Consider the following 64,402-nt stretch of genomic DNA (forward strand, 5'->3'; position numbering starts at 1 on the left):
CCCGGATTTAAAAAGTGGTTTTGATGGCTTTTTCCATAAATAAAGAATAATTTTTTTAGCTAACACCATTCCATATTGAACAGCTTTTTTAATTTGATGACTAAACCCACGAAGTGAGTCAGACCAGCCCAAAACAGCGATTGCTGGATCAGGGGCAAGGTCACAAGAATAAGCCTCAGAGTAGAAGTTAAAAATTTCGCTCTAAAACTCAAAAAGTTTTGGGCATGACCAAAAAAGATGTCCTAAAGAGCCTTCCGCAGATTCACATTTGTTACATTTAGAGGAAATGGAGGGGTAGAATTTATAAAGTTTAACCCTAGAATAATGAAGCCGATGTACTACTTTATATTGGATTAGTTGATGTCTGGAGTTAATAGAACATGTATTAATGACCTTGACAGACTTTTCCCAGTCCTCATTGGTAATTTGAATGCCTAAATCTTTCTCCCAGGAATCTTTCAAATACAAGGTCGATATGTCAAAGTGATCATTAAAAACGTCTATAAAATGGGAAATCAAATTAGAGGCATCAGGAGAGGCAGAAAGTAATTTATATACATCATGTTCATCTGCTAATAGTTCAAAGTGGGGGATAGATGTACGAACATAGTTTCTCAGCTGTAGATATCTAAAAAAAATGTGATGGTAAAAGATCAAATTTTTGTTTCAGCTGAGGGAATGTAGCAAATTTTCCATCCATGTACAAGTCTTTTACAGTGACCATTCCTTTACTGGACCAAACTGAAAATGTGGAGTCATTGAGTGATGGCTTAAAGGCGTGGTTATGAGCAATAGGGGTGGACAATGTGGGAGGTGGCAACTTAAATGCTTTCCGGATCTGACACCATATTTTGAGAGAGCTGCTAAGTATAAAGTTTGTGTTGACTACTTTTATCGATGGTGAGGGCGCCGCAAAACGTAGAGAAGAAAGAGAGTGGTTTGTAACACTGTGTTCGATGGTGAGCCATGAATACAATATATTGTATGTTGTATGAATACATTTTATTTTGAGAAACATTTCCAAAATATTTTAGCAGTAAACATGTCAGGCTAAATAATTCAAATGAAACGACTTTTATTGCCTTCATTAATTTTTAAAACACAGACTTATTGACAATTTTAAATGCCATTTTTGCATATCTTTTCTGCTGGGAGATACTTTTGTCCTAAAAAACAAAAATGTAAACAAAAAAAATCTTGCATAAATCAGAAAATTTGGGTGGTTTTAAAAACCTTGACTTTTCCAAATCGCGGTATACCTTGAAAACGGTTATCGTCCCATGCCTATTATACTACGAATGACCTCCAGAACGTTCAAGAGCATCCGTGTGCTGCGTCTTATGGTTTTAAAGGCGTTTATTGCTTGTCGGCATTGTCTTCTAAGGTGAAAGTCACTTATTAAATAAAGATACGATTGACGCAGCTTCTCCTACCTCAATAAATTCAGTTTTTACTGTGGGTATTTCCCGCCAGTTAATTAGGAAGTGACCATGTTCTTCTCTTTGACTCGTTGGATGTAAAAACTGCTTTATTCGTACGTCTTTTAAGCGATATTCCAGTTTGTTCATGAATTGATTTCGCATTTTTAGATGGAAACATTGCCTATATTTCAGTCACAAAACATTTCCACAGAACATTGCGTGAAGGTTGTCTCCATTCATGTTTGGTCAGATTTGTAGAGACTGCAGTGGCCATTTTATGTCATTTAATAGAATTACATCTGAAATAGCTTCAAAATCAGAGCCAATTCCCCACTTTTCCAAGTGAAAAGTCAATAAACGTCTCGCATTACACGACTTATTTTATTATACTTCAATATTTTAAATGTAACCTTACGCATTAACTTGAGCAGCTGTTTTCCCAAGCTGATGCAGTGGTGTTGCCTTTTTAAATATATGCTCATATTTGCGATATTTGATTGAGCACATCGAGTTCAGCTGGAGAAAGAAATGCTGATCTCTTTTTTTCGTAATATCTGAGCTTCATTGATAATGCCTTTTTATAGTCGCGGTGTGCGCGCTTAACTCTGAGTCAATCTACTCAAGTTGATTGACCCAGTGGCTAACTCTAACATTGGTAGAATCGTGATTGCCTAATAGATGCTCTCAGGTATGGAGCTGCTGTGGGATCCGAAGTAAGTTTATGAGCTGGCTATTCCATTATACAGAAATTTAACTCAAAAACAGCTAGCCTAACATTATTTCCGCATATTAGCAAAACATTTGAGCATCGTATATTAAATATAACAACTAGCACAGATGAAGTATAGCGTTAACTGTCTTTAAAGAGTGAATTGATCTCTCTAAGAAGTTAACGGATGTCGTCGATGTCTTGTTTACTTACACAGCGGATCATAAACGTACCTCGGCAAACAAACCTTATAATAAACTGAAACGTATTTCAAATATTAGGTTGTGATGTATTATTCGTCTTACTTAAAACCATGCTCTTGTCTTCGTCTGGTCACTGATTTGAAAATAGCTTCAGCGTTGCCGGCAAAATTAAAAAACGTCTTAAAACGTAGACCAGGGCTACTCAGGGCGACGCAGTTTGTTCCGGCCCTCTAAATAGTGACCAAGACTTCAATAATAAATTTAGTAGTCGAAAATTGGCCGCTATAGTTATGAAGTGACGTGCGTTTGTTCAATACAGCGCGAGCTGCAGAGCGTGAGTTAGCATAAGCGAGTGGCGTGAGCAGCCGAAAACATTTTGTTGATGTTTTGTAGAAAATGCCTTTTGTATAACGCACTGTAGTCGTTAATAGGGATGCAACGATTAACTGATTTCACTATTAACTGCGCCAAATTCGTCATAGTTAATGAATCGTAAAGGCTTCTCTAAGCCGCATGTCTGTTGCACGGAAAAGTTATGCCAAGTTGCCACCTGTGCGCTAGTTCAAAGTTCCAAGTATGTACACCGCGGCTACTACGCACGCACACCGGATTAACTATAGCAGCGGCCGTTCCCATATCACGTCTTTTCTGCTAGCAAATTTGTCATTTCTAATGTAAGAATATATGCCAATATGCGCGCACAAGCGTCTTTCCGGGCGCACGCAGTCGAAAACATCTCACGGTGAGAGTCGTGCGTGCCTTTCAGTGCAATGTAAACGAAAGATATGTCAGACGAATTATTATTAAAATGATCATGCATGTATGAACGCACATGGCAACAACGGTTAATCTAAATAGCTACTTACTTAATATTAAGCTTGAATTCACATTAGACGTGATATCCGTGAAACCATGATTACTCTTCAGACTATATAATCGTACAACCAAAATCTATAATCGTTGCATCCCTAGTTGTTATGCAGTTCATAACATAACATATGTGTCTGAATGTAGAAGAAGCCTTCTTCAGCAATGGTCAATTGGACAATTGCAGTGAGATTATGTTGTTTTAAAATACAATATATTAACATTTTAATGTAGAAAAAGCCAACGTGGGTGTCTGAAGGAGCAAAAATTCAGCATATGGGCTCTTATATGCAGTTGCGTCATCACTCATATAGCAAGTCATATCTCTCCGGTCCTTCGTTTGGGATGCTTTTCATGAACCGGCCCCCATGACTAACTAATTGAATAGCCCTGACGTTGACAAATGAGATGGCAATCAGCATCAGGAACTGCCAGCAGGAAATCAAATTTTGGGGTGGCACCCAGGGTGGCCAATCGGATGTCAGACACCCCTCTGGCTCCGCCATTGGATTGACCTAACTCAGATCAGCTGTACTGAAACCGAAAACTCAGAGTTTTTAATCTCTGTTAAGCTGCGGTCACACTGGGCTTTTCGTCCCTCATACGTCCATTCATACGCAGGCAAATGCGTCAGACCGGAAACGCAAGGTCATGCGTCAAGGTTCGCATGTCGCTGCGGTGCAAAGTTCAAGCTAGCTGAACTCTGCCCTGCGAAATCGCATCACTTGACTGCGTGAGACCAATCGAGGCTCAAAACATGACCTCTCTAGACAGAAATGTGAAACACGGACCAATCGCTCACTTTTTTTAATATCTAACCATCTTGTTTAATCCCGCCCCTTTTCGCAGCGCCGTACGACAGAATTCGCACACACAAACTCCAATGTGACCGCAGCTTAAGTCAACTCAGAGTTCGAGTTTAAACTCCGAGTTGGTTGAAACTCCTTACTGTAACGGCGCCCAGGTTACATTGTAACCCCATGTCCTAGCAACACTCTACGTGACGGGATTTGCAGTGATGAGCAATTTGGCTGTTTGCACCAGATAAAACAAGACCGAAATGTAAACACAGCCATTCAGAAGCACAGAATAGTGCACTCACTGCACTCCAACGAAAAGGTAAGGTTCGTAATCTAATTAATACACATTACACCTCTTTATTTTTAGGAAATATAGATGCCGAATCACTGATATGTGTTGGTTTTGAGTCACAGCTTAGATTTCAGTTTAAAGCAGTTCATTTTAGTTTATAGATCTGCTGCCGCTTTCAGTATATGGCAATAAATATAGTGTAAAATGGCATTCAAACTCACATTGTTAGCATTTAACACTGAATAAAGCACATGAGGTGCACCCATCCACCTTAGAGAAATAAAAGTCTTTTCTAAAATATAAATTCCAGGTGTTAGAACAAAAACTCTCTTTATTATGGAGAATATTCCTACTATCGCATGTCGGTGCTTTTATTGAGAACATGATTTAAGTCAGCCTTTATGCTCGATAATCAGGCTTGCTCTTGTTGATTTCATCAATCTGGCAACAAGGGGCTGAGTGAAAATGTGTTTTGAACCATGAGTGCCAAACTTACCTTTAATAAACGATGTCCAATATGCATTTTTTGACAACAACACATGATTCACCCTGCGGCTAAACGTCTTTCTTTTCTCCTTGAATAAAATACAAACATATTTCACAAAGATTATTAACAAGAACCGGCATGTACAGATTTCTTATACAGCAAAATTACTTTACATTTCCTAACAAGAATGGAATAAATGAGAAAAAAAAAAAACACAGAGGAGAGGGTACATAATTATTAAATTACATACAAATATATTACGCACATTTGTCAAGTTATATAGTTATGAGCAAGAGTTATTAAATGCACTTTTACTACAGGAAATGCATATATACACACATTTTTATGCAAATGTTTTAATTGATTTTCTATTTTTAGATTTAGAAATCACTTAGATAGACATTTGAATCTCTTTTTTCTAGCACGATGAAGAGACGTTTGCTTTTGGCTAACTTGGATTTAGCTACAGTTGAAGTCAGAATTATTAGCCCCCCTTTGATTTTTTTAAATATTTCCCAGATGTTGTTTGACAGCAAGGAAATTTTCACAGTATGTCTGATAATATTTTTTCTTCTGGAGAAAGTCTTATTTGTTTTATTTCGGCTAGAATAAAAGCAGTTTTTATTTTTTTATTAAATATTTTAAGGTCAAAATTATTAGCCCCTTTAAGCTATTTGTTTTCTTAATAGTCTACAGAACAAACCATCGTCATACAATAACTTGCCTAATTACCCTAACCTGCCTAGTTAACTGAATTAACCTAGTTAAGCCTTTAAATGTCACTTTAAGCTGTATAGAAGTGTCTTGATGAATATCTAGTCAAATATTATTTACTGTCATCATGACAAAGATAAAATAAATCAGTTATTAGAAATGTGTTGGAAAAAATCTCTCCGTTAAACAGAAAAAATAAACGGGGGCTAATAATTCTGACTTCAACTGTATGTGAAATTTACATAATGATAAAATAAAGTTTATAGTAAAACCAGCATCTTTTAAAGAGCGATGCTTAACATAATAACCCAAAACGACATGTATGCAAGATTATGAAAATGATTTTAAAATAATATGAGCAATAAAAGCTTCAACTTTAATCCAAAAGAGTCGAGTATGTTGGCAAGACCAAAACAAATGTGAAATAGTTTCATTATGCTTTCACAAAAACAGCATTCGGACACGATATCAATTTTACTTTTGTGTAGGAATGTTTTTGTGAGACAAACTCTGTGAGGTAATTCAAAGATACAAAGATATCCTCCTTGCAGTAAACTTATTATTTTTTTGATTCATTGAATCTCCGGATCTCAAAACTTTCCTCATAATATTTCAAAGAGCTGTCTTTTAGTCAGAAACACTCACACAATGCATATATAGTAAATAACGACACGTTTGTACGACTTTAATATAAAGCGTGCACTATTGGAGAACGTTGAGTTGAGTTTTCCTCAAATCCCTCAGTTCTACTTCAGACCTTTATTTTGGTACCGTGTAATGACGTCACAGGTCTGCGCAGCGCTTTCGTGTTTGCGGTTCAGCAAAGGTTCGTGTTTTAAACGCTGCAGCCTCGTTTAAAACTAAATTATAGTTTATTTTACAGGTAATGCTAAGTTAATTGTCATCAAATGTAACCGTGTGATAGTTAATATAACTTTTACTTTAATTACAAAACGAGTTTAAAGCGAACGCTAGTAGAAGAAAAGGCAACCTTGCCTTACTAGTAACATTGTTGATACACAAACGCCTTTCTGTCTCTAAAACTCGTTTCTTATTTAGTTGTAAACATGTAAAATATTACCTGGACACGATTTCTGCCTCCAGCAGTGTTCAAGCTTTAAAATGGAGAACACATGTGCATCTTATATTGTAGTCTCTTTCTATAATCTACAGTTGACTGTATTGTCTGTGATATTTTGCCTGTGACCATTGTTGAGGAACTTTTAAACATGTCATATTGTGATTAATATTACCTCTGACAGCTAGTCAAAACAGTGTAAATGCACACAAGCTAGCTTTACAAACTCTGTGTGTTCATGAACATGTAATATTAATAATTACACTGGTCAATACATTAATTTCTGTTATTTTTCTCCTCTTAAACAGAGTAAAGTGTCTAAACTCAGAGACAAACTCCTGGAGAAGCGACTGAGATCTGCTCTTTGTTATCATCTACTATTATAAAGATGGCATCTCTTAAAGAGGAGAGTGGAGGTCTGAGGATTACAGAAGTGTTCACACTGAAACATGAAGATCCTGAGGAACAAACAGGTTAGTTTTTATTTCTCAAAGCTGAACTCAGAGTCATTTAATCCTCAATCAAATGTGCAGCTCTGAATAAATGAGTCATATTTTAGAGAAATCTCATATGAGTGTCTTGATGAGTTTTATTTGGCTTAAAGTGACTCGCATGATCAGATAACACTAACACTGCCTTCAGGTGAACTTGAGAAGATCCTGCTTATAATTTGCACAATGTCACACGTTCAATTATTAATAATTCACTAGTCTAGTGTAGGCTTTGGTATCATTTGAATTTAAGCGATTTCGGTTCCGCTTATCGATTTAGATTGTTTTCGATTCCTAGTTTTGGTTCCATTGTAAAATAAAAAAAGTAAATAAAATAAGTCATTTAGGCCCTGTTCACGAGGGAATTCAGGTTTGTTTTCGTCGATCTGATCACAAATAGACAGCTAACAATTTACAATAAGGTTGTAATCAGGATTCATACACATTTTTACTACTAAAATTCCATGACTTTTCCAAGACTTTCAAGTAAATCTTCATGACGTATGTCTGCATATGCGTGGTAAAAGTAAAAACTATGCATGTTCAAATTTAATACAGCATATCGTAAAACATGCAGCACTCTATTCAGTTTTCAATTTAAATATATCTATGTAAAACGGATTTAGATCTGATTTACACGGCACTAGTAATGTGAGAGTATGAGATTGGCCAAGGACAGAATAGAAGTCAAGTCAACTACACAGTAGTGCTGTGCGTTATTTGTTTAACCCTTTAATGCTGTGTTTACACCAGATGCGTAACGAGCGGATAAATTGTGCTATTTGCGCATAAATAGCTATGTGAACGTTTGAGTTTACCCACTTCATTCGCGCGTCAAATCCACTTCGTTCGCTCGTCAAATCCGCTTCATTCGCGCATCAAATCCGTTTCATTCGCTCGTCAAATCCGCTTCATTCGAGCATCAAATCCGTTTCATTCGCTCGTCAAATCCGCTTCATTCGCGCATCAAATCCGCTTCATTCGTGCATCAAATCCGCTTCATTCGCGCGTCAAATCCGCTTTATTCGCGCGCCAAATCCGTTTCATTCGTGCATCAAATCCGCTTCATTCGTGCATCAAATCCGCTTCATTCGCGCATCAAATCCATTTCATTCCCACGCCAAATCTGCTTCATTCGTGCATCAAATCCATTTCATTCCCACGCCAAATCTGCTTCATTCTTGCATCAAATCCATTTCATTCCCGCGCCAAATCCGCTTCATTCGTTCATCAAATCCGCTTCATTCGAGCATCAAATCCGCTTCATTCGTTCATCAAATCCGCTTCATTCGTGCATCAAATCCGCTTCATTCGTGCATCAAATCCGCTTCATTCGTGCATCAAATCCGCTTCATTCGTGCATCAAATCCGCTTCATTCGAGCATCAAATCCGCTTCATTCGCGCATCAAATCCGCTTCATTCGTGCATCAAATCGTTTCATTCGCGCGCCAAATCCGCTTCATTCGCGCATCAAATCCGCTTCATTCACGCATCAAATCCGTTTCATTCGCGCATCAAATCCGCTTCATTCGTGCATCAAATCCGTTTCATTCCCGCGCCAAATCCGCTTCATTCCCGCGCCAAATCCGCTTCATTCGTTCATCAAATCCGCTTCATTCGCGCATCAAATCCGCTTCATTCGTGCATCAAATCGTTTCATTCGCGCGCCAAATCCGCTTCATTCGAGCATCAAATCCATTTCATTCCCGCGCCAAATCCGCTTCATTCGTGCATCAAATCCATTTCATTCCCGCGCCAAATCCGCTTCATTCGCGCGCCAAATCCGCTTCATTCGCGCATCAAATCCGTTTCATTCGCGCATCAAATCCATTTCATTCGTGCATCAAATCCGCTTCATTCGCGCATCAAATCCGTTTCATTCGCGCATCAAATCCATTTCATTCCTGCGCCAAATCCGCTTCATTCGCGCATCAAATCCGCTTCATTTGTGCATCAAATCCGTTTCATTCCCACGCCAAATCCGCTTCATTCGCGCATCAAATCCATTTCATTCCCACGCCAAATCCGCTTCATTCGCACATCAAATCCGCTTCATTCGCGCATCAAATCCATTTCATTCCCGCGCCAAATCCGCTTCATTCCCGCGCCAAATCCGCTTCATTCGCGCATCAAATCCGCTTCATTCGTGCATCAAATCCGCTTCATTCGTTCATCAAATCCGCTTCATTCGTGCATCAAATCCGCTTCATTCGCGCATCAAATCCGCTTCATTCGCGCATCAAATCCATTTCATTCCTGCGCCAAATCCGCTTCATTCGTTCATCAAATCCGCTTCATTTGTTCATCAAATCTGCTTCATTCGCACATCAATTCGGCTTCATTCGCGCATCAAATCAGTTTCATTCGCGCGCCAAATCCGCTTCATTCGCGCATCAAATCCGCTTCATTCGTGCATCAAATCCGCTTCATTCGTGCACCAAATCCGCTTCATTCGAGCATCAAATCCGCTTCATTCGCGCATCAAATCCGCTTCATTCGTGCATCAAATCAGTTTCATTCGCGCGCCAAATCCGCTTCATTCGTGCATCAAATCCGCTTCATTCACGCATCAAATCCGTTTCATTCGCGCATCAAATCCATTTCATTCGTGCATCAAATCCGCTTCATTCGTGCATCAAATCAGTTTCATTCGAGCATCAAATCCGCTTCATTCGTGCATCAAATCCGTTTCATTCGCGCATCAAATCCATTTCATTCGTGCATCAAATCCGCTTCATTCGCGCATCAAATCCGTTTCATTCGCGCATCAAATCCATTTCATTCCTGCGCCAAATCCGCTTCATTCGAGCATCAAATCCATTTCATTCGTGCATCAAATCCGCTTCATTCGCGCATCAAATCCGTTTCATTCGCGCATCAAATCCATTTCATTCCTGCGCCAAATCCGCTTCATTCGCGCATCAAATCCGCTTCATTTGTCCATCAAATCCGTTTCATTCCCACGCCAAATCCGCTTCATTCGCGCATCAAATCCATTTCATTCCCACGCCAAATCCGCTTCATTCGCACATCAAATCCGCTTCATTCGCGCATCAAATCCATTTCATTCCCGCGCCAAATCCGCTTCATTCGCGCATCAAATCCGCTTCATTCGTGCATCAAATCCGCTTCATTCGTGCATCAAATCCGCTTCATTCGTTCATCAAATCCGCTTCATTCGTGCATCAAATCCGCTTCATTCGCGCATCAAATCCGCTTCATTCGCGCATCAAATCCATTTCATTCCTGCGCCAAATCCGCTTCATTCGTTCATCAAATCCGCTTCATTCGTGCATCAAATCCGCTTCATTCGTGCACCAAATCCGCTTCATTCGAGCATCAAATCCGCTTCATTCGAGCATCAAATCCGCTTCATTCGTGCATCAAATCGTTTCATTCGCGCGCCAAATCCGCTTCATTCGTGCATCAAATCCGCTTCATTCGCGCATCAAATCCGCTTCATTCGTGCATCAAATCAGTTTCATTCGCGCGCCAAATCCGCTTCATTCGAGCATCAAATCCACTTCATTCGCGCATCAAATCCATTTCATTCCCGCGCCAAATCCGCTTCATTCGTGTATCAAATCCGCTTCATTCACGCATCAAATCCGCTTCATTCGTGCATCAAATCGTTTCATTTGTGCATCAAATCCGTTTCATTCCCACGCCAAATCCGCTTCATTCGCGCATCAAATCCATTTCATTCGCGCGCCAAATCCGCTTCATTCGCGCATCAAATCCGCTTCATTCGCGCATCAAATCCGCTTCATTCCCGCGCCAAATCCGCTTCATTCGTGCATCAAATCCGCTTCATTCGCGCATCAAATCCATTTCATTCCTGCGCCAAATCCGCTTCATTCGCGCATCAAATCCGCTTCATTTGTGCATCAAATCCGTTTCATTCCCACGCCAAATCCGCTTCATTCGCGCATCAAATCCATTTCATTCCCGCGCCAAATCCGCTTCATTCGCGCATCAAATCCGCTTCATTCGTGCATCAAATCCGCTTCATTCGTTCATCAAATCCGCTTCATTCGTGCATCAAATCCGCTTCATTCGCGCATCAAATCCGCTTCATTCGCGCATCAAATCCATTTCATTCCTGCGCCAAATCCGCTTCATTCGTTCATCAAATCCGCTTCATTTGTTCATCAAATCCGCTTCATTCGCACATCAATTCGGCTTCATTCGCGCATCAAATCCGTTTCATTCGCGCGCCAAATCCGCTTCATTCGCGCATCAAATCCGCTTCATTCGTGCATCAAATCCGCTTCATTCGTGCACCAAATCCGCTTCATTCGAGCATCAAATCCGCTTCATTCGAGCATCAAATCCGCTTCATTCGTGCATCAAATAGTTTCATTCGCGCGCCAAATCCGCTTCATTCGTGCATCAAATCCGCTTCATTCGCGCATCAAATCCGCTTCATTCGTGCATCAAATCAGTTTCATTCGCGCGCCAAATCCGCTTCATTCGAGCATCAAATCCGCTTCATTCACGCATCAAATCCGCTTCATTCGCGCATCAAATCCATTTCATTCGCGCACCAAATCCGCTTCATTCGCGCATCAAATCCGCTTCATTCGCGCATCAAATCCGCTTCATTCCCGCGCCAAATCCGCTTCATTCGCGCATCAAATCCGCTTCATTCGCGCATCAAATCCGTTTCATTCGCGCATCAAATCCATTTCATTCGTGCATCAAATCCGTTTCATTCCCGCGCCAAATCCGCTTCATTCCCGCGCCAAATCCGCTTCATTCGTTCATCAAATCCGCTTCATTCGCGCATCAAATCCGTTTCATTCGCGCATCAAATCCATTTCATTCCTGCGCCAAATCCGCTTCATTCGAGCATCAAATCCGCTTCATTTGTGCATCAAATCCGTTTCATTCCCGCGCCAAATCCGCTTCATTCCCGCGCCAAATCCGCTTCATTCGTTCATCAAATCCGCTTCATTCGCGCATCAAATCCGCTTCATTCGTGCATCAAATCGTTTCATTCGCGCGCCAAATCCGCTTCATTCGAGCATCAAATCCATTTCATTCCCGCGCCAAATCCGCTTCATTCGTGCATCAAATCCATTTCATTCCCGCGCCAAATCCGCTTCATTCGTGCATCAAATCCGCTTCATTCACGCATCAAATCCGTTTCATTCGCGCATCAAATCCATTTCATTCGTGCATCAAATCCGCTTCATTCGCGCATCAAATCCGTTTCATTCCCACGCCAAATCCGCTTCATTCGCACATCAAATCCGCTTCATTCGCGCATCAAATCCATTTCATTCCCGCGCCAAATCCGCTTCATTCCCGCGCCAAATCCGCTTCATTCGCGCATCAAATCCGCTTCATTCGTGCATCAAATCCGCTTCATTCGCACATCAAATCCGCTTCATTCGCGCATCAAATCCATTTCATTCCCGCGCCAAATCCGCTTCATTCCCGCGCCAAATCCGCTTCATTCGCGCATCAAATCCGCTTCATTCGTGCATCAAATCCGCTTCATTCGTTCATCAAATCCGCTTCATTCGTGCATCAAATCCGCTTCATTCGCGCATCAAATCCGCTTCATTCGCGCATCAAATCCATTTCATTCCTGCGCCAAATCCGCTTCATTCGTTCATCAAATCCGCTTCATTTGTTCATCAAATCCGCTTCATTCGCACATCAATTCGGCTTCATTCGCGCATCAAATCAGTTTCATTCGCGCGCCAAATCCGCTTCATTCGCGCATCAAATCCGCTTCATTCGTGCATCAAATCCGCTTCATTCGTGCACCAAATCCGCTTCATTCGAGCATCAAATCCGCTTCATTCGCGCATCAAATCCGCTTCATTCGTGCATCAAATCAGTTTCATTCGCGCGCCAAATCCGCTTCATTCGTGCATCAGATCCGCTTCATTCACGCATCAAATCCGTTTCATTCGCGCATCAAATCCATTTCATTCGTGCATCAAATCCGCTTCATTCGTGCATCAAATCAGTTTCATTCGAGCGCCAAATCCGCTTCATTCGTGCATCAAATCCGTTTCATTCGCGCATCAAATCCATTTCATTCGTGCATCAAATCCGCTTCATTCGCGCATCAAATCCGTTTCATTCGCGCATCAAATCCATTTCATTCCTGCGCCAAATCCGCTTCATTCGAGCATCAAATCCATTTCATTCGTGCATCAAATCCGCTTCATTCGCGCATCAAATCCGTTTCATTCGCGCATCAAATCCATTTCATTCCTGCGCCAAATCCGCTTCATTCGCGCATCAAATCCGCTTCATTTGTCCATCAAATCCGTTTCATTCCCACGCCAAATCCGCTTCATTCGCGCATCAAATCCATTTCATTCCCACGCCAAATCCGCTTCATTCGCACATCAAATCCGCTTCATTCGCGCATCAAATCCATTTCATTCCCGCGCCAAATCCGCTTCATTCGCGCATCAAATCCGCTTCATTCGTGCATCAAATCCGCTTCATTCGTGCATCAAATCCGCTTCATTCGTTCATCAAATCCGCTTCATTCGTGCATCAAATCCGCTTCATTCGCGCATCAAATCCGCTTCATTCGCGCATCAAATCCATTTCATTCCTGCGCCAAATCCGCTTCATTCGTTCATCAAATCCGCTTCATTTGTTCATCAAATCCGCTTCATTCGCACATCAATTCGGCTTCATTCGCGCATCAAATCCGTTTCATTCGCGCGCCAAATCCGCTTCATTCGCGCATCAAATCCGCTTCATTCGTGCATCAAATCCGCTTCATTCGTGCACCAAATCCGCTTCATTCGAGCATCAAATCCGCTTCATTCGAGCATCAAATCCGCTTCATTCGTGCATCAAATCGTTTCATTCGCGCGCCAAATCCGCTTCATTCGTGCATCAAATCCGCTTCATTCGCGCATCAAATCCGCTTCATTCGTGCATCAAATCAGTTTCATTCGCGCGCCAAATCCGCTTCATTCGAGCATCAAATCCACTTCATTCGCGCATCAAATCCATTTCATTCCCGCGCCAAATCCGCTTCATTCGTGTATCAAATCCGCTTCATTCACGCATCAAATCCGCTTCATTCGTGCATCAAATCGTTTCATTTGTGCATCAAATCCGTTTCATTCCCACGCCAAATCCGCTTCATTCGCGCATCAAATCCATTTCATTCGCGCGCCAAATCCGCTTCATTCGCGCATCAAATCCGCTTCATTCGCGCATCAAATCCGCTTCATTCCCGCGCCAAATCCGCTTCATTCGTGCATCAAATCCGCTTCATTCGCGCATCAAATCCATTTCATTCCTGCGCCAAATCCGCTTCATTCGCGCATCAAATCCGCTTCATTTGTGCATCAAATCCGTTTCATTCCCACGCCAAATCCGCTTCATTCGCGCATCAAATCCATTTCATTCCCGCGCCAAATCCGCTTCATTCGCGCATCAAATCCGCTTCATTCGTGCATCAAATCCGCTTCATTCGTTCATCAAATCCGCTTCATTCGTGCATCAAATCCGCTTCATTCGCGCATCAAATCCGCTTCATTCGCGCATCAAATCCATTTCATTCCTGCGCCAAATCCGCTTCATTCGTTCATCAAATCCGCTTCATTTGTTCATCAAATCCGCTTCATTCGCACATCAATTCGGCTTCATTCGCGCATCAAATCCGTTTCATTCGCGCGCCAAATCCGCTTCATTCGCGCATCAAATCCGCTTCATTCGTGCATCAAATCCGCTTCATTCGTGCACCAAATCCGCTTCATTCGAGCATCAAATCCGCTTCATTCGAGCATCAAATCCGCTTCATTCGTGCATCAAATAGTTTCATTCGCGCGCCAAATCCGCTTCATTCGTGCATCAAATCCGCTTCATTCGCGCATCAAATCCGCTTCATTCGTGCATCAAATCAGTTTCATTCGCGCGCCAAATCCGCTTCATTCGAGCATCAAATCCGCTTCATTCGCGCATCAAATCCGCTTCATTCGCGCATCAAATCCATTTCATTCGCGCACCAAATCCGCTTCATTCGCGCATCAAATCCGCTTCATTCGCGCATCAAATCCGCTTCATTCCCGCGCCAAATCCGCTTCATTCGCGCATCAAATCCGCTTCATTCACGCATCAAATCCGTTTCATTCGCGCATCAAATCCATTTCATTCGTGCATCAAATCCGTTTCATTCCCGCGCCAAATCCGCTTCATTCCCGCGCCAAATCCGCTTCATTCGTTCATCAAATCCGCTTCATTCGCGCATCAAATCCGTTTCATTCGCGCATCAAATCCATTTCATTCCTGCGCCAAATCCGCTTCATTCGAGCATCAAATCCGCTTCATTTGTGCATCAAATCCGTTTCATTCCCACGCCAAATCCGCTTCATTCGCGCATCAAATCCATTTCATTCCCACGCCAAATCCGCTTCATTCGCACATCAAATCCGCTTTATTCGCTCATCAAATCCATTTCATTCCCGCGCCAAATCCGCTTCATTCGCGCATCAAATCCATTTCATTCCCGCGCCAAATCCGCTTCATTCGCGCATCAAATCCATTTCATTCCCGCGCCAAATCCGCTTCATTCGCGCATCAAATCCATTTCATTCCCGCGCCAAATCCGCTTCATTCGCGCATCAAATCCATTTCATTCCCGCGCCAAATCCGCTTCATTCGCGCATCAAATCCGCTTCATTCGCGCATCAAATCCGCTTCATTCGTGCATCAAATCCGCTTCATTCGTTCATCAAATCCGCTTCATTCGTGCATCAAATCCGCTTCATTCGCGCATCAAATCCATTTCATTCCTGCGCCAAATCCGCTTCATTCGTTCATCAAATCCGCTTCATTTGTTCATCTAATCCGCTTCATTCGCACATCAATTCGGCTTCATTCGCGCATCAAATCCGTTTCATTCGCGCGCCAAATCCGCTTCATTCGCGCATCAAATCCGCTTCATTCGTGCATCAAATCCGCTTCATTCGTGCATCAAATCCGCTTCATTCGAGCATCAAATCCGCTTCATTCGAGCATCAAATCCGCTTCATTCGTGCATCAAATCCGCTTCATTCGCGCATCAAATCCGCTTCATTCGTGCATCAAATCAGTTTCATTCGCGCGCCAAATCCGCTTCATTCGAGCATCAAATCCACTTCATTCGCGCATCAAATCCATTTCATTCCCGCGCCAAATCCGCTTAATTCGTGTATCAAATCCGCTTCATTCGAGCATCAAATCCGCTTCATTCACGCATCAAATCCGCTTCATTCGCGCATCAAATCCGCTTCATTCGAGCATCAAATCCGCTTCATTCGCGCATCAAATCCGTGATTTTTATTAAGAAAATAACTGGCACAGCGATCTGTCGAACTTTAAAATCCTGTAGTGTGAACTAGGCTTTAGCTGAGTAGCAGTATAAAAGGAAAGTAAGATTTGTGAACAAAAATCGCTTAATTTGTTGATTATATGAGCACACATTGTTTTGCATTCCATAAACACAACCAAGCCTTAAAAACACTCTGGACCAGGGCTTTATTTGTGCTGGAATAATCCGGATCTGGCACCTCTGAAATCTGATCCAGCACCTCATTTTACAGATCCCCCTCCTCACATGCACCCCCACCTCGCTCTTCACTTTCTTCCGCGACTCCCCAACCCTCTTCACTTTTGTCCACGACATCCTCCCTTCCCCCCTGCACTTCACTTTCGTCCGCAACACCTCTCCGTCCTCTGGTAACATGCCGGATCCGTTACTGCGATCTGTTCCTGGACTTCACAATTTACAAATTAAGCACCTGCTCTGGACCACCCCTTTAATAATAAATCCTTTGCCTCGACCTTTGCCTGTTATTAGATTACTCTTTGCGGGTTCACCCTGATTAGTGATGGGAAGTTCAATTCATTTTACTGACTCTGACCTTTGAGTCTCATTCATTGAGTCGTTCCGTTCATTGCGTTAAATTTGCCAAAATCTTATTAAAATGTTACGAGTTCTTTCCAAACTTATCTACAACTAGCCCAAATGTTGATCACACTACAAACAGGTCATAACTAAAATGCTGTAAGAGAAAAATAGTCATTTATTGTTTACCTAGTCTTTTGTCTATGATTATGTCAGGTCACCTCTTCTGACAGCTCTTCAATATTGAGTGATTCGTTCACGTGACACAGACAGCCCCATATAAGCTTAACCAAAGCACACACACTGAGCTGAAGGGAGCCATGATTAGTTCACCTTTCGAGTCTTCTGGTTTTTGAGTCGTTCATTTATCATGTGACAGCATGTAAAGAGTTGACTCAAACACAAGGACTCAAGAAATGAGCGGGTCAAATCTTTTTCCAGCTCTGACAGCTTATGATTGGCTTCTGTCTTTCACGTGATGGACGAACGATTCAAACCCGGTAGAAGACTCCATAAAGGAACTAATCTTCTCCTCCACTTGCACAAATGTGCGCATGCTCGAATGAACGAATCACTACTTGAGAGGACTCATTGTTCTCGAGTCATACAAAAGATTCATTCTAAATGAACACATCGCTCAAGAACAACCCATCACTATCCCTGATGTTGTTTGCTCCTGACATGATGTTTGACTAGTCTATACATTCGGATCCTCACTCACTGTTGTCATGCTCAGTCTACTCAGCTCAGTGTGCCCTCGAGGGCCACATTAAGCACTCTTTACACCTTACCTTCCTCACAGATCGCTCTGACTTTGTACTCATTGATATTTTTTGTTGTGCACCAAACTAACCCTTTAAAGACGCTCGTCACTTTGTTTTGCTCGTAGTGTGAATAAGGCTTAACTGACACAATGTCAGTTATATATTTGCAGCTAGTGTTTAATGTTTAATTTTCAGCGCTAATGAAAGCGGGTTAGTCTAATGTAAGTGATCTTACTCCAAAATAGGCATGGGGCGCAAAACAGTTTCAAGGTGGTTTAAAAACAGTGTTTTTAAATCAACTTCATAGAAGACCTACAGTGCATCCGGAAAGTATTCATAGATGTTTCAGCAGCTTCATTTATAGTTTACCAGTGGTAATTTCTGTTGATTGGACATGATTTGAAAAGGCATACACCTGTCTATATAAGGTCCCAGGGTTGACAGTGCATGTCAAAGCACAAACCAAGCGTGAAGACAAAGGAATTGTCTGTAGACCTCCGAGACAGGCTTGGGAAGGTTACAGAAACATTTCTGCTGCTCTGAGAGTTCCAATGAGCACAGTGGCATCCATCATCCGTAAGTGGAAGATGTTTAACCCCCAGGACTCTTCCTAGAGCTGGCCGGCCATCTAAGCTGAGTGATCGGGGGAGAAGGGCCTTACTCAGGGAGGTGATCAATAACCCGATAGTCATTCTGTCTGAGCTCTAGTGTTCTTCTGTGGAGAGAGAACCTTACAGAAGCACAACCATCTGTGCAGCAATCCACCAATCAGGCCTGTATTGTAGAGTGACCAGACGGAAGCCACTCGCCACCTGGAATTTGCCAAAAGGCATCTGAAGGACTCTCAGACCATAAGAAACTAAATTCTCTGGTCTGATGAGGCTAAAATTGAACTCATTGGAGTGAATGCCAGGCGTTACGTTTGGAGAAAACCAGGCACCGCTCATTACCAGGCTAAAACCATCCCTACAGTGAAGCATGGTGGTGGCAGCATCATGCTGTGGGGATGTTTTTCAGCAGCAGGAGCTGGAAGACTAGTCAGGATAGAGGGAAAGATGAATGCAGCAATGTACAGAGGCGTCCTGAATGAAGACCTTCTTCAGAGTGCTCTTGTCCTCAGACTGGGGCGACGGTTCATCTTCCTGCGGGACAATGACCCAAAGCACACTGCCAAAATATTAATGGAGTGGCTTCACAACAACTCGGTGAATATCCTTGAGTGGCCCAGCCAGAGCCCAGAGCAAAAATTCCCAAAGACCTGTGTGCCAAGCTTGTGGCTGTGAATACTGATGTACATGTGATTCTAATATTAATGTAGCAAAAAAGACAAATTGCCCCAAAATCAATAATTACTGGCTGTCTCTGAAATTACTACATTAGAATTTGAATTTACTGCACGACTGTCAGAAAAGTGCTTTCCATACAGAATGAATGGAATTGAGGCGTATTTCATCTGACATTTGTCATGATCATGTGACCTACCTGCGCCAGTTGTGTCGCTTCACTCTCACTTATGAATCCTCTTGCATAGCATCATGGGATAGCGTAGCGTTCATCGGATGCACACCTCAGAATCTTGCCAGAAGTAGTCGGTCTCTGTGTACTTAGCTACTGTTTTTCAAATACAACGAATTCAGACATACTACTCAGCTCGCATAGTTTTTGATATACTATATAGTAAGGAAGTATGCGATTTTTGTACGCGGCCTTTGTTACGCGCTTTCGAGGTAGAGGAGACCAAATCTTGTCAATTTTTTTTCAATTTCTTTGCCATAAGAAATCTGATCCTTTCCAAATGTGCTAATTTAGTTAATTCTTCCAGCCAAGATCTAAATAAAGGGGGTTCTGTTGATTTCCGAAACCTTACCACCAGCTTTTTTGCCACAATAAGGCTGTAAGACAACAGTTGTTTTTGAGAATCCTGGTTTTGTCTAAAATTCCAAATATGACCAAAAGTGCGTCGAACTTGCTATGTAAAATTTTACAGAGTTTTTAATATTTCAGCCCAGAATGGGATCAGTTTAGAACACAGAGCATAACTATGTAAGGGAGTGGCTAAGTCCGTCTTGCATTTATCACAGAAGGGAGCGGTATCAGGAAAAAGTTTATGTAATTTTGTCTTGGTATAATGGACCCAATGTATAATTTTAAACTGAATGAGACAGTGTCTGAAGTTAACAGAACAAGAGTGGATTGTTTTTTAGCTAAGCTTTCAAGGTTATCATACCATCGGAATCTTATACTGGGGTGCGTTTCTGAAAACTTTCGTTAGCCAACTAAGGTCGCAAGTTCCGTCGTTACAAACATAATTTGTTGATATGCCGTTTCTCAAATCCAACATTCCAACGAACATTCGCAAACTGCGTCGCAAACTTGAGCTGTAGTTAGAAACATAGTTCCTGTATGTGTTCTATACCCAGTTATCCCCCTATGCCCTATTCATTTAGAACATCCTAACATTTAAACTCATCTCTCTTAGGTGTAATTTGCTTTCAAAGTTTTTTGCAGCTCAGATTTAGCAATCTTCATGTTGACAATCGCGCTCCCTTCGAGAAAACATTGATGTCATTTGGAACACAGCCGTGGCTCATGACGAAAGCTATAGGTGACCTATTATTTAAAAGCGGAATTTATGTTACATCTCCAAAGCTTGCGAAAACAAAAAAACAAAGCATACATCAATGCTTTTAATTTACAGTAGGTTATTTATTAAGTATCTGTAGTGGGCCTGCTGGTTAGAACATTTCTGCAGTGGTTTGCATGCGTCTAATTGTAAAAGTAGACTTTTCAAAAAATAAACAATATCATACTTTTAATCATCATGATCATCATTAATATTATTCAAGTAGGATTTTCATTTCCTAATAAATAATATTAAATTTAATTTCTTATTAAATAGCCTCGTTATTTATGTATTTATATGATTTATATATGACATTAAAATGTGTTCGCTTTTGTAAGTGATTTTATGTTTTAGAATAGAATATGTGATGTTCTCAATAATATTTGTAAAGGAAACACAGGCCCTATATAAGCCATTTACATTGAAATATATGGAAAATGAGTGCATGTTTTTACCAAAACTAATATTGGATTTTGTTTTAAATGCGTGTTTGTGTAAAACAATATAATTTAAATTATGGGGTTCTTCTCTAAAGAAACTGTTACTCCACCCCGTTTAGAGCATCATTATGCGCATTTTACGTTATAACTAACATGTTTTAAACGATGGATCTGCGACAAAGAAACTACGGGTTTTGGGAAACACTCGTCACTACATCATTCTTTTCCCCGAGTTTTATCTTTGTTGGCGCAATGCACCCCTGGCCCATTCCTACACAAAAACAGCGTTTCAAATCAACTTCATACAAGAAGACCTATAATAGGTTGTAGCCTAATATTAATCAGAATCAGAATCAGAAAGAGCTTTATTGCCAGGTATGTTCACACATACTAGGAATTTGTTTTGGTGACAGAGCTTCTACAGTGCAACAGGATTACAGAGACAGGACAAAAAACACATAATAAATATATTTTAAAAAATTTAAGTAGTGAGTGCAAATATACAGATTGACAAGTGTATGTACATGTTTATTACTATATACAACGTTATATGTGCAGCTGTTATGTGCAAATTGGCATGTAAAGTGTGTTGTTAAATAAGTGTATATGTGTATAAAAGTGTATAGCAAGTAGTGATGTTGGTTCCACAATTATTATCATCAAGTGTTCATGAGATGGATTGCCTGAGGGAAGAAACTGTTTCTGTGTCGGGCTGTTCTGGTGCGCAGTGCTCTGTAGCGTCGACCAGAAGGTAAAAGTTCAAAGAGGCAGTGTGCTGGGTGTGAGGGGTCCAGAGTGATTTTGGCAGCCCTTCTGCTCGCTCTGGATAAGTACAGTTCTTGGGGAGTAGGAAGGGTTGTACCAGTGATTCGCTCAGCAGTCCGAACTATTCGACGTAGTCTTTGGAGGTCGTATTTAGTAGCTGAGCTAAACCAGACAGTTATTGATGTGCAGATGACTGATTCAATGATGGAGGTGTAGAACTGTTTCAGCAGCTCCTTTGGGAGGTTAAACTTCCTCAGCTGACGAAGAAAGTACAGCCTCTGTTGAGCTTTTTTGACAATGGAGTCAATGTGAGTGTCCCACTTCAGGTCCTGAGAGATGGTGGTGCCCAGGAACCTGAATGACTCCACTGCTGCCACAATGCTGTCCATGATGCTCAGTGGGGGGAGAGCAGGGGGGTTTCTCCTGAAGTCCACTATCATCTCCACTGTTTTGAGCGTGTTGAGCTCCAGGTTGTTGTGGCTACACCAGACAGCCAACTCCTTAACCTCCTGTCTGTAAGCAGACTCGTCACCGTCCTGAATGAGGCCGATAAGTGTGGTGTCGCCTGCAAACTTCAAGAGCTTCACAGAGGAGTAAAGTAGTAAAACACAAATCTCCCTTGTTAAACTATAGATTTGACACACTTCTCATGGAGAAGGCTGTTTACTAGATGTTTACGAAACTCCTTCCTACTGCAGAGTGTTAGTATACTGTCACTCAGCATTTTCAAATTACTCTATGCCTTCAAATGAAGACTTAAAAAGGTGTGAGGAAAGAATTCCTCTTGAAAGGCATTGCCTTGATCATAAGACTTTAAGACTTGATGCTCTTTTTAAGATCTAAGACTTTTAATGGGTTCAGGATTCACAGAAACCTTGCATAGCTACAAAAATGTTAACTTGTTAGTGGAAATATTTACAAAGTAGTAGCACTCGATGGTTTGAATAGTCTGTGTTGGTTTCCATGTCTGCCATTTTGTGTTTTTTAACTTGGGGTTAACTGGTATTTTTTCACTTTAGGGCTGATGGTGCTGAAAGAAGAGATTCGGGGGCCTAATGAAATTGAAGAGATGGATCAGTTTGGCAAACACCAAGATTTAATGACCAATGAGCCGTCTTCAGTGACAAAGAACACCTCATGTGAAAGAGCTGAGAAAACCAAATCTTTCCACTGTCATCAGTGTAAAAAAAGTTTTAGTAAAAAACAAGGCCTTAATTTTCACATGAGAATTCACACTGGAGAGAAGCTTTCCACATGTGATCAGTGTGGAAAGTGTTTCACTACAATAACACATTTCAAAAAGCATGTGAAAATCCACAGCGGAGAGAAGCCTTTCTCATGTACTGAGTGTGGAAAGAGTTTCTTTCTAAAGGAAAATCTTACAGTGCACATGAAATTTCACACTGGGGTAAAGCCTTTTGCCTGTCAGTATTGTGGAAAGAGATTCAGTACGTCAAGTAATCTGAAAGTTCATTTTCGTGCTCACACTGGAGAAAAGCCGTATACCTGCCAACAGTGTGGAAAGAGTTATACACAGAAGTATCGCCTTAGGTTTCACATTATCCGTCACACTGAAGAGAAACCGTTCACGTGTGATCAGTGTGAAAAGAGTTATGAATCTAAACGTCTCCTTAACCAGCACAAGAGGACTCATGTGACGGATAAATATTTCATATGTGATCAGTGTGGAAAGAGTTTTAATCTGAAAGAAAACTTTGACCAGCACGTGAAGAATCACGCAGAGAAATCTTTCATATGTCACCAGTGCGGAAGGAGTTGCATTAGTGAATCAAGTTTTAAAATGCACATGAGAGTTCACACTGGAGAGAGACCTTACTCGTGTACAGAGTGTGGAAAGAGTTTCAGTCGAAATGGAACCTTTACAGCGCATATGAGAGTTCACACTGGAGAGAAGCCTTATCCTTGTCAGTATTGTGAAATGAGATTCAGTACATCATCTAAACTTAAAGCTCACATTAACGTTCACACTGGAAAGAAGCCGTATACCTGTAAACCGTGTGGAGAGAGTTTTGCTCAATTACCAGCCCTTAAAGTCCACATGAGAGTTCACACCGGAGGGAGACCTTACACTTGCACACAATGTGGTAAAACCTTTAAACGTGAAGCGACTCAAATTCGACACATGAGAACGTATCACACTGGACCGTTCACATGTGACGAGTGTGGAAAGAGATTTACATATAAAAATTCCTTCAACCAGCACATGAAGATTCACACAGAAGAGATTACATGTCATCAGTCTGAAAAGAGGTTCACTGAAAGGACCCGCAAATTACACATGGCCAAGCAAATCTGTAAGTCTGGCCACAATAACAATCCTCAAGATTTGCTCAAGTGAGCATTACAGTTTTATCTTGCCGATTAATCTAGCAAGAAACATCCAATGCTGCTGAGCCTCTTTATGATTTACTCCACTGAAATGCCAGTAAAGACATGGACTGTGTTTAAAAGAAGCCCCCATACTTCTAAATCAGGGATAGGCAACTATGGTCATGGAGGGCTGGTGTCCTGCAGAGTTTAGCTTCAACCCTAATAAAACACACTTGCCTGTAGCTGGTCTTGAAGACACTGCTTGGCTTGTTCAGGTGTGCTTGATAAGTGATGAACTCTGTAGGACAGTGGCCCTCCAGGGCTGAAGTTGCCTGCCCTTAGTAGTGCACTATTTGAAAGAGCAGCCATTTCAAGCAAGTGTATCTGTCTGCAGACTGCAAGATGAGGGTGTAAGATGAAGGGGCGTAACTTGTTGTAAATTAGAGGTATAACTTACAATTTTCAAGAGGCCATTGAACCAACGAGATGTTATTGGCAAGATGGCAGAAATACTTACCAGCAAACATTTTCACCAAATGTTTAATCCCAATTTATCCACAACCAATTAATTTAATAAATTTTTTTTTAATTAATTTATATTATTATATTCATTCATTTAGAAAATCCACTATGCAACTCGGTGACTTCCTCAGTCATTTTGTAATGACAGTTAACCTACTCTGTGTAGCCCCCTGTGGTTGCAAATAACAGTACAATGGCGAGCACGTCAAGTATGAAAGCCTCCGCAACTCGCGACTGTACATTTAAATATTGTGATGGTTTGGTTTAGGATTGTGGTTGGTATAGACATTATTAACAATGATGGTTGGGGAAGTTGTAGATGTTACTAACGATGATGGTTGGGTTTAGGTTTGGGGAAGGTGTAGACGTTAATAACCATGATGGTTGGGTTTAGAGTTGTGGTAGGTATAGACATTTTCAGGGCTTAATTTGTGCCGGAACACACCGGATCCCCAGTTTACCAACCCCCCTGCTCAACCGCCCTCCTCCCCCGTCTGCTGTTCACTTTCTTCCACGATTCCTCAACCCTCTTGACAACCGCCCCCCCCCCCCCCTCCCCACCACTCCCCCGTCTTTACTTCCGTCCTTTGTCAGCGACACCCTTCCGTCATCCAACGTGCCCTCTCTCTTCCACTTTCGTGCGCGACACCTCTCCATCCTCGGGTAACATGCCGGATCTGTTACCCCGATTTCTTTCGAGACCTCGCAATTCACAATTTAAGCACTGGATGTTATTAACGATGATGGTTGAATATAGGGTTGTGGTAGGTGTAGGCACTAATAACTATTATGGTTGGGTTTAGGGTTGGAGTAGGAGTAGACCTTGATGATGATGGTTGGGGTAGTATAGACGTTAATAATGATGATGGTTGAGTTTAGTTGTGGAGTAGGTGTAGCCATTAATAACTGATGAACAGTACCATCTTGCCAACAACATAGTTTTGACATGTCTCCATATTGTAAAGTTACACCTCTAACATACTACAAGTTACGCCCTAAAGCCCCTTCTTGTTAAGCTCCTGTCTTGCAGTCAGCAGACAGACCCTACTAATTTGTAGTGGTGTACAAAACCATTGTGGACATTCTGAAGCACACTCAATCAACCTCACAATGCACTCCAATAATGAGTGTACAACCCAACAGTGAATTTGATGTTGCTCTCTCTTCTATGTGAATGCAAAATGGTATTTGTTGTAATCTTCCTCTCACTGCGCTCTAAGTTTATCAACTGTGAAGACTTTACTGCGGAGAAACCCATAAATGTAAAAAGGGTCCATTAGCTGATTTTAAACTTAAAACTTCTGTCAGCTGATCAAGGTTCTGTGCACTCAATTTGCAAATCTCCACAGTCCCGTTAGCCTCTGTTTCCACTGCACGCTGCCTTGACCTTTCTCCTCCTTTGCTTGTCCTTTGACATGTGTTAACTGAATGTTATAACACCGGCTGGCTCGGAAATTGCCTACTGCTCGAGTAGTTACTACATTAGAATTTGAACTTACTACACGACCATTAGAGAAGTACTTTGTATATAGTATGAATGTCAGTAGTATTAATGGAATTGGGTCGTATTACATCCGACATTTGTCATGATCATATGACATCATTATTCATTAATGCTCTTGCGTAGCATCATGGGATAGCATAGCCTTCATCGGATGCAGTTGTGAAATATGTCAATAAATCTGAAGCTGAAGCTTGTCTATTGCTTCTTTTGTGACTCAAGAGGACCTGACTGAATTAAAATGAAAGAAGGGGGGAAATCTGTTATTAACACCTGGTTGTGAATTGAAGAAGAAATAGACCAGGAGACTTCTTCGGATATCTTCAGGGCAGAAACCTTTAATGAGAACTCGCCGTTGTTGTGTCCATCATCAAAAATCTGAACAAGTGCAGACTGGCACTCAGATAAATATACAATTTAGGGGGCAGTGCTTATAGGTAGAGTCAAAAAAGTGGCATGACAAGTTTAGTTAGAAATCTTGTTTCCGGGACTTGATTGGATCCTGAGGTTTCATGTGCTCATCAGAGGTAGCTTGACTACAATTAGGTACCGAGCCAAGATTCTCAGACACTTTGTGAGACCATATGCCGGTGCAAGCTGAACTGGTGCTCTAGGCAAGCTACGATCATGCTGCCCTCAACCCGAATGAAAACAGAAATGACCAATTCACGATGTGAAGACCATGGGGGGGGGGGTTGTAGCGGATGAAAGTGAGGACCGAGGGGTGGGGGGTGTATGCGGACGCCGCCCTCACTTTTCTGCTGCCCTAGGTCGCCTCTATGGACCGTTGGCCCTGGGTTCCTCCTAATGCAAGGCAATAATAGACCTTGTGTGGCTGGAGTGTCAGCAGTTCCTGCAGACATCGACGCTATAGACTGGCTTGCCCATTCCCCAGAACTGAATCCATTTGGGACGTCATGTCTTGCTCCATCCACCGGCGCCACATTGCACCACGGACAAGGAGTTGGCGGATTCTTTAGTCTATGTCTCGGAGGAGATCCCTCAGGAGACCATCCGCCACCTCCTCAGGAGCATGCCCAGGCATTGTAGGGAGGTCATACAGGCTCGTGGAGGTCACGCACACACTACTGAGCCTCATTTTGGCTTGTGTTAAGGACATTACATCAAAGTTGGATCAGCCTTTAGTGTGTTTTCCCACTTCAATTTTGAGTGTGACTCCACATCCAGACCTCTATGGGTTAATAAATTTGATTTCCTTTTGATAATTTTTGTGTGATTTTTGTTGTCAGCACATTCAACTATGTAAAGATCGAAGTATTTAATATGAATATTTTATTCATTCAGATGTACGATGTTATTTTAGTGTTCCCTTCATTTTTTAGAGCAGTGTATTATTGTTTATTTGGATAACTTTGTTTTTCGGCAACCTCGACAGTTAAATGATTTCCTTATTTAACTTCCTTTAATTCAGTTTAATCAGTTTTGTATCTTTTAAACAGTTAATTAATTGATGTACTATCTTTTATTGATTTTATTTATACCATTTACGTTATTTATGGGTCATTATCACTATAAAGTGCCTTTGAGGCATCAAAATTTCCAAAAAAAGTTTGAGATTTTTGATTTAACCACACAGTTGTTGTATTAATCAGACCTTAGGCTGGAAGAAATAAATGTTGGTCAAGCTCCTGCACTTTTTACAAGTAATCTGCAAGCAGAAAACCAGTAAACTAATCTCAAATTGTGTCAACCCTGCCATGGACAAATTCAAAGTGGTATATTTTTGTTGCAATGTGATTTTAAAATGTATATTTTCAGAAAGGTAATGTGTCCCTTTACCAATTCAACTTTATAGATTATGGAAAAAGTCTATGTATAATAAATAAATAATGGACAAAACATTTATTCCCCAATAAAATGCGCAACCGTTGCTCATTCTTTTCAAAATAAAATCCAAGATCTAAAATTGTCAAACTTTCAAACAATATTAATTGGCCCCTATTGGTTAAAAAATCACACAAGATGTCTTGCTGAGGTTATAAATCGTTTATTTTCATGAAAGTTGAACATTACGGTGGAAAACAAGATGACTGTTTTATTTCAAACAGGCAAGGAGCTCCAGTATATGGACTTTAAAAGGATATCCTTTATATAGACTGAGACAGCTATTGCCAAAAGGTTTGTATTTTTGCATTTACCACTTCGTGACAGGGTGGACAGCAGTTTCAAGGACGTGCAAAATGATTAATAATATTATGAAAACAAAATAAAAGTGATCAAAATGACTTATTTTATCAAATAACTTGTTAAAGACAATAAGAATATTTACAAATCTTTTCAAGTTGATCTGTTTACCTAATTTTTTAGACTCAAGATGGCTGAGCAGTGTGTGGGACATGGCAAAATCACAGCCATTCAATGAAAGAATATGGCAAAAATTTACAAAAACATATTTTAAAACACTTATAATTCGGCCTTCGTGTGTGTCAAGGTTTAACCAATTATATCAAAACATCAGAGTTTCATTATTTTGCATTATGTTCATATAGGACTGACTTAATCTGACATCAAAGACACTTTATAATGATAATGACCCTTACACAATATGATCCTAATTGTTCTGTTTCTGTAATATAAAGTGTGTGTGCACTATTGGTGAATGTTGAGTTGATTTTTTTTCCCAAATAGATCAGTCCTACGTTAGACTTTTATTTTGGTACTCCGTTATAACGCTATAAGCCTGCGCCTTCCGTGCTTTGCTGTTCAACGAAAAGGTTTGTCTCAAACGCTGCAGCCTCGTTTAAAACAAGTTATAGTTTATTTTAAAAGTAATGCCAAGCTAATAAATGTAACCGTGTGGTAGTCTAATTAAAAGCTTAATTAGTTTAAAGCGAACGCGAGTAGCAGAAACGGCGCCTCTCGTTTCTCTGTCGTAAATCTGTCGGTAAACGAACATGAATTCAGATAAAACCGCTTTCAGAACTCATTTCAGTCAAAATTATCAGTTTTATTACGCTGATAAAGTAAATAAATATTCACTAATAACTCTATTTATTCACAAACGCCTTTCTGTCTCTAAAACTCGTTTCTTATTTAGTTGTAAAGATGTACAATATTACCTGGACACGATTTCTGCCTCCAGCAGTGTTCAAGCTTTAAAATGGAGAACACATGTGCATCTTATATTGTAGTCTCTTTTCTATAATCTACAGTTGACTGTATTGACTGATATTTTGCCTGTGACCATCGCTGAGGAACTTTTAAACATGTTATATTGTGATTAATATTACCTCTGACAGCTAGTCAAAACAGTGTAACATAAGCTAGCTTTACAAACTCTGTGTGTTCATGAACATGTAATATTAAAAATTACACTGGTCAATACATAAGTTTCTGTTATTTTTCTCATCTTAAACAGTAAAGTGTCTAAACTTAGAGGAAAACTCCTGGAGAAGCGACTGAGATCTGCTCTTTATTATCATCTACTATTATAAAGATGGCGTCTCTTAAAGAGGAGAGTGAAGATCTGAGGATTACAGAAGTGTTCACACTGAAACATGAAGATCCTGAGGAGCAAACAGGTTAGTTTTTATTTCTCAAAGCTGAACTCAGAGTCATTTAATCCTCAATCAAATGTACAGCTCTGAATAAATGAATCATATTTTAGAGAAATCTCATATGAGTGTCTTGATGAGTTTTATTTGGCTTAAAGTGACTCGCATGATCAGATAAACACTAAAACTGCCTTCAGGTGAACTTGAGAAGATCCTGCTTATAATTTACACAATGTCACATGTTCAGTTATTAATAATTTCTAATAATTCACCAGTCTGAAGTCAGTTTTTCCAGTCAGTAAAAACACTGTTCAGATGTTTTATTTCAGATATTTGTCAGGTTTTTGTCCTCAAACTCCTCCTGTGTGTAAGATTGAAAATGACTGAACATTAATAACAGCTGTATTGTACCATGTTCATCTATAAACATGTTGTGTTCCTCTAGTCAAGTCTCCTTTATAGAAATCCTTATAATGTAATGATGGCTTTTTTAGAGGAAGCATTAAATGTCTCACTTAAAATATTAACTAACTGAAAACTGATTTTTAAAGTCATTTAGGGATTTGCGCTTCCTATCTGCTACATTAGAAAGCCACAGTTAACTCATCGTAAACTTGTCGTAGACTAATAGAGAATTATTTATTTAGGTTATTGGTCATAAAATAAATACATATGAAATAAATACTATAGTAATATATGGTAAATGCTGGTGGTTTTGGCGCATACTAAAGTATGTAGCTGTCTATACTATAATACAACTCTTTATTAATCAAATCAAATCACTTTTATTGTCACATCATCAGCAGCACATGTGCTGTGATGAGTGAAAAGCTTAGAACGCTACAGCGAAAAGATGAACGCTACAGCTAAAAGATGAACGCTACAGCGTTTGTCACAATTTAATGTTTCAGATCATCAAACATAGTTAAATATTTGTGAAAGATAACAGCGTATGCAGTTTTGAAAAATGAAGGTTTTTATTGTGAACGAAAAACACAACACAAAACGACGTAGCCCTACGTAGCCCTCTTTAACTGGGCCACCCTTTGTAGTACCAACTGCAATCAAGTGTTTTCGATAACTAGCAATGAGTCTGTTACAGCGCTGTGGATGAATTTTGTCCAACTTATCTTTGCAGAATTGCTGTAATTCAGCCACATTGGAGGGATTCATAAACTTTTTTAAGGCCATGCCGCTGCATCTCAATTTGATTTAGGTCAGGACTTTAACTAGGCCACTCCAAAGTCTTTTTCACAGTGCTCGACAGTGCGACCATTTCGCTCGCATTTGCGACTAAAAATAAATATGTGCGAACTGAAAAATATATTTAGTCGCACGTGTGATTTTGTTTATTAATTTTACTTTTATTTTTTATTTATTTTTATTTATTTATTTATTTTTAGATGTATTTTTTGGCCTTTATTAGATAGGACAGTATTTAGACAGGAAGCGAAGTTGGAGAGAGAGAGAGAGAGGGAGGTAGGGTAGGGAAATGTCCTCGAGCCGGGATTCGAACTCTGGACACCCTGACGTGCTACTGTACCATATGAAGACGTGCTAACCACTAGGCTATAGCGCCGACATTGTTATTTTTTTTTAATAAGCTTGATTGATGACTTAATTCACTCTGCCATGGTAAAACAACATGCTCTTCGCACTAATTTATGGTATATTACATTGGAAGTCTATTGTGACTGTAGCACACGCAACCAGCATCTCTACTGGTTTATTTACTGTACTTCACGTCAAGCGGTCTTTACATTGTTTTGAATCAATGCTAAGCAACGCAAGGCACCGAATGGCGGCATGTCGCACACCGTGTGAGCCTCATAGAAAACAATTTGGGCATGGATGGCATATCATGGCTCATCCAGTATGAGGCTCAATTCAACACCAGTGCTTCCCACACAGACTTTACCTGGGCGGCCTGGTTCTGTGTTCGCAAGAAACTGAGAACACACTGCCACAGACACATGCTCTGCCTGCAGACCCACAGAGACGCGCTGGATACAGAACTGCTGTTCTGACTTTAGTAGTAGCTTTGAGAAGAGCGTGAGGACACGTGGAAATGAAAAGCCTTTTACTAAATAGACTGACCCAGCTCATTATTTGGGGTGACAATACATCCTCTTTTTCCCGGACTTGTCTGAGATTCTGCTTTAGATATTAATTATATTCGGTTTTGCATTTACTTATTGTGTTCAAATGAATGAAACTGCTTTGCTTTTCAAAATCTCCTCATGTACGTTTTTAAGGCAAAACTATTTATTTTCTATATCTTTACTGCGCTCCTAAAATTCTTTAATTTGCTCCTTTTGGAAAAAAAAGTAAGCATCAAGCCCTGTTTTAGCCATTCAGAAATGGCTTTTGCTTTGGATCATTATCCAACTGAAGATCCCAAGTTTGCTTCAGCTTGAGGTCACTAACAGATAGCCAGACGTTCACCTTCAGCATATTTTGGTTTGGAGCAGAATTCATGGTTCCATTTTTCACAGCAAGTCTTTCACGTTCTGAACTAGCAAAAGCCCCAGACCATCACACGACCACCACCGCATTTTACTGTCGGTATGATGATCTTTTTCTGAAATGCACTGTTACTTTTATGCCACACATAATGGGACACAAAAACATTGAGGATGTTTTCTAGAAAAACTGATATATTTTCTGGCTCATCAGTAGTTTTTGTCTTGGAACTCTGCCATGCAAACCATTTTGCCCAGTCTTGAACATGCCATAATCACTCTGAAGTTTGAGGCCTTCATTTCGCTTTGATTCTTCTTGGATAAGTTGTCGCTGCGCTCTTGGGATAATTTTGGTCAGCTGGCCACTCCTGGTAAGGTCCTCCACTGTTCTTGCCATTTTAGATATTGACTCGGAGCTGTTTGCTACTGTCCCAAAGCTTTAGAAACTTCTTTATAAGCTTTTCCAGAGTGGCCGACCTCAACTATTTTGTTTCTCGTTTGTTTTTGAACTGCTTTGGATCTCAGCATGATGTCTATCTTTTGAGGATCTTTTGGTCACTTTGTCTAGCAGGTTCTATTTAAGTGATTTCTTGACAGAGCTCGCAAAATCGCTAGCCCGACATCCCGGGGCTTTGCTTTTTCCAGGCGGCATAACCAAAATCTATCTCCATCCTGCCCAAAGGGTTTTAACAAGGGGGCAAACACTCGCGAAGTGTCTGAAGAGCGAGGAGGGATCCGGTGGTGAAGGGTAAGAAGGGTGCGCAACTTATGGGAGGGAGATGCGTGATTTCCGGAAGATTATCACTCGTTTGTGGGCATCCGGGAGTCTCTGTGCATTTGTTGGAGACTCCCGGAAATTCCGGGAGACTTGGGATGTCTGAATATCACGTTTAACAACTATAGTGAGACGCGATCCAGCAGTACATCCTTGATAAACTGTCCGATGTGCACTGCTCACTGGAGCTCAGACGACTGCAGGACCGTGTGTGTGGTCAGGTGATGTGCGTTTTCAGCGGACGGAGGGCTGTTCAAAAATGCTAGGTAAAACACGGTGTGGATGTGGATCATTTTCGTTCTAAAATGCCATTTTAACACTAAGGCGTATTGGTGTAAACAGGGCCTAAGTGTTTTTTTTTTCTCTCTTTTTTATTTTATTTTTTTATTTTTTTATTAGAATATACAAAAGATACACAATTTGAGATGCAATACAATCAAGTACCTGTGTGTGTGTGTGTGTGTGTGTGTGTGTGTGTGTGTGTGTGTGTGTGTGTGCGCGTGCGCGTGCGCACATGTAAAGGTAACTTGGTAAACAGGTCAGAGTACATACAAAAGGAACAATAACAGTCACTAAATGAAGCAAGTAACTTATATAAGGAGTGACAACAATGCTAGTGATATAATGATAGTAAACAAGCAAGAAAGGACAACAGTGATAATCATTAACAACAACCACTACAATAATAATAATAAAAATAAATCCCAAGTACTACACCACCAACTACTACAGAGAGTTTCTAATGCTACAACTATTACTACTGCTACTACAACCACTACTACTACAGAACCTATTACCACGACTACTACCACTAATACTACTACTACTACATCTACTACTGATACTACTACAGGAATGACTGCTACTACAACATCTACATCAACAACGTCTACTGCTTCTGATACTACTACACAGACAACGAGTACTACTACTACTACTATTACACATCCACTATTTCTGATACCACTATACCAACGACATCTACTACTACAGATACTACTTCAACTACTACATCAAAAACCCAAACTGCAACTTCAACCAATACTACTACTACTACTACTACTACTATCACCATTACTACAACTACAGTAACCTGAATAATGACAATTGTAGAAATACTTGTAATAATGATAATGAGGAGATAACAGGACAAGTCAAGACAGTACTAATAATAATGATAACAAAAGTAGAGGTAATAATATTGATGATAATAGTGAGGAGGTAAGGGGGGTTGGGATTTCAGGAAGAGAACAAATAATATTAATAATGATGATGATGATAATAATGATAATAATAATAATAATAAGTAGAAAAAGGAAAGAGAAGAAATAGAAGATTAGAAAATCAGAAAAAGAGAGAAAAAAATAGAAAAGGTAGGAAAAAAGAGTAGAAGAAGAAAAGGAAGTGGAAACAATTTGTAGCAGACAAGACAATGAGAATATTGAGAGAAGAAAAAAATATTACTATAATAATCATAATATACGGATAGTAAAAACTCAAAGTAAAGAATAATATTGAAAAGAAGAATTTAGGTCATACTAGGATTAGTTATTAATAATAGTAATAATATTAATAATATTAATAATAAAAAAGAATGAATGAAAGAAAGAAAGATCGAGAGGATCTTTTTTTTTTTTTGTGAGCGGGTTAGGGGCAGGATGCAGGATCAGCGACGCCGGCTCAGCATCGTGTTGTATATTGGCCATCGGCGATGGATGATGGCAATGTCTATCTGCCCAACCCTAATATGCGCTATATTGCAGTAGCTTACTATGGCGAGGGAAGCAAGCACGAGTAATTAAAATGCTTCTACTAGCGGGTGACCAATCATAGGGGTGTAAAAACTCACTTGACAAGGCTTAAAAAAAGCAAGCAGGGTATTTACATTTGTTTTTTTGCTATAAATTCTCATGTCGTTCTGTGCATGTACTTGAGTTTTTAATGGTAGAGTTCATATATCTGACGGTTTGTGTTAAAGGACAAAATTGTATTACAAATAAGATATAAATGTATTTATCAATTTTAATACAAGAATTGTGTATTGTGTTTGGAAAGCATGGTCAATGCACCATGATATCGAATTGAACTGAATCGATGGCATGATGATCGTAACCAAACTGTGAGGCCAGTGTAGGTTCACACCTCTACTTTTTCATGCCTTAAAAAATTTACCCTTTGTGCGATTTGTAATAATAACTCACAGTTTTACCCTTTAGCAGTCACAAGACTGGAACCTCAGGTTTAAGGTAGTACTCATGTCTTATCACAAAGGGTCAAACAAAAACGACATTTAGGCCCAATCCCAATTCTATCCCTTAGCCCAGGGGTGACCAACCCTGTTCCTGGAGATCGACCTTCCTGCAGATTTCAGTTGCAACTCATATCAAACACACCTGCCTGTAATTATCAAGTGCTGTTCAGGTCCTAATTAATTGGTTCAGGTGTGCTTGATCAGGGTTGGAGCTGAACTTTACAGGTAGGTCGATCTCCAGGAATAGGGTTGAGCACCACTGCCTTAGCCCTTCCACCTACCCAATTCTCCCAGTTCCACTGTCCAAATTCTCTTTAGCCTGAAGACATGGGGCTAAGGAGAAGGGGTGAATAGTCGTTCGAATGAAGATTTTTCAGGCCCACACTCGAAACCAAGCATGATCGCAGCACCCGGAAGTAAGGAGATCCACAAATTAGTATTTTTTTTTTTGTCATTTATTACAAATTTTTACTACAAACAAACAGGTTTTAATATAATCATAACCACCTTCGTGTTTCACCGTCATGTTTAAAAAAAAAAAAAAAGTTTCGCAACTTATAATCCCTAATAATAACTCCTGTAAAGTAGTTCCACAATATTGACACTCGATGACACTCAAATACCCTGTCAGTAATGTCTAGTGGCTGGGAATGACCTTTTTTCAGTGTCTGCTACAGTGTTAATGTTGTTTTTTGTGTTTATATAAATGAACATGACCACTGTGTAAATGTGCAGTATAGTTACGATCTTATTACTACATTAGATCATTATGATAACATAATATATACCTTCTGTGATTTTATTTATTTTTTTCCCTATACCAAAAATTAGCACAACTGGAATAACTACAGCAGTCGCGATCATTCATGTTGTTGATGTCAAATTCTGAGAAGTTGTACTTCTGCATACCTCGATTGTAACGAGTGGTTATTTGAGTTACTGTTGCCTTTCTATCAGCTCGACCGGTCTGGCCATTCTCCTATGACCTCCCGCATCAACAAAGCATTTGCGCGCACAGAAATGCCGCTCACTGGATAATATTGTCTCTTTTCTGACCATTCACCGTAAACCCTTGAGATGATTGTGCATCAAAATCCCAGTAGATCGGCAGTTTCTAAGTTACACAGACCAGCTTGTCTGGCACCGACAACCATGCCACGTTCAGAGTCACTTAAGTCACCTTTTCTCCCCATTCTGATGCTCAGTTTGAACTGCAGCAGATCGTCTTGACCATTTCTACGTGTCTAAATGCAATAAGTTGCAGCCATGTGACTGGCTGACTAGAAATGTGTTAAGTCGTTAGACAGGTGTACCTAATAAAGTGTTTACTACTACCTACTACAGAAGACATCATCGTAAAATGGATGCCATGCAGATGGGCTTCAGAACCTTACAGTATTCTTTTAAGAACTGTACCCTCTCTCTGTAATGCATCCAGGCGTGTGCAAAGCTGATTGAGGTCCGCTAAGGGGAAGTCAGTAACTGCTAAGAACATCATGAAAGGAGTTCCACCTTTTAGTTGCTGGGACAAGCAGCTTTGTTTTGCTGAATTCCCCTAGGATCTCTAATGCAACAGTGGATCGACTAACTTTTTTTGATCACAAGGCTGAACACTTTCCAGTTGCACTCCTGTACAAGGCTTTGCCATCGGCTTTTGCAGTTAGAAATGTAACGTCGTTGGTACAGAATGTACCTTTCGCTGTAAAACTTTGTACAAGTCTGTAAAGATGACCTTGTCTTCGTTATCCTCCGATTCAGCCTTCAGAATGTTTCAAGCTGAGGAGTTCACAAAGTTTGCACCGTTGTCCATGACAGTTGCGGTTATTTTACCTGAAATGGCAAATGAAGTGTGAATTTGCTCTAACTCCGCTGCGATGGCATCATATGTGTGTCCCCTACGAAATCTTCTGCAGGTGATTGCAACTTTTTCTATGATGCAGACTCCCAGGGTCAATCCAATGCACTGCGATTTCCAGAAAACTTTTAGTCTGAGCAGTCCATAGATCTGCAGTAGTGGAAACATTCCAGGTTGGCAAAAGTTTTCTTTAAGTCTGTCTCCAGTTCCACATATGAACGGTCTAAAAAGCTTGTGAAGGTTTTGGGATTAGGCAGTATGGCCCCTGCCTGTCACTGAAACGTTGCTGATTATATTATGAAATGTAGGCGCCTCCACAGTAGACTGGCTGCATCTTTACCACAATAAAAGCGGCAACCAATTTGTTGAGTTCATTCAATCTCCAGTTTTACCTGGAGAGTGTGAACCGAAGTCAAGATTTTGTTGTTTAGCTGGAGGGTGGGAGGGGGTGCAGGTATCAGTCTGCTGAATCGGCGCTCTCTCCTCCAGCTGTGTAGTGCTGTGCTTTGCATCCAGATGTTTTTTTTAAATTAGACGTTGTTTGACGTAGGCTTGTGCCGGTATTCGGTAATGCGATAAATCACGGTAATGAATATGCATGATATTGTTATCGCGGGCACTTCAAAATACCGTGAAAAATAATAGATCCGAATTTATATTCTTAGAACGCGCCTTAGCTTATTTTCCATCAACCGCTTGAAGAAACACTGCGTATATGCTGCGCAGAACTGATGCGCACTCTGATGTAAACAATCCCCGCATGTAGAAGCACTGTGTGCACACAGTGCGCGCCGCCGCTGCCACCGCTCACTAATCCTCACACGAAGAAGAAGCATGGCGGAAGGAGGAACGCTGCCGACAATTTATCCCCCTTCAAAAAAAAAAGTCAGAGGTTTGGAAATATTTGGGGTTCCAAAAAAATGCACAGGGATTGCTGATCGAAGACGGTTTCTCTTTGCACGTTTACTTTTATATTGTGTATTGTTTTATTTATATTTATTTGTATTCAAATGTTTAAAGTACTTTTAGTTAATTAAAAAGTTATTAAAGTTGCTAAGTTGATGAAACTGAAGTTTTTTGTGTTTTTTTACCTGTTTCTCTAGTAAAATTACAATATCGTGATAATACCGTATACCGTGATAAAAGCTCAATCAATTAATCGCAGCATGAAAATGTGATACCGGCACATGCCTAGTTTGACGCAGTTGACAAGAGTTTTGATTCTACACATAATCTACACTTAACGATAATCCCCTTCTCCATTTCTTCGATAAGTTCAAAGTAACGAGCATTCTTCCATTGCAGAAATTTGTGATATTTTGAATTCAGCAATACATTTTTTTTAAACCTAATTAATTAAACTAAAAAGCAACTCAAATATTATTACTTTAAAAAAGTAATGTTACTTTAGAAAAGTACGTAACTTACGTTACTTATAACGCGTTACCCTCAACGCTGCCCACAAGTAACAAGAATATTTCTTATTCATAGTTTGTAGCTATTTGTCAACTTGAGAGCATGCCAACAATGCATGAACACGAGAATGCAAACAAAGTCTTTGAGTATTATTTGTATGTAAATGCGACTTTGTATGGGTACACATGTCTTCTTCGTATGGTTAAATCCTGAGTTCCAGAGCAGCATATAGGTATTTACTGCCACCTACGATAAGGATGTGTGGAAAATCAGGGCTGATCGAGGGTTGTTTGCATCCGTGATGATGTCATAGAAAGCGTCCAGACCCAGATTTTGTGGGAAGTCTGCGGCATTTCAGACAAAATGCGAGATCCGCAAAATTTAGCAGAGTTTGCTTGATTTTGCAAGGAATTCAGCGATCGCAAAAACACAAAATCCTGGAGGGACTGCTTTACCCCTTGCTTACCTCAAAGATCTTTCTGACTGTACTTATTGAAAATTCTATTGTGGACTAATTTAACCATTAAAGACCACCCTTATCCTTTTATGGTCCTCGAAGGTCTGTCTTGGTGACTTGGACGTCGTCTGTTCCACAAGATCAGGCTGCCTCCAGTCTTATCAGCTCCCAAAATGGCTGCAGCCAATTCACCAGATGGTCACAGACAGTCTGGCACCAGCTCACAAGATGGCTTCCTCTCCCAAGTCTCTTTCTGTCATGGTTTCTGTACCTGATTTGCTGGAATGGCCACCACCACTTGAGCTTCCACCATCATCGAAGCCGTCATTTCCAGAGCCATCAATGCCACTGCCTGGGATTCAAAAGCGGCCACCGCCAGATCTACAGCTGCAAGAGGCATCGATAGCACCTCCTGAGCTTCAAGAGTAGTTGCTACTGCTAGAACTGTTTTTCCATCCAGTGCCTCCTGACCCAGAGTCTCCTAATCTACCAAGATTTATGACCTGCTGGTGCCTCCTTACTCTGAGCCCCCAAATCTGCCTCAGTTTTTTGCCTTAAGCTCACTTCTGCTGCATGGACCCAGCTCTTCATCCAACTATAACCTAGTTTTAATGTTGTGACATGACAAATCGCACTAACATTTCAATTTCCTCTTGTTAAACTATAGTTGTGATCCGCCATGATGGTGCTTGTGAAGAAGGCTGTTTAGCAGATGTTTATGAAAATGCACTATTCTCAGCCGCCATTGTTTTGCTTTTGTAAGCAGTTCGACACATTTACATCCCCACCTACTACAGCGTGGGAGTGTCAGTGTTTCAAAACACTATGCTCTCACTCACTTTACTCACACACACTTTACTTTTTGCCCTCATATGAAGACTGAAAAAGGCATGAGGAAACAATTCCTCTTGAAAGTCAGTGCCCTGATCATATTGTTGGAGTGGATTTCTGTCTTCACATTCATTCCAGGAAGGAGCTACCAAGCCAGGTCAGAGGTCATGGAGACCTCTGAGTAGAACCGGTGGCCTGATGGAATGGAAACTGTTTCCTGGGTTATTTTCTATTTTAGGTCTTAATTCTTTTGTAAGTAATTTTCCTGTGGATAGAAGATACACCAGAACAGTTAAGAGTACAAGAAATGGCCTTGAGTATGAAACAGATTGTTCTCGTTGTGTGCATTATCAGCACTGAATAGCGTGTCGACCATCTAGCCTGTGACTCCTGACTCCATCCCCTATCAGGACTTAGATATGACCCTCCATCTGCGTACCTATTTGCAATTGTCTATCTTTGCTTTAACCAATCGGGATCTTTATATCTCAGTTGATGCCATTTCTGGCTTTCTGTAGGAGTATAACTGCTGTGTTGTTGTATTGTAAGGCAGTGAGATCGACCAGCGAACTCTAATCGATTGTGAAGACCTATTGCCATAGAACTGCAAACTACCTTCAGTAAATTCCCTTCATTTTTATTGAATCTCCGACTGTGAATCTTCTCTTGATCTAACACCAGTCGTTAAGGTTTCAACTGTTAGTTTCCCTTTTTTTAACAATGAGTTTAAGACTTACTGCTCTTTATGAGATCTAAGACCTTTTAAAGAGTTTAGGACCCGCAGAAACCTTGTATGACAATAAAAATGTTACATTTTTAGTGAAAATATTTACAAACATAGAGGACCTAATGCTGAGCCCTGTAGCACTCAATGGTTTAGATGTTCTGAGTTTGTTTTTATGTCTGCTGTTTTGTGCCTTTAAACTGGGGTTAACTGGTGTTTTTTCACTTTAGGGCTGATGGTGCTGTCAGAAGAGACTCAGGAAGTGAATGAAATTAAAGAGATAAATCAGTATGGGAAATACCAAGATTTAACGATGACTGAACCATCTACAGTGGCAAAGAACACTTCATGTGAAAGCGCTGAGAAAACCAAATCTTTCCCCTGTCATCAGTGTGAAAAACATTTTAGTCGAATACATAGCCTTAATCTTCACATGAGAACTCACACTGGAGAGAAACCTTACTCGTGTACTGTGTGTGGAAAGAGATTCAGTCAAAATCGCTACCTTGAATTGCACATGAGAACTCACACAGGGGAAAAGCCATTTGCCTGTCAGCATTGTGGAAAAAGATTCAGTCGAATGGTTGGTCTTAAATCTCATTTTCGTGTTCACACTGGCGAGAGGCCGTATACCTGCCAACATTGTGGAAAGAGTTTTGCTCATAAGTCTACCCTTAGGACTCACATTATGCGTCACACTGAAGAGAAACCGTTCACGTGTGATCAGTGTGAAAAGAGATATGTTTGTATACGACAGCTTAATCGGCACAAGAGGATTCACGCCAAAGATAATAATTTCAAATGTGATCAGTGTGGAAGGAGTTTTAAACTGAAACAATACTTTGACCAGCACGTGAAGAATCACGGAGAGAAATTTTTAATATGTGATCAGTGTGGAAGGAGTTGCATTAGTGAATCTAGTTTGGAGACGCACATGAGAGTTCACACTGGAGAGAGACCTTACTCGTGTACAGAGTGTGGAAAGAGTTTCAGTCAAAAGCCCAGCCTTACGGAGCACATGAAAGTTCACAGTGGAGAGAAGCCTTTTCACTGCCAGCATTGTGGAAAGAGATTCAGTAGGTCATGTTTGCTGAAATCTCACATGAACGTTCACACTGGAAAGAAGCCGTATGCCTGCCCACCGTGTGGAAAGAGATTTGCTCAGTTATCAGCCCTTAAAGTCCACATGAGAGTTCACACCGGAGAGAGACCTTACACTTGCACACAATGTGGAAAGGGTTTCGCCCAGAAACATGGCTTTCATGTTCACATGAGAACTCACACTGGAGAGAAGCCTTACACTTGCACACAGTGTGGTAAAGGCTTTACAAGTAAAGAGTGCCAAATTATACACATGAGAACGCATTACACTGGAATCAAACCGTTCGCATGTGACGAGTGTGGAAAGAGATTTGTATGTAAAAATTACCTCAACCAGCACATGAAGATTCACACAGAAGAGATTACATGCTTTCAGTCTGTAAAGAGGTTCACTGAAAGGACCCGCAAATTACACATGGCCAAGCAAACCTGTAAGTCTGGCCACGATAACAATCCTCAAGATTTGCTCAAGTGAGCATTTCTGCTTTTGTCTTGTCGATTAATCTAGCAAAAACATCCAATGCTGCTGCGCCTCTTTATGATTTACTCCACTGAAATGCCAGTAAAGACATGAGCTGTGTTTAAAATCCCCCCCATACTTCTAAATCGGGGAATGGCGACTGCAGAGTTTAGCTTCAACCCTAATCAAACACATCTGGCTGTAGCTTTATAGTGATCTTGAAGAAACTAGCTGTTTCTCAATTCCAAGAATGCAGAGAACGTACTCGTGTTCTTGTGAAGACCGGTCATGCCAGGTTACCTCAGAAGACTGAACTCCAGAGACCGTGAGAACTCTATGAAAAATGTGAAGCTGCGTTATTCCTGATGGTCACGTGACCGTCATGCATTTAAACGGAAAATTATTTAAACATTACAGCAGTCAAACAACAATTTATTGCTGTTTTCCCCCTTTTTAATACATTTACACAATGCTCAAAAGCCTTACAAATATACTTTACACGATACAAACAAGACAGATTTTAACATGGATTTCAGCAAATAAGCAGATTTTCATGTTAATGTTTACTTTCACCACCTCATTTAGGGAAACTCCTAAGAGAAATACAGTGGGTATAGAAAGTATTCAGTCTCCCTTAAATGTTTCACTCTTTGTTATATTGCAGCCATTTGCTTAAATCATTTAAGTTCCTCATTAATCTACACAGAGCAGCCCATCTTGACTGAAACACACAGAATTTATGACATTTTTGCAGATTTATTCAAAAAGAAAAACTGAAATATCACATGGTCTTAAGTATTTAGACCCTTCACAGCGACACTCAAATATTTAACTCAGGTGTAGTCCACTTCTTCTGATCCTTGAGATGGTTCTACATCTTCATTTGAGTCCAGCAGCGTTTGACTCTACTGATTGGACTTCATGCGGCAGTTCATGCAAGGCAAAGAAATCGATTGCTATGGACTGGCCTGTCCATTCCCCAGAACTAAATCCAATTTGGAACATCATGTCTCGCTCCATCCACCAGCGCACTGTCCAGGAGTTGGCAGATTCTTTAGTCCAGGGCTGGGAGGAGATCCCTCAGGATACCATCCGCCACCTCATCAGGAGCATGCCCAGGCATTGTAGAGAAGTCATACAGGCATGTGGGGACCACACACACACACACTACTGAGCCTCGATTTAACTTGTTTTAAAGACATTACATCAAAGTTGGATCAGCCTGTAGTGTTTTTCCACTTCAGTTTTGAGTGTGACTCCAGGTAATAAATTTGATTTCCATCAACAATTTTTGTGCGATTTTGTTAACGCATTCAACTACATTTCTCAGTAGTGTGGCGGTTGCATTGCTACTTTCTAAATCAAATGGTTTTTCAGTAGTGAAGCTATTATTTTAAGCAGGTAGAGCAGTAGTGTCCACACAAGCTACGTTTACCGATCGTGGATCATTAAATGACGCCACCGCCATTCACTAAGCTGTGAGGTCGGTGTCTGGCCTATGAATCTATTTGATAGCGAGAATGGCGAATTCTTCGTGTTTTGTGGTGGTCGAAAACAAACTATTTGGTGAGTTACTACCACCTTCCGCTCCAGTTGGTGACTTCCCCAATTACAGAAACCTGCTTGATGGAAAGATGTCTGTAGAGGAATTATTACTGAAGCAGGACTTCCATATCTTGCCATACTTGTTTTAAAGTTTATTCTGAATAACAAATTTCTAATTAGAAGACCACAGCAGAAGACCAGAGGTGCCACTCCTGTCAGCTAAGAACAGGAAACTGAGGCTACAATTCACACAGGCTCACCAAAACAGGACATTAGAAGATTGGAGAAATGTTTCCTGGTCTGATGATTCTTGATGTCTGCTGCAACATTTCAATGGTAGGGTCTAAATTTGGTGTCAGCAACATGAAAGCATAGATCCATCCTGCCTTGTATCAACGGTTCAGGCTTGTGGTGGTGGTGTTATGGTGTGGGGGATATTTTCTTAGCACACTTTGGGCCCATTAGTACCAACTGAGCATCGTGTCAACACCACAGCCTACCTGAGTATTGTTGTTGACCATGTCCATCCCTTTATGACCACAGTGTACCCATCTTCTGATGGCTACTTCCAGCAGGATAACGCACCATGTCATAAAGCGCGAATCATCTCGGACTGGTTTCCTGAACATGACAATGAGTTCACTGTACTCAAGTGGCCTCCACAATCACAAGAGCTCAATCCAATAGAGCACCTTTGGGATGTGGTGGAATGGGAGATTTGCATCATGGATGTGCAGCCGACAAATCTGCAGAAACTGTGTGGTGCTATCATGTCAATTTGGAGATATATATACACGCTGTTCTTTATTTTACTATACATTACTGTTGTATTTTAAATGTGCAGTACCTGGTTTCTTGAATTTTTTTGTTTGTTTCGTTTTTGCTGTCTAATAAAATTTGTGTCTGTTTGGAACATTTTAATTGCAGTAAATAACTGAACTTAACAATTATGCCGCATATATTTCATTTGGCAGTTTTGTCGATCACTAAGACAGAACTGACTTGGATTGAAGTTGCTTCGATTTAAAAATGAAGAAAAAAAACTGCTTAGATGTAGCTAAGAGCTTTTAGCTTAGCTTGCTACATTATCCAACGGGGGTAGCATTTAGTGTACTTAAGCTACATTTTAAGTAGAGTAGCTTATAGTTTAGCTTACTACATTTTTCAAGTAGCTTACCCAACACCGATTTTTCTTAACATTTCTTCAGCCGCCAAACTTTCATTGAGGTTAAGCTTAATATTTGCACATTTGCTCTGTAACCTTCCTAATATAACTTCATAAAAGTATTCTTTGCGAATTATAAATGGTGGAATCATATTAGCTGCCAAAGACTATCAAAGTACAACATTGTTCACAGTCAATTAACTAGTGCTAATGTTGTATTGAAGTCATATTTACATGCTATAAGACCGAACGTTGAAAGTAGTGCATTGCAAGTTCTTACTGTTCTAAAATAAATGAATGTGTGAATATAAAACCAACTTTACCTCAGTCGAACTTTCTTCTTGCTGCAAACTCTCTTCCTTGAATAAGATATAAACGTCTACCTTTTGTTGTGTACCCCACTCCTCGCAGTAAACATTAATTGAATCTTAGGGTCTTAAAACTTCCCTCATAATAATGCATAGAGCTGTCTTTTAGTCAGAAACACACACTTGCATGCAATGGATATAAATTAATGATGCACAGGCTATGTAGAAATCAGAGTGTTGTGTTTCTGTAATATAAAGTGTTTGTGCACTATTGGAGAATGTTGAGTTGAATCCCAAATCGCTCAGTCCTACGTTAGACTTTTATTTTGGTACTGTGTGGTGACGTCGTACACCTGCGTCGCGCTTCTGTGTTTTGCTGTTCAACGAAAAGGTTTGTGTCTTAAACGCTGCTGCCTCGTTTAAACCAGATTATAGTTTATTTTTACAAGTAATGCCAAACTAATAAATGTAACCATGTGATAGTTAATTTAATTAAAAACTTAGTTATTAATTAGTTTAAAGCGAACGCGAGTAGTAGAAAAGGCGTGTCTCAATTCTCTATCGTGAATCTGTCGGTAAACAAACATGAATTCAGTAGAGATAAAAACAGCTTTCAGAACTCATTTCAGTCAAAATTATCAGTTTTATTACGCTGATAAAGTAAATAAATATTCTCTAATAACTCTATTTATTTTACCAGCATCATTGTTGATCCACAAACGCTTTTCTGTCTCTAAAACTCGTTTCTTATTTAGTTGTAAAGATGTAAAATATTACCTGGACACGATTTCTGCCTCCAGCAGTGTTCAAGCTTTAAAATGGAGAACACATGTGCATCTTATATTGTAGTCTCTTTTCTGTAATTTACAGTTGACTGTATTGTCTGTGATATTTTGCCTGTGACCATCGCTGAGGAACTTTTAAACATGTTATATTGTGATTAATATTACCTCTGACAGCTAGTCAAAACAGTGTAACACAAGCTAGCTTTACAAACTCTTGTGTGTTCATGAACGTGTAATATTAAAAATTACACTGGTTAATACATTCATTTCTATTATTTCTTTGTTGTTTTTCTCTTCTTAAACAGAGTAAAGTGTCTAAACGTAGAGGAAAACTCCTGGAGAAGCGACTGAGATCTGCTCTTTATTATCATCTACTATTATAAACATGGCGTCTCTTAAAGAGGAGAGTGAAGATCTGAGGATTACTGAAGTGTTCACACTGAAACCTGAAGATCCTGAGGAACAAACAGGTTAGTTTTTACTTCTCGAAGCTGATTTCAGAGTCATTTAATCCTCAATCAAATGTGCAGCTCTGAATAAATGAATGATATTTTAGAGAAATCTCATATGAGTGTCTTGATGAGTTTCATTTGGTATAAAGTGACTCGCATGATCAGATAAACACTAACACTGCCTTCAGGTGAACTTGAGAAGATCCTGCTTATAATTTACACAATGTCACATGTTCAGTTATTAATAATTTCTAATAATTCACCAGTCTGGAGTCAGTTTTTCCAGTCAGTAAAAACACTGTTCAGATGTTTTATTTCAGATATTTGTCAGGTTTTTGTCCTCAAACTGCTCCTTTGTGTAAGATTGAAAATGACTGAACATAAATATCACCTGCATTGTACCATGTTCATCTATAAACATGTTATTTATCTCTCTTCTACACTCTGTTATAAAAAACCTTGATAATGTTATGATGGCCTTTGTTGGAGGAAGTATTAAATGCCTCGCTTTAGGGTTGCTCGATTTTGGGAAAAATCACAATCACGATTATTCAAAACGATTATCAGTTGAAGTCAAAATTATTAGCGCTCCTGAGATTTTTATTTTTTTACTAAATATTTCCCAAATTATGTTTAACAGAGCAAGGAATTTTAACAGTATTGCCTATAATATTTTTTCTTCTGGAGATAGGCTTATTTGTTTTATTTTGGCTAGAATAAAAGCAGTTTTTAATATTTTGAAACCTATTTTAAGGTCAATGTTATTAGCCCCTTTAAGCTATATATATATATATATATATATATATATATATATATATATATATATATATATATATATTTGATTGTCTGCAACAGAAACTACTGTTATACAATGACTTGCCTAATTGCCCTAATTAAGCCTTTGAATCACACTTTAATCTGACTGCTTGTATTTTGAAAAATATCTAGTAAAATATTATGTGCTGTCAACATGGCAAAGATAAAAGAAATCAGTTATTAGAAATGAGTTATTAAAACTGTTATGTTTAGAAATGTGTTGGAAAAACATCTTTTCATTAAACAGAAATTGGGGGGAAAAGGGTTGCTAATATTCAGGAGAGCTAATAATTCTGACTTCAACTGCATATATAGTTATTTTCCTCCCTGCAAAGGAAAGAGAAATGAATACAATAGTATAAAAATATGAAATAAACTGCTTCAAGCATCTTCACTGTAAGAAAAAAACTTCAGCTGCAAAAGTCCTTCAGTCAAGAGCAGTGAGGGATTTTCTCCTTTTGTTGTTTGATTAATAATCCTAAAACCAGGCGGCAGCAGGAATATTGCGCTGTCATTTTAATGGTTTCTCTTTCACGTGTCTTTTGATCCTCAACTCGTTTGTTTATTACACAAATGAGGGTTAATATGAATAATCACTAAACACCGCGTTGTGACACCTATTTGACTATTAAAGCGCTCACATTAAGATGACTTTAGATGTGTGCGCTCTGCTCGTCACAGTGTGCGAATGAGACCTTCTGACTGCGACACACAGAAGCATGCGGTCTCGTTCGCGCTTTTAAGAGCAACAAATGTGTACAACTGGAAAGGAGGCGGTAAATTATGGAATAATCGATTATCTCGATTAATGGTTTTTCATGATCGTTACAAGCCGAAATCGGATTTTCGATTAATAGCACAGCCGTACCGCACATAAAATTTAGACTGATTCTAAAATCATTTATTGTTTGCGTTTCCTGTCTGCTACACGTGAAAGCCACACTAACGCATGTTGTAGTAAACTAATGTAGAATTATTTAATTGGGTTATTGGTCATAAAATAAACACAAATGGGTTCCACGAGATGTAAATACTACAGTAATGTAGAGTAAATGCTGGTGGTTTTGAAGCATACTAGCATACTATATATATATATATATATATATATATATATATATATATATATATATATATATATATATATATATATACACAGTTGAAGTCAGAATTATTAGCCCCCTTTGATTTTTTTTTTTTATATTTCCCAAATGATGTTTAACAGAGCAAAAACATTTTCACAGTATGTCTGATAATATTTTTTCTTCTGGAGAAAGTCTTATTTGTTTTATTTCGGCTAGAATAAAAGCAGTTATAAATTTTTTAAACACCATTTTAAGGTCAAAACTATTAGCCCCTTTAAGCTATATATTTTCTCGATAGTCTACAGAACAAACCATCGTTATACAACAACTTGCCCAATTACCCTAACCTGCCTAGTTAACCTAATTAACCTAGTTAAGCCTTTAAATGTCACTTTAAGCTGTATAGAAGTGTGTTGAAAAATATCTAGTCTAATATTATTTACTGTCATCATGGCAAAAAGAAAATAAATCTGTTATAAGAGATGAGTTATTAAAACTAATATGTTTAGAAATGTGTTGATAAAATCTTCTCTCCGTTAAACAGAAATTGGGGGAAAAATTAAACAGGGGGGCTAATAATTCTGACTTCAACTGTATGTACATGTGTGTGTGTTTATGCACAGTGGTGTGAAAGTGATTTTTATTGCACATTTGTCACACTTTAATGTTTGAGACCATCAATCAGAGTTAAATATTTGTGAAAGATAACACCAATAAACATGCAGTTTAACCCTTTGTCTGCCCCTTTACCAAATGGTCGACCATGTTTTTACTGTATTTAAATAATGTCTGTTAAAGTAATTTAAAGAACGTTTTAAATAATGGTTTAAACACACAGCATTGTTGGTTTACAAAAGAATCTAACAAACATAATCCTGTTGCACTTGATTTTGACAATCACACTTGATTTTGGTTTTATTGTAAAAAAAAAATTTACTATTCAAAAATGTTTTATTTTTAATATATTTATACATAAATTGGTCTTCATATTTTCAAATTTTTCATAGTATATGTATTTAGTTTCACCATAAACTGATATATTAACCACTTGGTAGAGGTTGATATTTTAGAAATTTTGGGATGTGTTGAAAAAAATGCATTGAGTGTGTTAACTAGCGCCATTAGGAGTTAAGAAATGCAATCCAAACATTTTTTTTTCTTGGTGCGGTGGTTAAAAGGTTAAAAATAAAAAAAGTTGGGTTTTATTATGAAGGAAAAATACAAACTAAGTAGCCCCGTGTGAAAGTGTTTGCTTTGTACACCCTATAACTGGGCCACCCTTTGTAGCAACAACTGCAATAAAGCATTTTCGATAACTAGCAATGAGTCTCTTATGCTGTGTTCACAAAGACACATCATGCGGCAATAAATTGTGTTATTAATAATTGCGAATGAAGCGAATTTGACGTGCAAATGAAGTGAGTAAACTCAAAATGGTCACGCGTCTGTTTACACGTGACCATTTTGAGTTTACTCACTTCATTTGCACGTCAAATTCGCTTCATTCGTGCATGAAGTTCACGTCAAAATAGACGTGGATTTGCGTCTTGGGCGGGCTTCTGTCTGCGTAGATTCGTTTAGCATCATGTCTAAGTCCACTAGATCCTTTCAGAGGTGCAGCCAGCTCTGAGTTCATCAACTCCTCCTTTACATCGCTGTGGATGTATTTTGGCCCACTCATCTTTGCTGAATTGTTGTAATTCAGCCACATTGGAGGGATTCATAAACCTTTTGAGGTCATGCCACAGCATCTCAATTGGATTCAGGTCAGGACTTTAACTAGGCCACTCCAAAGTGATCTTAGTGATATTTTGGTATGCAGCAGAATTCAAGGTTCCATTTTTTACAGCAAGTCTTCCTGTTCCTGAAGCAGCAAAACCGCCCCAGACCATCACACTGCCTCCGCCACATTTTACTGTCGGTATGATGATCTTTTTCTGAAATGCACTGTTATTTTTACGCCACACTTAATGGGGCCCACGCCTTCCACAATGTTCAACCTTTTGTCTCACCAGTCCACAAAGTGTTTTCCCCAAAATATTGAGGATCATCAAGATGTTTTCTGGCAAAACTGATATAAGCCTTTAAGTTATTTTTGCTCATCACTGGCTTTTGTCTTGGAACTTTGCCATGCAAACCATTTTTGCCCAGTCTTGAACATGTCAACACCTTAACTGAGGCAAGTCTGAGGCCTTTGTTTCACTTTGTGTCCTCTTGGATGAGTTGTCGCTGTGCTCTTGGGATAATTTTGGTCTGCTGGTCACTCCTGACAAGGTTCTCCACTGTTTTTGCCATTTTGGATAATGGCCGTCAATGTGATTTGCAAGCTTTAGAAATGGCTTTATAACCTTTTCCAGACTGGTTGACCTCAACTTTTACGTAGCGGATATACCGCGCTACGCACATAAGGATAAGGATGACCATCTATTAAAAGAAGTCACCAGGAGTCCCCTTTCCTGATCCTCAAGCACACACACACACAGGCCAGGTTGTCAAAAAGGGGTAACATAATAAAGGGGTAATATCAAAACAAGGGGAAAAAAGGCCATGACAACAAACAAAACGAGGTGCGAAACCGAAAATGAAGTTCTGTAAATGAAACAAACAATTCTAGCCTTCTCGGCTATCCATTAAACAGGAGAAAACGTGACAAGAAAAAGGGCCTTCCCTTAGCTCATTAAGCAGTAAATAAACATTTAGCCACAGCTAACACAGAATACCGTCCTATTACCATTTTTAACAGAGTATCTCACCAGATGACTTTGGAAAAGGGTTGCGGACAGGAAAGAAACGATCAGCCACTGCTAATGCAATTTACCATCCTATTACAGTTTTTAACAGAGTATGATATGTAGTATGTATTTAACTTACTTATAAGTGGTGTAAGCAGCCGCTTGGGGCTCCAGGGAAGTAGAGGGCCCTGACCAGTGGCAAGAAGCCTATGTTAATCCTATAGCTCTTTTATAAATCTACTTCTTCAAAACCAGGGCCCCCATAAATAATGGAACGTTCCTTCTATACTACACATGCATGACGTGTGAGTGGTTTAAAGACACTGACAGTCTGCCAACGGTTCCGAGTAGAGTGTGCAAGAGAGAATTTTGTGAAGAAAATGTAGAAATAAGACTACTTCCAAAATTCTGCTTTCTGGCAGAAACAGCTGTCAGATGATTGCCGTGAACTAGTTAGGAGCTTGTTAACGTCAGGGACCAAGCACTAGCGAAAGCCGAAGAGTTCAAATTTTAATAGCTTTGGGAAACTTAGTACTTCCCAGGTCACACTGATCCAATGACTGTGCTCATGGGTTAAAACCACGCCTCTTTGAATTACCATATCGTTGCATAAGTTCTCAAGCAACAACTTTGAGGAAACTCGTTCCTCGTTAAATCAGCATGTTGTTGCTCTGGGTAGAGTCTAAACATCACACACCTAGTAGATAGGCTCTCAATTTCATACATTCCTAAAGTACAGCATATTAATTCTTGTCCAAAAGTCACATCAAGTACAACACAATGATACATATGACAATCTGGTGGTGTGTTTAACCACTTGGACAGTCTTTTGGATTCAGGATTGCTTACTGCCTGCCTCGACCTTTTCCTGTTATTAGATTACTCTTTTTTTGGATTACCCCTAATGTTATTTGCTCCTGACATGATGTTTGACTATTCTATACAAATGCTGCATTTAGATCCTAACTCCTTTTGCCATGCAGTATTTTGCGGCCTAAAATGACTAATTTTACATATTGATTTTCTTTAAATTTTGTCATTGGGTTCTGTAATAAAATAGTAATAAAATGTAAGCAAATAGCAATTCAACTCATTAACATAATTATAATAAAACAAATAAAAATAAGGTAAAAGGTACAAATCGCCACCTACAATAAGGATGTGTGTAAAATCATGCCTGAGCGAGGGTTGTTTGCGTCCACATGGCCTTTGTTTTGAGTGAATCCATGTTGTGATGTTGTCATCGAAAGTGTCCAGACGCAGAATTTGTGGGAAATCCTCGGCATTTCAGAAAAAATGCGAGACCCGCAATATTTTGCAGAGTTTGCTTGATATTGCAAAAAATTCAGCCATCGCAAAATTGCTAAATCGTGGAGGGACTGCTTTAGCCCTTGCTTGCCTCACAGATCTTTCTGACTGTACTCTTTGAAAATTCTATTGTGGACTGGTTTAACCATAAAGACCACCCACATCTTTTATGGACCTTGATGTTCCGTCTTGGTGACTTTTTTCAATTTTGCCCTAATTCTCATTGAATCCACTAACCCAGAAAATGGCCACCACCAGCTTTTCTATCAAAGCAAAATATGGTCACCACAAGTTTGACTGGAACTATGACAGGAAGATACTTGGAACAGGTGTGCCACTAGTCCACCAGCACACCGAATGGCCGCTCTCTTTCCACAATGTCAGGCTGCCTCTAGTCTTACCAGCTCTCAAAATAGTTGCAACCAGTTCACCAGCTCACCAGATGGCCACCACCACCTGAGCATTCGCCATCATCAGTGCCATCATTTCCAGAGCCATCATTTCCAGAGCCGTCAATGTCACTGCCTGGGATTCAAAAGTGGCTGTCCCCAGATCTACTGCCAGTGCCATCGATCGCACCTCCTGAACTCCAAGAATGGTCGCTACCTCTAGAGCTGTTTTTCCATCCAGTGCCTCCTGACCCGTAGCCTCTTAATCTACCAAGGTTTATGACTTACTGGTGCCTCCTTTCTCGAGCTCCCAGATCTGCCTCAATTTAAAGCTGGCTTCCGTTGCATGGACCCGTGTCTCAATCCACTCCTCCTGTTCCGCCTTCACCTCCATTCTAGACTGTCTCTTTTGGACAATCTTTTGTTAAAGACAGCCTTTTAAATTCACAATTGTTGGTAGCCTCCTTCAACCATTGCCTTTTATTGGAATTCTCTTTGTGGATTAGTCCTGATGTTGTTTGCTCCTATTATGATCTTTGCCTGCTTTGGTTTTTCTGAATAAAATCTGCGTTCGGATCCTCACTCCTGTTGTCACGCTCAGTCTATTGCAGTGATTTACAGCAAAGGGGTAAAGATTCAAGTGAACTTTTCAGGTAGTTTTTAATGTCCTTTAAGCAAAATTAAGGATTCTCAACTTTGTCGCATCACTACACTGCAGGAAATACTTTTCTTAGATTGTGTCTAGTTTCTAGTCCAAATACCTAAAAACTCTTAAATCAAGAAGCATTTTCTAGGCAAGTAAAACGTATATGGTTTTCAGAAATAATGCCAAAAATGAGTTTAAAAATACTCTTATTTTAATCTTGTTTTGGCTTTGAAATAAGATAATTTAGCTTGTCCCAAGAGTAGTTTTTTTACCCAGACTTTAAAAAAGGACAAATTTAAGAGCAGTAATCACAGTACCTTTTACAGTGATATATTTTTATCCAAGGTTATCACACCATCAGAATCTTATACCTGTCCATGCCTACACCAAAACCATGTTTCGAACAATCAAATTCATACAAGACCTATTGTAGGCTATAGCCTAGTATTACTGTAGTGAAAAATGACAAATCGCACCAACATCTCAATTTCTCTTGTTAAACTACAAATGTGATCTGCCATGGTGGTGCTTCTTGTGGAAAAAGCTGTTTAGCAGATGTTTATGAAACTGTACTTTTCTCAGCTGTCGTTGTTGTGGTTGTGTACATGTGAGCAGTTTGACACATTTACATCCCCGCCTACTACAGCGTGAGGGTATCAGTGTTTCAAAACACTATGCTCTCACTCAACCTTTTCAAAGTATTTTATGCCCTCATATGAAGACTGAAAAAGGCGTGAGGAAACAATTCCTCTTGAAAGTCAGTGCCCTGATCATATTGTTGGAGTAGATTTCTGTCTTCACATTCATACCTGGAAGGAGCTACCAAGCCAGGTCAGAGGTGATGGAGACCTCTGAGTAGAACCGGAGGCCTGATAGATTAGTTCTTTGCTATTTTATGTGTTAATTCTTTTGAAAGTAATTTTCCTGTGCATGGAAGATACACAGGAACAGGTAAGAGTACAAGAAACCGTCGTGTCTATTAAGTACTCTTTGTGTGCATTATATGCTTCAGTGGGTCAGCGCTACAGATCTGGGATCAGCTCTGAATAGCCTGTGGACCATCTGGCCTGTGACTCCTGGCTCCATCCCCAATCAAGACTCAGATACAACCCGCATTTGCGTACCTATTTGGAATTGCCTATCTTTGCTTGAACCAATCTAGATCTTTATGCCTCAGTTGACACCATTTCTGGCTTTCTGTAGGAGTATAACTGCTGTGTTGTTGTATTGTAAGGCAGTGAGATCGACCAGCGAACTCTAATCGATTGTGAAGCCCTATTGCCATAGAACTGCAAACTACCTTCAGTAAATTCTCTTCATTTTATTGAATCTCAGATTCTCTTGATCTAACACCAGTCATTAAGTTCTCAACTGTTAATTTTTATTGTTACCAGTATGAATTTAAGATTTACTGCTCTTTATAAAATCTAAGAATTTTATAGAGATTAGGACCCGCAGAAACCTTGCATGACAATAAAAATGAAAACTTTTTATTGGAAATATTTACAAAGATACAAGTAGAGGACCTAATGCTGAGGCCTTTAGCACTCAATGGTTTATATATTAGCAGCTGCTGTGGTGGTCTTGGAGGAGTGGAGAGCATGTGGCTGATTCCTATGATGCTCCAGGGACAGACGAGTCCTTGCCGAGGTCCAGCCATCTCCAGCCTCCGGTGCCTAGACTGCAACTTTGCACAAGACGTTTGGCCATAGGAGAAATGGTCGTGCCCAACTGAGCCTGGTTTCTCTCGAGTTTTTTTTAAGTTCTTCACTTTCGCCATTGGTTAAATTTTTTCCTCTCCGCTGTCGCCATTGGCTTGCATGGTTCGAGATCTGTCAAGCTGCACATCGATGGATTTGCTCTTTAGTGTTTGGACTTTCAGCAGTGATTAATAACCTCAATGAACTGAGCTAAACTGAACTTAACTTAAACACTGAAAACTGAACTGACACTGTTTCAATTTGCTATGATCTTCTATGTGAAGCTGTTTTGACACAATTTACATTGTAAAAGCGCTATACAAATAAAGGTGAATTGAATTTAATATTCTGTGTTGGTTTTCATGTCTGCTGTTTTGTGCCTTTAAACTGGGGTTAACTGGTTTTTTTCACTTTAGGGCTGATGGTGCTGTCAGAAGAGACTCGGGAGCTGAATGAAATTGAAGAGAAAGATCAGTATGGGAAATACCAAGATTTTATGACTGATGAACCATCTTCAGTGGCAAAGAACACTTCATGTGAAGGAGCTGAGAAAACCAAACCTTTCCCCTGTCATCAATGTGAAAAACGTTTTAGTCGAAAACAAAGCCTTAAAGTTCACATGAGAGTTCACACTGGAGAGAACCTTTCCACATGTGATCAGTGTGGAAAGATTTTCACTACAAAATCAGATTTGGAAATCCACATGAGAATTCACACTGGTGAGAAGCCTTACTCATGTACTAAGTGTGGAATGAGTTTCAGTCGAAAGCAAAAACTTGAAATGCACATGAGAACTCACACAGGGGAAAAGCCATTTGCCTGTCAGCATTGTGGAAAAAGATTCAGTCGAATGGGTAGTCTTCAAGTTCATTTTCGTGTTCACACTGGAGAGAAGCCGTATACCTGCCAACAGTGTGGCAAGAGCTTTTCTCAAAAGTCTTCCCTTAGGTCTCACATTATTCGTCACACTGGTGAGAAACCGTTCACATGTGATCAGTGTGAAAAGAGTTATGTTTGTAAAGATCACCTTAACCGACACAAGAGGATTCATGCTAAGGATAAATATTTCATATGTGATCAGTGTGGAAGCAGTTTTAAATTAAAAGGATCCTTTGACCAGCACATGAAGAATCACGCAGAGAAATCTTTAATATGTGATCAGTGTGGAAGGAGTTGCATTAGTGAATCAAGTTTTGAAAAACACATGAGAGTTCACACTGGAGAGAGACCTTACTCGTGTACAGAGTGTGGAAAGAGTTTCGGTCAAAAGGAAACCCTTACAGCGCATATGAGAGTTCACACTGGAGAGAAGCCTTTTGCCTGTGAGTATTGTGGAAAGAGATTCATTGCATCATCTAAACTTAAATCTCACATGAACATTCACACTGGAAATAAGCCCTATACCTGCCGACCGTGTGGAAAGAGATTTGCCCAATTACCAGCGCTTAAAGTCCACATGAGAGTTCACACTGGAGAGAGACCTTACAGTTGCACACAATGTGGAAAGGGTTTCGCCCAGAAAAAGGACTTTCATATTCACATGAGAACTCACACTGGAGAGAGACCTTACACTTGCACGCAGTGTGGTAAAAGCTTTATTTGTAAAGACACCCAAATTCGACACATGAGAACTCATTACACTGGAAAGAAACCGTTCGCATGTGATGAGTGTGGAAAGAGATTTATTTGTAAAAATTACCTCAACCAGCACATGAAGATTCACACAGAAGAGATTACATGTCATAAGTCTGGAAAGAGTTTCACTGAAAGGACCCGCAAATTACACTTTGCCAGGCAAATCTGTAAGTCTGGCCACAATAACAATCCTCAAGATTTGCCCAAGTGAGCATTTCAATTTTTGTTTTGCAGATTAATCTAGCAGCAAACATCAAATGCTGTTGCCCCTCTATTGCTTAGGTTATAATTTACTCCACTGAAATGCCAGTAAAGACATGGTCTTTGTTTAAAATCGCCCCCATACTTCTAAATCATGGATAGGCAACTTAGGTCCTGGAGGGCAACTGTTTTGCAGAGTTTAGCTCCAACCCTAATCAAACACACCTGCCTATAGCTGGTCTTGAAGACACTGCTTGGCTTGTTCAGGTGTGCAGGTGAGCCGAAGCTTGTCTATTACTTCTTTTGTGACTCAAGAAGCCCTGAGTGAATTAAAATGAAAGAAGGGGGAAATCTATTTGTAACACCTGGTTGTGAATTGAAGAAGAGATAGACCAGGAGACTTTTTCAGATATCTTCAAGGCAGAATGCTTTAAGGAGAACTGGCCGTTGCTGTGTTCATCATCAAAAATCTGAACTAGTGCAGCCTGACACTTAGTTAAATATACAATTTGGATACAACCTGGCATGGCAAGTTTAGTTGAAAATCTTGTTTCCGGGACTTGATTGGATCCTGAGGTTTCACCTGTCCTAGCCTTTACATTAGTCAGACCGGATTTTTCAGAATGCACCATACGTTGTAAACAATTTATATTCACTGTTCAAAAAAAAAAGGGGGGGGAACACCTAACACAATGTAACTCTAAGTCTTTCACACTTCAACACTGATTGACGATCAGTTACTCATGCTGTTGTGCAAATGGAATAGACAACGGGTGGAAATTATAGGCAATTATCAAGACACCCCAATAAAAGAGTTCTGCATGTGGTGACCAAAGTCCACTTCTCAGTTCCTATGCTTTCTGGCTGCTGTTTTGGTCACTTTTGAGTGCTGGCGATGCTTTCACTTTTTTTTTTGTAGTAGCTTGGGACAAAATCTACAACTCATACAAGTGGCTCGGGTAGTGCAGCTCCTTCAGGATGGCACATCAATGTGGGCTGTGGCAAGAAGGTTTACAGCGTCTGTCAGCATAGTGGCCAGAATATGGTTTGTGTCACCAGTAGACAGGCCAGGACATCAGAAGACGTGTAGGCGTCCTTACATCCAAACCTCCACTCGCTCTTCACTTGTCGATCCCTCCGGCTCTTCACTTCGCAACCATCCCAAACACAACACCCCCAACCATGGGTCACTTCGAACACCTGTTCCTCCGAAGGTCTCTGCACGGCTCTGACCTTTGTGTGAAGAGGAACAGGAGCAGCACTGCCAGAGACGTGCAAAATGATTTCCAGCAGGCCACAACTGTGCATGTGTCTCCTCTAAATGGTCAGTAACAGACATATGAAAGTGGTATGAGGGCCCGACATCTACAGGTGGGGGTTGTGCTTACAGCCCAACAATGTGCAGGAGGTTTGCCATTTGCCAAAGAACACCAAGCCACTGGCGCCTTGTGCTCTTCACACAGCCCTCCATGTGATCGCCAGAGGTAACCAGGTATCAAGATGAGCTCCTTAGACCCTTTGTGAGACCATTTCCCGGTGCGGTTGGCCATGGGTTTCTCCTAAAGCCTGGTTTATACTTCTGCGTCGAGTGGTCGACTTGACCCATGGCGCAAGCCGTAGTATACGTGTGCGCTTGACATGGAAGTATAAATCAGCCTTAATGCAAGACAATACTAAACCTCATGTGGCTGAAATGTGTCAGCAGTTCCTGCAAGACAAAGACATTGATTACTATGGTCTGGCTAGTCCATTTCCCCAGACCCGAATCCAATTTGGGACATCATGTCTCGCTCCATTCACCAGCGCCACGTTGCACCACAGACTGTCCAGGAGTTGCCAGACTCTTTAGTCCAGGTCTGGGAGGAGATCCTTCCACCACCTCATCAGGAGCATGCCCAGGCATTGTAGGGAGGTCATACAGGCTTGTAGAGGCCGCACACACTACTGAGCCTCATTTTGACTTGTGTTAAGGACATTACATCAAATCACATCAGTCTCTAGTGTGTTTTCCCACTTTAATGTTGAGTGTGACTCCAAATCCAGACTTCCATGGGTTAATAAATTTGATTTCCGTTAATAAATTTTGTGTTAATACGAATATTTAATTCATTCAGGATGTGTTGTTTTAGTGCTCCTGTTATGTTTTTAGAGCAGTCTATTGTTGTTTATTTAGATAAATCTGTATTTCCACAATCTCAACTTATAAATGATTTCCTCATTTAGCGTCCTTTAAGTCTTTTGATCAATTGTGTTTCTTTCAAATAATTATTTAATTGATGTACTATCTTTGATTGATTTGGGCCATTTCTTAACAGGACTTGAAATTAGAAGTTATTTACACCTTATGATCTTGAAATCTTCGTCTTTTATACGCCACACATTAGTTATGTACACACTCCTTGTTTCAGCTTGTCCACATTTATCACAACAACATGTTCCATTCTATTCAGACACTGATTTAATAAACAATAATGTCCAATACGCTTCTTAACCTCACATCATTCCACCTGCTGCCAAACTTTCATCTTTCTTGAATATGATACAGCCGTCTACCTCTACCCCACTCGTCCTCTCAGTAAACTTTATTTGATGAATTGCATCTCAGGGTAGATGCATAGAGCTGTGTTTTAGTCAGAAGTGTGCACACAAACACACATGCGCAGTTTTGCTGCAAGAGGGACTGGTCCACTTCACAGCATAGATGGCATCATGAAGAAAGAACATAATGTGGAAATACTGAAGCAACATCTCAAGACATCAGCCAGGAAATAAAAACTTAGCCACAAATGGGTCTCCCAAACAGACCATGACCCTAAGCATACTGCCAAATTAGATAAAATGTACTTTAAGGAGATCAGAGTTAATGTTTTAGAGTGGCCATCACAAAGCCCTGACCTCAATCCTATAGAAAATCTGTGGAACGTTGAGTCAAATTTTTCCTAAATCGCTCAGTCCTACGTTAAGACTTTTATTTTTCACATGGGAGTAGTAGGCAATGAGGAGGCAGATCAACTCGCAAAGCAAGCGTTACAACATGCTCAAATAGAAATTAAAATAACTATAACTAAGTCAGAGATGAAAGTAGGGCTGTGACGGTAACGGATTTTCTGTTACCGCGGTGTTGAAGCAAGATATCATGCGGTATGTCGGTTAACCGCGCATATATATATATATATATATATATATATATATATATATATATATATATATATATATATATATACACACATATACACAGGGTTTCCTCTTGGATTTTTTCCAGCTGTGGCGGCAGGCCTTTTTTAGCACAGATCTACTAACTACCTGTGGCGTTATTTCAATGACAAATGTCGTGAGCGCAGTATTAGAAGTCGAGATCGCATTTATATAATAGCCTACAGCATTCGAATCTCTTTGCTTGCGCGTCGATTATTTCTGCTCGTGTACAAAAGCCTCCCCCTCAAATATAAGCCGCTTTAGGACGTGCTGATCTTCTTGTGCGCTCTCAAATAAACGCTGCTGAAGTGCGATTTAGTGCGTTAGTGTAACGAATATGTCTCCAACATTTATTAGATTTTCTAGGAATATTTATGAATGCCTCCGGTACTAATGCGTCCTGAAATAAAGTAAAACGGCTATACGTCGTGTTTGCTGGCCTCAGGCATCACGCACCTGTCACAGTCAGTCAGCACGTAACCTTAAAGGGTTAAACAAATGACGCACAGCACTACTACGGTTACAGAAAAGTTCGCACTTTTAATACGCTTTGGTGTGATTATCACCTGTTATTAAAATGATAAAATGTTTTGAATGAGAAGCTGTAATGTAGCCGTGACGGGATGAATCCTGGCGTGGCGCCCCGGCATGGAAAAATGAATGTAGCGGAAACCATGTATGTATGTATGTGTGTGTATGTGTGTATATGTGTATATATATATATATATATATATATATATATATATATATATATATATATATATATATATAATATATATATATATATATAAAAAATCGCTCAACAGAAAATAAGCATTTTTAACGCACCGCTGTAATTTCTATATCCTAATCCCTTTATCAACATTTTGAATGCAAGTCATTATTTTAAAGATTATAACTTGAGATTGAGAATATGATTTTACCTCAGCGCTGCACTTTTCTCCTTCGCCCTCGCGCTGAGTTCAGGTGACGGAGTGTTGTGAAGTAGTTAAACTATCAAACTGGCACAGGAATATCAGTATATTAATATAGGCTTTTTAATAAACTCTCATATCTGCTGGTGCTGCTATTAATACGCAGATCTCGGTTATGCTGGTGCAGCAGGTGTTCAGGTAATCAAAATGCCAGCTCGCCTGATGTTTAATTATGGGTGGGTCGCAGGTGGATAAGTTCAATCATTGGTTATGCAGACCACTTTGCCTAAAATATCAAAAAGTTCAAACGCTTTGATTAAACTAAAGCAAAATTGACTGATCAATGGATGTTTGTCATAAAGAGTAAGAGCTGCTCTTTTATTTTGATCATACAGTTAACAAAGATTCAATATTCCCAACTGAATATTTCACTTTTATTTTATTTATATTACATATGTATTTAACCAGTTTGTGTTTTGGCCGCGGCAAATAGCGGACCCTGAGGCACATGGCTTCACCTCAAAGTTTATTAGTTATTCTTGTTTATTTTGTAAACTGACCGACAAAAGCTAAGATACAAATTGTACAAAACGAAATTCGTTCAAAAAATATTTTTCTTCCGACGAAAATATCTGAATTGTATATTTTTGTGCGTCCCCCTCCGCTGTGCAGTGTTTGTTTCGCTCCACGGGAAAAAAAGGATTAATTAATGCTCCACTGTAATTGCTACACAAACCCCTGTGATATATTAGCTACATATTTTTATAAATGTCTTTACACAAAATTATTATATGCTATAGCCTACTTTAAATAAGTCAAAATATTTGCGATTGTTGACTCATCACCGGTCGCAGCTCGCGCTTCTGTTTATAGCTTCTGTAAAAAAAAAGACCTACATTTAACCAGCTTTTTAGCAAAGCCTATATTAATATACTGATATTCCTGTGGCAGTTTGACACTAAATTAAACTGAGGAGAGTTTAACTACTTCACAACACTCCGTCACCTGAACTCAGCGCGAGGGAGAAGGAGAAAAGTGCAGCGCTGAGGTAAAATCATATTCTCAAGTCATAATCTTTAAAATAATGACTTGTATTAAACATGTTGATAAAGGGATTGGAATATAGAAATTACAGCGGTGCATTAAAAATGCTTATTTTCTGTGGAGCGATTGATTTGAGTTAATAGGCCTGCTTTATTAAAATAAGCTTAAAATAAAAACAGCCTATGCTGGTTATTAAAAAGGATTCAGTGTTTTCGTTTTGTAATATATACTTAGGGCAGGCCTTTTATTCCTTTTTATTTAGTTTATTCTGTTTTTTTATACAATCCTGAAAGATTCACAAGCAAAAATAAATAATAAACTAAAATAGGCAGTGATGATGGTAATAACCACATCACCGCGGTTGACATCTCATTATGGCGGTAAGGCGGTGATGCGGTTATCGTCACACCTCTAGGTGAAAGGCATGGTTGCAAAGGAAATAGGTAGGAAATGGCAGAGGGAGTTGGATAATGGAGATAAAGGTATTGCATGGAAGGATATGTGGGTGTTATTAGAAATAAGTTTTGTAATAGAAGGAATGATGTGGTGATAACAAGGCTGCGTGTTGGTCATTGTTTGCTAAATCAGTATAGGTACAGAATAGGAAATCATGAGACCGGCTGCTGTGATAAATGTGGGAAAAATGAAAGGAGAGAACATTACAGAATGTGTTACATATTAGAGTCAGTGAGGGGCAGAGTTCAAAAGGGAAACAGCTCTGGGGAAAAAGCTGTTCCTCAGTCTGCTAGTTTTTGTCCGGGGGAGCCTGAAGCGCCTGCCGGAAGGCAGGAGAGAAAACAGTCTGTGAGCAGGGTGAGAGGTGTCCTTAAGAATACTGCGTGCTTGGTGCAGACAGCGTTTCTTCTGGATGTCCTCAATGGCTGGCAGTGTGGTCCCTGTGATGCGTTGGGCAGTTTTCACCACCCGCTGCAGTGCCTTACGCTCAGCAACAGAGCAGCTTCCATACCAGACTGTGACGCAGTTGGTCAGGATGCTTTCTATTGTGCAGCAGTAGAAGTTCACCAAGACGGCTGATGAAAGCTGGTTCTTCTTAAGTTGCCTCAAGAAAAATAGGCGCTGGTGAGCCTTCATGACCAGGCTGGAGGTGTTGGTGGTCCAGGAAAGGTCCTTTGAGATGTAGGTCCCCAGGAACTTGAAGAATGAGACTGGCTCAACGGCCATCCCATTAATGTGGATGGGATCATGCGAGCCTGTTCCTCCCTTCCTGAAGTCCACAATGAGCTCCTTGGTCTTGTTGGTGTTAAAGAGCAGATTATTGTCGGTGCACCAAGTGGCCAGGTGCTGTATCTCCTCCATGTAGGCAGTCTCATCATTACTGCTGATTAGACCAATCACTGTGGTGTCATCTGCAAATTTGATGATGGTGTTGGATCTGTTCACAGGCCTACAGTCGATGGTAAAAAGGGAGTAGAGGAAGGGGCTCAGCACGCAGCCCTGTGGTACACCAGTGTTGAGTGTGACGGTGGTGGAGCAGATGTGGCCTGATCTTACATTCTGAGGTCTGTTAGTCAGAAAGTCCATAACCCAGTTGCAGAGAGACGTGTCGATATCCAGGTCTCTGAGTTTGATCAGTAACTTAGAGGGTATGACAGTGTTGAATGCTGAGCTGAAGTCAACAAACAGCATTCGTGCATAAGTGTTTTTATTCAATGTGCCCTAGAAAAAGGAACTGACTGTGCATGAAAAATGCATTTCTCCTCCAAAATATTTCCTAAAGATTTAGAATAAAGAAAAATTAATAAATGCTTTTTTTTAAAATACATAAATCATTAGAAAAAAAATAGGAATCTGTTAAAGTTTTAAATTAAAAACTTTAGCCTACAAACTGGCCAGAACATTCAACTGTCCTCAGTCAGAATTTGGCATTTGAATAATAAAAAATTAAAACATAATAATAATACTTGAGTAAAAGTAGAAGTACACAAATTTAAATGTACTCAAAAAGTACACGTTACCCAATAATTTTACTCAAGTAAATGTAACGAAGTGTAACTCGTTACTACCCACCTCTGCTGCTGAGAGTCGGTTTGTGGAAGTTTGTGCGGTTTCGCGATACCAAAGCATAAGAGGTTTGCATGGAAAGTTTGTGGTGACTCAATCGCGTGGTGGCACGGTGTCCGGGCAGTTGAGAGGGGGCAAAGACGAACAGTGAGCACCAGCCGGCTAATGCAAAAAGCAACGTTTTCTTGTTGCATGGTGTTTTTAAGTGACCTGGTTTGGTCCATCCCCATGGCACAGTCTTCCAATGAGCAGTTGCCATGAAGGGCGGGGACACGCCCCGTACCATTGTAGTAAGGGTCAATCATTACCAGACTGCATGTTGATTTCACGAGGTAAGTTTGTAACTATCTTACATCAAATGTTACAAAACGAATACTGTTTGTACTACTAGTTCTTCATTTACACCAATGTATTGCAAATGTCACTAGCTTTCGTTCAATACCAGACATCATACATTTCAGGCACATACAGATCATTTTAATCTGCTACAATGGTTAAAACAACACATTGATTAACCTGGTTGGTTGGAATAAACGCAGTGTATGAGGAAAACTATGGCATATTATTCAAAGATACAGCTGCCTCAGTTCTAACATTTTAAGAGATTGTCTTTCACTTGTATGCCTTGATTTCCAGAGATCTCTTTGTCTCTACAAATTTGTACATCTGACAGGATGTCCCCATGGCGAGCACATGACCCGTGTAGGGGAGTCATACAAAAGAGTCTTGT

The 64,402-nt window shown here is 40.0% G+C and overlaps 3 pseudogenes; all 3 read left to right on the top strand.

Moving 5' to 3' along the window:
* The first annotated feature begins 6,279 nt into the window (after positions 1–6,279).
* Positions 6,280–23,886, top strand: LOC130222770 (zinc finger protein OZF-like; annotated as a pseudogene).
* A 5,372-nt stretch (positions 23,887–29,258) lies between these two features.
* On the top strand, positions 29,259–41,750 carry LOC130222769 (gastrula zinc finger protein XlCGF57.1-like; annotated as a pseudogene).
* Positions 41,751–45,093: 3,343 nt separating this feature from the next.
* LOC130222767 (gastrula zinc finger protein XlCGF57.1-like) lies at positions 45,094–56,493 on the top strand (annotated as a pseudogene).
* The last annotated feature ends 7,909 nt before the right edge of the window (positions 56,494–64,402 follow it).

Source organism: Danio aesculapii, chromosome 4 (genome assembly GCF_903798145.1).
Source record: "Danio aesculapii chromosome 4, fDanAes4.1, whole genome shotgun sequence".
Classification (NCBI taxonomy): domain Eukaryota; kingdom Metazoa; phylum Chordata; class Actinopteri; order Cypriniformes; family Danionidae; genus Danio; species Danio aesculapii.